We start from the raw sequence: 72,089 nt of genomic DNA on the forward strand, positions 1-72,089 counted from the left end.
AAGCGGCCGCCACGGCCAGGAATCCAACCCGCCTCTTGGTGCTAGCTACGCAGCACAAATACACAACTAGATTGTTCCGACGTGTACGATTGTCTAAATCATCGGTATCTTAAAGGGACACTGAAGTGAATTTGTCAAGCTCCGGTTTTTGCTTGCACTGCGTAGACTGGCTCAAATTAGCACACTTTTCATCGTTTTTACGATTGACAAATCGGTAATTATTTTACAAAGCGCGAAAGAAGAAAAACTACCATGCGCGGTTTGCGGCGGCCGCACCAACTAAAGCTGTGACGTTAGGAGGAGCGGGCACCGTGATTGGACGATGCCCAAGGTGAGCAACCAAACAAGTTTCGGTTTCGGTTTCGGTTCTGTAAAACACAACCGTTGGCGTTGTTAGATGGGCATTCTCAATAACTCAGTAATCATCGTACCGCGCTTCTGCCATGTTGTCAGCTGTAAAAATGCATAAAGATAAGCCTCCTAGGACGGCTTGGAATCGTAGGATTCACTAGCCGAAACCTACGCAGTGCATGAACGCCCTCCGCGTACCCGCAGACGCCCAAATGTCATGCGCTTTTCCCCCATATTTGGAGCTTGCCTCCCTCATGCCTGTATCGTAAAAAGCGTGTTCGCACCAGGCCAAGGGTCTGTTCATTCTGGCCTGTGCCCACTGCCTGCAAGCAGTCGGTGCTTATGGCAACAGCACGCCAACGAGAACTCGCCAGTGCGCCAGTGCCAGCCTGCGCGCGTTTTGTGAACTAGTTCGTGGAGCCATGAACGTTGCGGCCCAAAAAAAGGTGAACTCAATATAGAAAACATCGGCGGAAAACGAAAAAGTTAACTTACAGAAAAAAAAAGCACGTACCCGCGGGGATTCGAACTCCTGACTTGCAAAATACTTCCGGTGGCATATCCAGCGCCCAAAACCACTCGACCACGGAGCGGGCTCCGCTGGCCTTGGTAATATAGGGTATATATTGTACAACCAGTTTACACTTTTATTTAGTTTTGGCATTTCAAGCAGCTTAGGTGACTATTTGTTGTATTGCGCTCGTGCAGTAAGCGTCGCCCGAGTTTCCACAATAGCTCACGTCTAGCAATTGCATTTCGTAGACGGAAAAGCGTTCGCAGATGCGTAGTCGTGCTGCTGACCGCTGTGCTTGTTCGCCCAGCGCAAAAAAGTGCTTCCTGCACCCTAGTTCTACGCTGTACGGTAAAAATATCAGTTGATTTTATTTCCTTAGTACCTATATTGACTTCGCTGACTCTTTTCCCGCCTTCAAGAGGCCTTATATTTTCCTACTGGCGTACCAGTCAGCGAAGCGTCGCATGTGCGCTTGTGCAGCGCTTCTGTGAAGCGATATTGACTTGGAGCTAGATACAGTGTACAAACTAACCAAGTAAAGAAAGGCAGATTCTACCATTCACAAACGTGTCCTGGCTTCGTTTCAACTGAGCGAACAAATTGCGACGACTTGTCGGCGGCCGGCGGACGAAACGCTGGGCCGACTGACTGTCTGAAGGCAGGGGAGCCGTGCAGATAGCGCAGCCAATTGCGAGCTCGACTCCTCTCGACGTCACACGAAAACGCCGCAGAAAATGGGCGAGCGTAAAGAGAGAAGGACAGCATTTTCGAATTAATTTTTCTACTAAATAAAATCGCGTAAACGCGTCCAGGGTGGTCGAAACATGGTCTGGGGACTCCGGACTACAATTTGCGCAAGTAATCCCGCAATGTTTACATATCACTTCAGTGTCCCTTTAAATTCATCTTCTTGACCTCACAATGAACGGCAGTTACTGCTTCGGCGCAGTCATCAACAACCTTCTCGTGGTACTGTTTAGGTGTTGCAAGAGCGGCCACTGTGGACGCAGTTGTGGTCTCTGTACTCTGTAGACCAGTCTGCAGAGTTTGTTGTGAAGATTTCATCGGTGACAAATAAGAGCATCTCTTACAGCTAAGTGTCAGCACCAGGGTTTTCCTCGGTGTCACCAGTGAGTTGCAACAGCAACCCAATAATGCGCAATGAGTCAGACCAACAATCCATGATACGCTGATTCAGCAACGCTTAAAGGGTTGAAACACATGTGCAGGACGCACCATCGTTTGCTCACAAAGACCTCTCCACGTTTTCCACAAGCACAGCTGTAACCAGAAACCAGCTAGGTACCCAACCTCAAAGCCCCTGTATGATAAGCGCTTCAAACAAATGCAGGTCGCGCTTTCACAATCCACAATCCACCATCCTAAATTCCAAAATACAAACAGTAAAAGTCCGAAGCCAAACTCTCCTTCTACTACGCCTAAGTCCAGAGCCAGCGCATGCTCTATGACGGCAAATTGAATCCGTTGCGAGCCGAGTGCGATGGTAGCGCAATCGGATAGCTGCCGCTTTTATAACACGAGAGACCCTGGTTCCATTCCGACGAGGGGAGGCCTTATTTTTCTTTCCCATTGGCTGCAAATTTTGCTATTTTGTGCCGCTATACCCCGTAACCCTCGTGCCTTTGGTATGGCCAAGTGGTAAGGTACCATTTTGAGGGCGTGTAGGTCCGAGGTTCGATTCCCCAGATCTACCCCACGCGCACTTCTTTCTTGAAGCGCGCACTCTCAACACCTGCTTATGGGCTCCTTGCCTCCTCGCCACATCCGCACGGACAGAAGAACGCTTCTACAGCTCTGCTGTTGGAAAGTAGTAGCGAGCAGTCGGCATACTTTCTTTGTACACCTAATGATAAATGCCCAAATCTAGCTGTGCTGAAACAAGCCAAGGATTTATCAGAAACCTTTGCCGAGTATTGTAATGTAATTCTGTCGTCCTGCTGGTCTATGACCGTATTAATAAATGAATGTGCACCGCTCACGCGATAATCCAGCATTACTAAAGCCGCTAATGCTGCGGAGGCACGCCTATGCTAAGATATCAAGGAAGAGTTGCAGAGGACATTTTGCTTTTTGAGATCTGTGACGTGATATCGTTGTATTCGCGCCCAGGAAGCGTTTTGGAACGGAGTGATTACTGCATTTAAGACGTGCGCTTCACGAGCAATGAGTCATCAGAGAAAGACTAGCAGCAAGTATTTAAGGGGCTAAGCCTCTTAGTGGCACGGGCTGTTGGCGTCTCCTGTCGTCGTTTTATAACATCGTCGTCTCATGCAGTCAAGTTGCTAAAACACAGGTAAACTCGTTTACTCCTCGCGCTAGAACATGACGCGTACTAAAAAAAGAGCGGGACACTCGTTTAGGCCTCGCACAAGAGTGCTTCGTGCTTCGAAGACAACAGACCTTTCCAGCAAAGCCGTATACACCCCCCCCCCAAAGGTTTCATCTCCGTTGGCAAAAACGCCAAGCAGCCAAGAATACTCTTATACACTACACGCGTTGCCATTCACCAAGTTTTACGTTAGTGGAGATGGCCAGGTATTTTTAATCACGTCTTCCGAGGAAGATAGAGGCCTCTGCGGCTCTGGGGATTAAGGTGGTATCGCGAAAGATTGTAGCTGCGGGTGGTGGTCAATATAGAGATAAAAAGCAGGCCAATGGTCAGTTTAGCGAGAAAGCGACATTTTCAGTGTTTTAATGTGTTGTGCTATATTGTCTACGCCGGATTGAACGGTGTAGTTTTGTGTAGGGAGAGAATGAAGATGTTGGTTGTGGAAGTAGTTGTAAGAGTCTAGGAAAAGGGGGTAGACAGATGGTAGAGAGCTCGAAGGCGTAACCTTAAGTCTAGGGTACAATATGCGAAAGCTAGTTTTTGTGCCCTCCCATTCAGCTCGCGGTAACCTTGAGGTAACCAGATAGTACAAGCTGAGAAATATACCGTATTGACGCGATTCTAAGTACCCCCAATTCTAAGGACCCTCCCCTATTTTCGCGGAAAAATCTGAAAAAAAAAGTTTCATGCGAATCTAAGCATCCCGTTTTCTATGCAGCCATCGCAAGGAGGTGGATTTCTGACGAGTGGAAGCGGGCTCTAGTTGAAGTTGTGGCCAATTAATGTATGAAGCTTTCAATTAAAAACCGTGCACTTCTACGGAAGAGAAGACGATCTGCTGGGAGATACTGAAAGCGGCGGCCCAAGCGGCACAACTCCCTCGAATGGTAATGAAGGTGTCTGGGTATCATACGAAAGCCGTGGGTTCACTGTACCTATTTTTTGGTTGAATATCTATGAAATAAAGCATTGACCCTTGCGCCAGTCTCGTCGGCAAACGGCCCCGAAAGAAATGGCCCGTGGGGGGGGGGGGGGGGAATGTAGGTTTTTCGAATCTAAGCACCCCCCTCACTTTGGGTATCGCAATCTTGGAAAGAAGGGGGTGCTTAGAATCGAGTAAATACGGTATAATGTTTGAGTGGTTCTCCCCATAGCATACGCTTGGAAATGGCTGGGTTACGCGTAAGAGGATGGATGTGTTCCCGAATTTAGCAGAGTTTAAAGCTTATGTTTCATGTTCCTGCCAAACATCTTCGCCCACGTAGATTTGTAGATACTTGCGTTGGTTTGTCATCTCCAGTTTGCGATTCGTCAGAATTGAGACGCCTTTTGGCACGGTGAGGTATCGTGTTTCTAGAGTACGATGAGGAGGCGTTCGTAATGTTTTATTTGGAAATGGCTCCTTGATAAATCGCCGATGGCTCATCGCGACCCCGATTATAGCGGCAATCGTGGTCGCGAGGAGCAAGGTTCGTGAGTTCACGTCTTGGTCGGTGCCTCGTTCTCTTCCAGACCGTTCTGCCCAGGTGTCCAGATAACGTTAACTTCTTTATTGTGGATGGGAGTATCTTACCAAAGCGTTCAGGTATTCTGGCTGAATCATAATGCCTAATTAGGGCTGCAGCCTAGAGCCTAATACAGACTCTAATGCCATTTGAGAGTCTATAATGATATTAGCGCATATATTCGGTGCTTGAGCTAGTCGGAATGCGGAGAGGATTGCGCAAACTTCCGCTTTTTCGTTCCAGCACGTAGGATAGTCACGCACTCACAAAGGTTGCCGCAACAGCAACTACGACAATTATTTCTTCGTACTTTTGCACATCCCGGAATCAGTGCAGTGTTACCGTAATTTTAAAATCCTGTTCTCATAATTTAGGGTCGACTGTGACCCCATGCTTTGACCTACCGGAGAGCGGAAGCCATCGCGGATATTTGCGGCAATCTTGGAACGGCTGCGCAAATGGCGGTATGCCGAACAATACACACGGTCCATTTCGCGAGCGGAACAAGCCAAATAGGCGGCATATGGAAAGGCTCCTTTCGTCGCTAGATAAAGATGACCACAAAAGGAAATAGCTGACAATAACAACAACAAAATATTATCACGGAACATTGTTACTTATTACTAAATCCTTTAAACCCAACCAACAGTCAGTTACCCAACTTTCTAATCAATCCTCAAAGCAATCTCATTGTTCAACGCCGTACTATAAAAAGGGGCGTTTCAGCTAACTAAGCCGGACTTTAAAAATATGCCGATGCACTCTAACACGATGCGACCAAATGCATGTGCTCTATTTTATATGTAGTGTGTCACACTATTTTTTGCATCTTGCCTAATCGGATAATCAATCACGCTTAATTAGCCAACTTCTGAAGCAATGGAGCTAGGCAAAAATTTTCAGTTTAAAGTTGGAGAGCGGTTTGCAGTATGTCCGAATAAACGTTTCCTTCTTTCTATCTATTCACTATTAGTGTTTTTCTGCGTACTGGATAAATACAAAAAACACCAGGTGACATGCCCGCTTGCACGTCCTGACTGCAGTGCTCCCAAACGTTTCGCGCGCAAACAGCCATAGGCGGGCTGCCGCTTGAAAGGCGACAGTTAAGCGATGTAGGCCTTGGCACGGAGCAAGAATCTTATTCTTGATCCGTGGTGTTGGCTGTGCCGTTTACGCCAGCGATGTGCTCTCCTCGCCACAGTTCGTTATGGCGATACGCACAGGCAACCTTTATCGTTTGCATCGGTGACCTGTCGCTTTTTAAGCTGCAGTGTGCTTATGGTTGTTTGTGCACCGAACGTTTGGGAGCACTTCAATCACGACGCGCACGCGGGAATGTGACGTGGTGCTTTTTTCATCGCAGATATCATGCATGAGTAAGCTGAAAAATACTACGGAGAGACTATTTGTTCGGAAGCTTTGCAAACCGTTTTGCATCTTTCTATTTGGATTGTTTTGCCTACATTTGCTGCTTTAAAAGTTCGCTAATAATCTTCAGAAATTATCTCATTCGGCAAAATACAAAAAATTGTGGCTCCAATCCACGCTGCGAACGTAGTGGAACTGCGAAGCTGAAAACGACACCCACAATTTTTAACAATGTCACGTCACTTCAATTCTCACACGGAGCTCTACAAAGAGTGAAACTGCCGAGACAAGTGAAATGTACTTAACCAAACTTTCCATTACTTCACAACGACATTTACGACTGCTTTATGTTATTCTTCTTCTGGCTGTTCCACTGATGTCTTTACTTTGGTCTACCCTACGTAGCTTGGTTTGAAATTAAGGAGCTGGACGCACGCACTCACACACACACACGCAAGTGCACGCACAGGCGCGCGCGCGTGTGTGTGTGAGCATGTGCGTGCGTGCGTGTGTGTGTGTGTGTGTGTGTGTGTGTGTGTGTTTGCGCACACGCACGCACGCACGTACAAGCACGCATGCACGCACACACACGCACGCATGCACGTCCACACACGGACTCACATACACGCAAGCATGCACGCCCACACACGCACGCATGCACGCGCACATGCACGGACGCACGCACACTCATACACGTACACAAGCGCGCGCGCACGCACGCACCGACGATTTGTAACAGCACCCAAATCCTGAACCGCCGCTTTATCTTTAGCTCCACATTATCCGTTTCTTCTTCAACGCGTCACTAACACACGTAGGCTTTCAAAAATGCGACTTATTTGGAACCCGGACTGATACAACGACGAGGCAAAGCACCCATGGAGTGTGGTCTTCTCCGGGGACGGCAGGAGCTTTTCCGCAATGCTTGAAGCTTCTCCGCAATACTCACACTTTAAACCCTTCAGGAACCTAGGGGAACCAATATACTCAAGCTATATTTTATATACTGGTAGTTGTCACTCCCAGGTTAACCTGACAAGAAAAACATTGCAGAACATTACAAAAATTATGAGTAATCGCGCTGAAAAGATCGCCGCCCATAGAGTTGCGGTCGTTCCAGAGCGCCTAGTGGCCGATGGCTGAACTAGGCGTGAGCCGGAAAGCTGGGGATGAAGATAAACATCAGAAAAAAAAACAAAAGCTGGTCTTGAATCTCCCGATGAGTACGCGCTTGTCGCTACCATTATTATCAAGGACACAACCACGCCATTAAAGCTTTCATCCTTGTTTCGAGCAACACGGCCCGGTCTGCATGGCATCGTTCTTCTATTACATATTGGCGCCGTTTGACCTGGTAAGATGGCCGCGCTCTCGGAAGAAAACCACCCACGTTACAACCGCTTTGAGGTACGAAGAAACCCCTTGTTCGGACCGTTCTTTTGTTTACCCAGCCCCTCACGCAGCCGGAGGTCACCATAGTTGGCCCTCATTGCCTACAGCCGATCGACCGTAACTGTACTCTAAATTAGACTACTCCGACAGCAACGCTTACGGGGCTGCACAAAGCAGCGTCGGATCTTCTTGAAGCCGCCTCGCCGCATCCGTACGTTATTCAGGAGGCCATTAACGAGCTCGAAAGCCAACACGCCGCACTGTACGAGACAGACAAGAGAATCAACAAGCTTTTTGATCGTGATGAAATTGATCGTGATGATGATTCGAAACCTTGACGTAGCAAGGAGATATACGTTCTGCCCTCAACCAGCTGCACTCTGCTTTGAAGTGTTCAAAGACGACCGGCATAAGACTTAGAGCAAATGTCCTTCTGGCAAGCCCAGTTTCTCTCGACAATTGACCATCACGCCAGGCGGTGTTCTCCCCAAAACCCTTCCAGATGACTCCTACTTATGCGGCGCTCGCACATCAACCTCGCAAGTTGTCCTTCGGAAGCCGAATTATTCAGCTTTCAACGGTGAGCAACGTAAGCACAAGGCGTTTTGTTACCGTGTCGAGACAACGATTCGCAGAAATTGACAATGTGCACGCTCCAGGTACGAAGACGTTCAGTTCGATCACTGAGTGGAGACAAAGTGAGCACGACTTTTGCCGCTTTGCTCATATCACGCCCACCTTGCCTTGCGCATATCATGCCTTTGCGCATATCGTTATTTACGCCGAGCACGGATAGCCTGAGTCCAGGATGTTCATTGGAGCACAACTGCTCCACGACGGATGTGCAAGATGATTAGGTTCTATCCAACGTGACGTGCGAGACGTAGTAAAGACCTTCGTGACCAGAACAGATGACCAGAAGACGATCAAGAAAAATTAGTCCCGTAACGTCTCGTAAGTCTCCGTACGGAAACAAGGCGTATTCACAGAGCAGGATTCAACGTTCAAAAATTCCGAAGACGACGCTGAGCGTGAAGAGGTGTAGCGGGTAGGGGGCAAAGGAGTACCTTCCGGCGTCCAGACTAACAGCAAGTGTGATGAAGACGAGATTGCGCTTGTAATAATCACAAATGATTCAGCAGCACAAATCCAAGCACACAACAGAGAACATGAAGTCAAGGCTGTGAAAGAAAAGGTACACCCTCCACTGTATGGGTTCGAATAAATCTTTGTTCCAGATTTCATGAAGGGGGAATAATTAGAAGACCTTTCTCGAAGACGGCTTACGCAAACAACTCGAAAGCCGTCTTACTGCTTTCACACATTGGCCTCGAAGGCCTTCGAGTTATTTGCCTTAGTTTTCTTTTTCATGTGTCCAATCAGATAACTGTCAGCGCGAAATTTACGATTGACTCGCCGCGGTGGTTCACTGGCTACGGCGTTGTGCTGGTGAGCACAAAGACGCGGGTTCGATTCCCAGCCGCTGCGGCTCCTTTTCTGGTGGGAGCGAAAATCCGAAAGCAAAAACGCCCCTGTGTACGAGATTGTAGTGCACATTGATGATCCCCATGTGGTCAATATTAACACGGAGCCCTCTACTACAGCGCGAAACATCGCCTGCGTTGCGTCGGCGCACTAAACCATACAAGAAATAAATCGATAAATAAATAAAATTTACCCTTGTATGAGCCGTGATGGCTATAGCGAGATGGTTCATATTTCTTGGGATGAGGCGCGTGATTGCCTTATACCGCACACTTGTTTCTCTCCTCCTGAGTGTTTTGGTTCTTCTTCCGCCATGCTTTTGCTGCCACGTGCAAATGGGTTTGTCACAACACAACCAGGCAGCGTTCGCCCCCCCACATCCTGCCCAGCGCTGGCAGTACTTCACGACTTCTGTGTATGGCGCGGGGTCTTGGTGCTAGCGTCTCAACACCGTGCTGGCCATGTACGAAGAAAGAGCACGTAACCTCGCGTGAACAATGAATGGATCCAAAGCATTGACTCAGTGTTTAAAACACCGTGGACAGAAAACAAAATTGGCTCCAATTCACGTTGTGACGGTGGCTGAAAACCAAAGCTGTAAACGACACCCACAACAACTGACCATGCGACCTCACTTGAATTCACACTCGTCGCGCTACAAAGAGTGAAACCAGATTTTCTGCCAACCGTTACCTGCGATTCACTGGGCCGGCGTCCCGAACGCTCCAGCACCGACCACGGCCGGGCTAAAGCAGCGTACGGCACCGCTGTAGCCCGGACAAAAGGGAGAAGAGCGTGTTTCGAATGGCGAGACAGCGGAACCTAGCCATCGTTATGGGCTAGCTTGGGGTTACAGCACCGCGCGACACCAGCGCAGACACCCGAACAATTCGGCATGTGAGCTTAGTGATTCCCATTTATACCGATTTCAACTAGAGAGTTTGAGAATTGCCAGAAAGCTGACAGAACTTTTACAATCGCTATTTATCAGAACCAGTTGCTTTCTCGCCTTTTGCCATACCTCTTAAAATAACCGAATTGTTATTCACCAATTTATAAAACGGGGTCCCATTCGTGGCAAGCAGTGCGCAAAAAGTAACGTTTTTCTAGCAGCCAGATGTCTGTATGTGGTTTGTACAATTTGCTTTCCCGCCCTGAAAACCGATCCTTGATGTATCTTTGCCATCGACCACCTAATTCCGTCGGGTGCGGGTACCCAGGAGGTGCTGTCGAACAAGTCACTCAAGGCGTCCGAAGGAAGCTCGCAGTGAACGTGAAACTGCGCCAAAAGAGGCTCAAAACAACCCTTGCTATAGCATACGACAAAGTCGCACCGCCGACGCGCCCACCGGCGAGCAGGCACCTCTGCACGGGTAACGCTGGGTAAATTCCCCACGCCATAAACAGTGTGCTTCGTGAGAGAACCCCCCCCCCCCTCGCTTCCGCTTCCCTCGCTTTGGTAGTTTATTGTGCCGCACTCCGCCGAAGAACCGTAGGATTGTCGAGGTAGAAAGCTGGGCTTTAAAATTGTAGAAAAGAAAAGGAGTGCCTCTCCATGCAGAAACAGTAGTTCAGACAGCTATTATGCGCCGGCTACAAGCCTTGGGGCAAGTCAAACGCGAGCGGCGGCATATAAGAAAGGTGTTACGCGCAGTACCCAGGAGCGACCAGTAGAACAACAACGCATGGCGGCCATAATTGACGAGCAGCGTAGTTAGCTCAGCTACCTTAAACGACAAGGAGAGGAACAATGCGTGGCGACATTTAAAAACTTAAGCGCGGTGCAAAAGCATCGCTTTAAATCGCCTCCTATTTCCGTGTAGAATCCGCCAAGATTTCAGTAGGCACTTCCAACGACATGTTGCTGCCTAAAAATACTACCCCCATAATAAAAAAAACGCTTAAAAAAAGATTTCAGTCTTTTGAAGCCAGCCTTACTGCTCATTATTGTTCTAGGAACTACACATTGAGCAATACGTCATAGTGGCAAATTTAGGCTAATAATTATTGAACAAGTAAACTGTTTAGATGCTTCGGCTGGGCCCTCCTTGGCGCTAGAAAGGTTGGAGACAATGGTTTGTGAAATACCTCACGGTGGTGAAAAAAAGCAGAACAAGCAGGCAGTTGAGTTCCGGTATCTTGACGCCAAGCATGTTTTCAGAGCTCCCTGCTCCCAAGACCATGAATGTTCTCATCCAGTGCTTGTAAAAGATGCTATTAGGCGCCGTTAGCGGCTACTTCATCTCACCTTTACCCCATCATTTTAGTTGAACAGGGCAACGTACGGTGCTCCGAATTAGAAGTGTTGTGTCGCGGTTTCTTGAGAAGTTATGGTTTTACTTCTTTGATTACCGTTCGATTGTAGCGTGTACACCGGTGTGTATTTCATCCTTGTTAGAAGTTACTTTCATTGTTTTATCCTGGGCGAGATGAACGCACAACGTGAGATGTTGAAAGTATATATTTGTGTTTTATTTCAATAAAGAAATAGTTGCGAGTTAGCGCCGTGTCTTCTCTGTTTTTCTACTTTTTTCGATGTTGTGTGAGCGCTTCCACCTTCATGATGAGCCACTTTAAAGACCCTTGCGGTGGTAGGGAAATTTCGCAGGTTAAGAGGTGCCCTACATGCTGTTCTGATATGCAGCCTGTTTCACTGTGGGTAGGCTTGAGGTGGGTAGGCTGTACAATATCTGGCTAATGATAATTGCCTGCATAAGTTTCATTCTATCCTTTATTCCCGGTCTTTCCCCGTAGAGGCGTTTCAGAGTTTTCTCCAAATGGTCAAAGGATTTTCGGTATTTTAGCGTGTCAGATCGGCTCTGCCGCTTCTCTGTAGGCCCATGCCAGGCATCCTTACATGTCTGTTCTCTGGGATGGCATGCTCATACAGTTTTAAGGGTTCTGTTAATTGGCCGTCTGGCGCCATTCATATTTTGCCGGACCGAGCTTGCACCCGTGACAGGGGAGCAACAAAATTCGAAAAGAGGTTTTAAAGTTTCAGTAGTTACACGCTTATACTCGGTTTTTGTTTCTTATTGGGACACATTTTGATTCTTTTCTGTATAAAATACACGCGTTCTTTGGTTCTTGAGAGCCTGGCATTACTGATTTGGATCCCTTTTTAGCTAGGTGACAAAAGGTTAAGGCCGGCCTCATTTTGGTCATTCCAGGGGCGCTTTGGTGGTGGCGTACGTTGCCAGCGCGGCTGGCCTACGTAACATGCGTTCCGAACGCGAGACTACACACGGCGTGTAGAAAGAATATCATTGTGCAGGCCCTCCGCCTGCTAAAATGGCTTGATTTTTTTATCTTTGCCTTAGAGTCATTGTCCTGCTTTCCACCACCTGCCGCTGTTTTGTACTCACGTGAAATCATCGTACAGTTAAACCTGGATATAATGAAGTTGACAAAAATTAGCAATTCTTCTTTATATGCAGATTATCGTTACATGTAGGTTTACAGTTAGGGCTCATTTGAGTGAAGCAAAAACTAAACGAAAATTCTGGACATTAGAGATAGTAAACTCACCGTTAAAAACTTTATTTCACTGTAAAAAACTGCCTTTTTACACCCTTCTGCTCTCCCACAAACTTATCACTACACGGCACTCCACAAAAGCAAGTCACTTACCTCGTATTCACAACGTAACTTAAGTATTAATTTTGCCGTTTGACACTGTTCGGTTCCTTAATTCATTTCAAGGACCAAACTTATGCAGAAAGGGCTCCTTTAGCGAACTTGACGCTCGTTGCCGCACTCAAAATTCCTTAGAGGGTGGCATCTGGGAAACTCTATCGCGCGGTGACGTTCTTTCTCGCCGCGCAGACGGCATTTAAAATTTCGAGCTTGTGTTTTTCTCAAAAGGCAGAACTTTTCGTTTTCCGACAGCATAACTCATCACCGAAGAAACGACACCACAGATGGCAGTGGAGACGCACGAGTATGCGCCAACAGGCAAGCCTAGCCAACACCGCACTCGCACTGGAAACGCACGTTTGTTTGCGCTGCGAGTGACATTCACTAAATTCTTGAGTTTCTCCAGTCGATTTTTCAGAAAAAGTTTAAAAAACAATGGCTTATATGCGTAGTGAATTTGCTACGTCGAGGTTAACCGACGGAATATTTTCGTTACATAGAAGTCTCAAACACATGGGTGTCAATGGGGCTGGCTAGGGGGAATTGGAAAACTTCGATAAATCAAGGATTCTATTACTAGAGGTTCGTTATATCCAGGTTTGACTGTATCAGGCTGCCTCATTTGTGTTTACTATTAGCACTGACGACGTATTTCCACGGACGCTTGGTGAACATGGCTTATAGCGGACGGCTGGCAGGCCACGACAAAATTGAAAAATGTGTCATATAACGCTATCCTGTTAAAAAAAACTACTTCCGGCCGTGGCTCGTTCCCCCTGGCGGCATTCCGAGACGCACAGGCGGGCTCGACGCCTGCGCACGAGAATGCAGATCGGCCCTCCATGAGCTCCAACAGTAACCAATGATTGCAGTAGATGGCGCGAGCAGTCGAAAGAAAGAAAATCGAATTGCCTTTAGCAAACCTTCTCCGTGTTTGTCGTGGTAGGACGGAAAGGAAAGGGAAGAGCATCATAGCTGTTCGGGGGAGAGAAAATAAGTATTTACGTGGAGAAGGCGGCAGAATACTATCGTAAATGCGCGACATTTGCAGCAAAGTCACCAAATCCATGGGCATTTCTTTGTAGGCACGCTGCTTATTATGAGTTATTCAGCTCCTGGCTGCCTTGTTCTGCGTCGCGTTGCATGAGAGCTTCACCACTCTACACGACCTATATGCGAATAATGCAAGGGTTGACATTTTCACGCATCTACCCCTGAAAGCTGCTTCCCTGGAGCCCTAGTCTCAATTGCGAATATGCCTTCACAGCAGGCATACTCCTTTCGTTGCAACTTAACACCAGAATTTGTTTGCCTTTGTTGGTCTTCATCAGAATTGGACCTAGTTTCGGAAGTGATTTCTGCAACGTCGTCTAAGATTAGTATGGTGTATTTACCCTATTAGTGTGGTTCACAAGATAAACGTATGTGCTGACGGTCCAAGTTTGTTTCCACGCGACGGAACGAAGTATACCAAAAAGATTCCAGCGAATAATTGAAGTTAGGAAAAAAACCTGTTCAGGTGATTAACATAGCGGTAGCAGTGCGCTCGCTACCGGCAATAACGGTCTCATTTATCATACAGCCCTTTGTGAGTATTATTCCACATTATAACGCTATTTGAAAGAGGGCTCTGCTGCTTTCAAATGAGCCATGGAACAAAGTGAGTAAACTCATCGCAATACAGCGGCCGACGGTTGTTCTTTTTTAAGGAACCACTGATGTTTTTAATTTGTTTTATCTGATCACATTTGGTTGAATACTCTATGAATCGTCGAAAGGGGGCCTCTGGGTACACATTTACAGTAAGCAACTATTTGCATGGAACCCTACACTTGGCGGCGTAAATCCCTATATGTTTAAGGAGGACTCCCCTGATAACGTTCCTATGGGACTTACCGCTTCGTGACCCACGAGCTTACAAACCATTACGTCCAATACGAAAAGTTTGGAAAGTTATTGGAAACGGGCTCAACGGCCTAGTTTGCTCGTTTTAGAAATATGTCACGTCTGTACTGGACAAAAAAGACAAAACTCTTGCTTGCTGATCAGCTAGCACCATCTTTTAAATCTAAATAAACTCAAATGAATTTCCTATTTTTTTCATTTCAGTAAAGAAGTGACACATATCTAAACGAAGCAAATTAGGCCGTAAGGAACACTTCTCTGGATTTCTAAAACGTTTCTTATTAGTGCACGGTGTTTTTTAAGCCCGTTTGCAATGAATTAGTAAGTCTCATAGGAACGTGATCAGATGAGTCCCCGTTAAAAAGACGCTGGGGCGTCGCGAGTTAGGCTGGGTTTGTTCATGCCTGGAACGTGTTTCCGGATAGCAGTCTATCGCCAGCGTAGCACTGTATCTGATTCGTTGCCCGTATCACCGGCACAAATACCTATCTCATATTTTGCATGCTTCCCCACCAACGTGAGGAGCTTAAGCTCCATGAAGAAACGCCACAAGCCCTCGTTGCGGACTCCTATAACAATCCCATGCATCGGACCAGCAGCGAGTTCCAGGTTCGTCCGCACAGAATTTTCAGTCTCTCGTGAGTGCACCAGCAAATCAGCCCAAGCCAGCGCCTAACTAGGCAGTTTTGAGAAGAGGTGCTTCCAAAGCAGGTTTGTGGAATATGCCTCGCGAGTGCCAGCTGTAAAATGTGGGCTGGGCTATCTCGCGTATAAGATACATCGAAAACTTGTCTCATGAGGGCCTGGTGGTATATGTGAATTCATGGATCAATGTAACAATTTGTTTTCTTTTTTGGAGAGCCACCTGCCGGCCGCTAGCGTTACCTTTCTTTGTATACACGCGTGTCAACAACATTTCTCCAGAAAATCAACAGTCAAGACCTAAATTAAAAGATGTGCACGTCGTCAATGCCTGGTTGTGGTGCCGATGCTACGTCCGCCGAACAAAGCGTGTTTTTTACACCTGATATCATAGCCCGCGGATGAGAATCTCTACCTTAGATGAAATTTTCTGAACAGAAAACGTGCGGCATTGTACATGTATCTCGAGGCCAACTGTTCTAATATGATATCAATGACCCCATGAACATGTGGGACTCAGTGGCTATTACAAAACACGGCAGTGTGCTACTGCCCTGTCCTGAAATGCAAGCTTAGTAGAATCAGTATTGGCTGTAGAAGAGCATGACCACGGGCGGCGCTGCCAAGGGCTCCTCCGTGACGTTGGCTTAGGGATTCTCGCATTTGTCGTCTGCTTCACTCGAGCTCGCTCTCCCTGCTGTTTTTTTGCGCTAGGTTAACGTCTGATACTTGTCCGCACCAGCCTTCGCGTATGATCAACTTTTAAACGTAATAATAGACTTAGAATAAAATACACTAGCTCAACGCGTGAGTAAAAGTACAGTTTTGGATACCGCTACGGAAGAAACATCGCCGCGGTAGGCCCATTCCTTGCGAAGCCGGTCCTGTGCGGAGGGCGAAGAGTCGGAGCTAGGTGTAAGCTTCTGTATTAAGCAATCTTTCGAACAAAGTAAACAGCCAGCTGCTAGCAACCCACAATAGCGAAAATGTAAGACCAAAACCAATTCCAGGCATTCGGGGCTTCGCCGTTGACAGAAGGCATTACGATTCCCCGCAATGGTATGTAAACTGACGCAGTTTTTGCAACCTTGCCGAACACTCCAAAGTATTGTATCATATCACTTTACGTTGTCATAGCATGAAGGTATGCCGACATGCCCTATGCGCTGCTAAAACTGTATGTTCAGTTCAAAATAACCCACTGTGTGTATAGGGGCGTGGTAGTTTTATACCAGGTTTCTAACCAGTATGGAAGTTTGTAGAGACAAACGGGTCACGTCAATGGTAAAGATAAAGAAACACGGTATTTGTTCAGATGTGGAGGGATAGTTCGGTACATTTCCCACCGCCATATATTCCCAATATTCAGATACGCGTTATAGGAAAACTGCACACAAAACGAGGAGAAGCAGGAGCAGGAGGAGCAGGAGGAGGAACAGGAGCACGAGGAGGAGGGAAAACTTTATTTAAAAGTAAAACGAAGTTAATTAGTGTGCCGGGTCCTCAGCTCAGGACTAAGAGAGTAACAGTAATTTTTCTCAATTGAGAGAACGCAATCCTGAATAGACAAAGATTTCTTCTTGAGCCAGGAAGGGTTAGAATACAATAAAGGGCTGCTGGAATATATTCATTGGTTTAGATTCTTATAATGTATGCAGGTATGCTATTTATTGCTTTCTTTAGCTACCACATCAAAGTTTCAACGACGTAATCGTGTCATCATTGTTCAGGTTGAGAGTCACTTTTTTATGGTAACGATGGTTACTATAGAAATTCGGAGCACCAAAGCCACCTTCAAGTACTTTGGACATCGTTGTCTGGGGCGCTATCGTGGTGGCGTAGCACAGACTTTCTCATTGTATTTGCATGTGAATCAACAACGCACGCTGCGGATATGCACTTTGTTCCACGCATCCATAACGAAACCGAATGTATGCTTGCAGCCTGAAGAAAATATCTGGACGATCTTTGTGAGCCTCCCAAACATCCCCAAACCTACTACTAAGCGGTTTGTGATGGTGCAGAAAAATTAATGTGTTGGGCACAGAAGAAAACATTCATCTGATACAAGTCAGCGACAACGAAAGAAATAGAAGACAGCCGCTTTATTTTCTGCTGTGAGATGCGCGTGTACGGGCCGGGCCCACTGCTTGGTACATTGCGTTTTATACTTATCACTGAAGCTCTGAGCGCTGAACCTCGCAAATAAACTGGAAAGGACGAGTTGCACATGATCTTCTGGCCGATGCTCTAAAGAAAGTTGTTCCCTCTCTCCTCGTGTGTTGCAAACTTGTGGGGAATACAGCTTGAAATTATTCATATTTATCAGAAGCTGGGGAAAACTACTGAATTACTAGAACTTCTCTTTTAAATGCAATCAAGCATCGAAGCGAGCGATTTTCAGCACAGGCACTGCTGTAGCGGACTATAGCAGACGACAGTGGCGGCAGTCTCTAAGCCGACGTCAAAGCCAGGGGCGCCACTCAAGCATCTCACTGCAAATAGTAAAACAGTACGCACAAACACCTTCAAACACACACAAACGTATATGCGTGGGTGGGCACGTGTGTAAATACGCCTATTATAGACCAGAGTATTCTGATTCGCCATTCTAAGGGTTAACAATATGCTCGCATTGCCAGAGAATTCGAAAGGAGGAGTCGTTGCTTTATTGCCACTGAACTCTTATCTGCAGGTATTGCTCGCAGACACTCAAATACTATGCTTCACTGGCGATAAACACTTTTCTATTTCTTTCACGTCTAGAATCACCGCGAATGCCCCAGTTTTTCTCAGCATAGAGCGACAGTGCACGATTTGTTTGTTGCAGCAGGTATGCCTTCGGGATTGTGCGTCACTTTCTTGAGATTTTCTTCGCAGTGGCTGGCTGTGACATAAAGGAAGTCGCGCAACTGACGCAACATTGCTGCATAGACGTGGTTCGAGCTTGGAAACCCCTTCAAGGCCAAATAAGGTAGAATGTTTTGAAGAGATCTTAGGTTTTTTAGGGGCATACAACAGTACGTTTTGGCTGTGGCACTTTTCGGTCACCTACTTTAGGCACTATAGATGCGCTCTAAAGGTATGGTCTCACAGCAATTCACATTTCAAAAAAGAGCCGCAAACATTGGGGCAGTGTCTTTAAGGAGGCAGTGACGGAAGATGACCAAATCTGCCACCTTCGCTATTAAAATGCGAAGACGGACGATACAGAAAACCGCCGGGCTGGTGGTTTTCACTAGCTTAACCTTGGCTTTTTTTTAGTTCTGGCTATCTTGTCAGTAGACCACACACTTATGGCACCACGCGCGCCGTCTCCCTCAACTATATGAACACCCGCACATAAGAGCAGACGTCCTCATTAGGCGCAGCCAATCCCCGACACACGCCTTCCCGTCCAAACTTCTATCCGGTTGAACTCAAACAAAATCCAAAGACAAAGCCCGCGCTACGACCACAAATGAAATAATGAGCAGCCAAACCGTGTTCTTAGAGCAATCGAGTAGACGCTGGTTGTCTAGCGCGGGTGGGTAAGTTCGATTCCGTCCACGAGAAGCGTTTCTTCTTTGGGGCGCGCACTACCCACACGAGCTCGTCGGGTTCTTGCTTCCTCGACAATTTTTCTCAAAGATACTGGCCTGGCATTTTCCTCCTTTACACATGGTGCGCCGACTTCGGAGCGACGCCAGGGCGGATGAAACTCGAGCTTAAACAGCACCTCTGTTGAAAAGCTGCACTGCAATATGTTCGGACGCACAAGAATAGAAAAATTAACATTGGCGTATCTCGGCTATGCCAGGATATACGTAGCGTGAGCTAAGGTTAGGCTGGTTATTCTTAGGTTTTCTGGTTGACTAGGATTAGCTGATTATCATGCTTACTGCTGCTAAAACGATTTCCAATCCAATCCAATCCAATCCAATAAAATTTAATTCAATTCAATCTAATTCGATCTGATCCAATCCAATCCAATCGAGTACACTCTTAGGCAAAAAGGACTAAAATAGGGACTAAAATACAGCCGTTAGTCTTCGCGGGCGACCATTCGTCTTCAAGGGGAGTACCTGCGGCAGAGTACGTGCCGTGTGCATAAATGCGGACTAACTGTTCGTCCCCGCCGATCTATAAGGAGTAACAGGAAGCCGAAACGCATGCAGTTAGTCTCTTTGCTGCGTCGTTAATCCCCTAATGGCGTCGTCGTTGCCCTTTCGCCCATATGTCTGCGAACACTTTTATATTTCCAAAACACAAGCCATTGCAGTCACTGGGTACTTTAGATGGTGCCACGGGAGAAAATATTGATGTTAGTTATAAGAAAATCGCCAAGGGTAGTAGAGCGGCGGGTAATGGCAAGGAGCGGCGAAGCGCGATTGCCATACGCTTCTCGGCGAGGTTATGTTGATACGCTGTGTTGCATACGATTCGTGCGAGGTAATAACGGCGAATGAAAGCTTTCAAGCGCCTTAACAGTAACGCAAAAATTAGTGTCTATAGCAAAAGTGGATTCCTGAGCCTAATGAATATGTATATTTTAACAGACTAGAAAAACGCATGTTGCTGATGACAACTGCAAAACAAAAATGCTCGCTACAGGTAAGCGTCTCGAAGTTATCTTTCACAATCGGTACATAATTGCCTTGGGCACCAAAGCTATGACAATGCTGCAATTGCTGTAAACCCCGTTTGCATTTCCCAGTCGCAATCGTCTAGCGACGCGAATTTGAAGAATTCAGGCTAAGCGACACCTAATTCGCTTTCGCCGATGCAGGAAAATATGGCATGTTTCCTTATTCTGACACTCACACAGACGACACCTTTCACATACGTTACATAGAGTACTTAACATATGTATCGAACACTAAGAAAGTACTTAGCTTGTGCTAATTTGTGCGGAAACAAATGAGTCATCCAATCGCCCTGCTACCTATCTCAACTAGGCGACGACGAGTTGATTGTTATTTACGAGAAAAACTATGGTTGTGAGGCGCTACTTCGAATCGAACGGAGCAATAGTCCCTAAACCTAGCAAAGCGCTAAGCGCAAGGCGCAAAACGCGGTCACGTTCGCTTGCACAGATAGAAATTCGGGCACCCGAGAGAGAGAGAGAGAGAATGAATCTGTTGAATATTATCTACCGCAGCTATCACCCGGCGGCGTGGTCCAGAAAGCGACTGTATGGTGATCTTTGTGATACAGTTCTCCCGGTTCCGTTGTACAGAATAACGTACTCAGCAGGCCCTGGTCGAGATGTGTTAAAGCGGGTCAAGAAAATGCCAGTTGCACCATGAATTAAAACGATTTTCTTTAAATTACATACCGGAACACTCCTTGTCAAGACATGGATGCAAGAAAAGGGCCTCTTTATACCATGGGGGGAACATTGTTGGTTGTGCAAGAAACCGGAAACCATTGAACATGTCTTCATCGACTGTTGGGATGGTGTATTCTTCTGGGATGTGCTGCAGCGTACGTTGAAAAAAGATCTGCCAGTCGATGCCCATGGCATCCGGTATTTGTCCGTTGAACATGATGAGGAGGGTGTACCGTTAGATCTAATAATGTTATTGGGCCTGCACAGCATATGGAGGTGCCGGCTGGCAGTCCGTCACTCGGACATTGACGCGCGCCCAGTCAGAGAGTATTTTCAGGAGGCTATTGTTTCGTTTGTTGAATTGAAAAAGGCACAACAAAGTGTTCCGGAATGGCTGTCACAAGTGGAAAGGCTAACAAAGATAATATTTTAGCCACCAGCGCTGTATCCCAGAGCGGGAGCAGCAATTTTATGTTTTAGTATGGGTTTGTTGTAACACTGATGTTTATGTTTGTAAAAGCGGTGCTTGTTTGGAAAAAAAAATGGTCCAGCGGATAGCGAGTCGGGTTCTTTATGTACATTTCCGGGCGTCAGGGGTTCGATCCCTGCCGGTGCCAGATTGTTTTTTTTTCTGCACTCTACGCAGTTCGTCCTGGGGGAGTATCGTAACAGACCATCCGGGTGGGGGACTAACCATTCGTCCCCTCGCAGTTAGTCCCCAATGAGACTAATGATTGTGGCAGAAGCCGTTAGTCCCCGAAAGGACGAACTTTTAGTCCTTTTTGCCTAAGAGTGTAGCGATGGCGGCAGCTCCGGCGCGCCAGCTGTGCGCCGTGAGACGCCACTGCTCCGCGCGCATACGGAGTATGGTTCTCCAGAAGCCACGCGAAACTGCTCAACCTCGGCCAGTGCAGCTCACGAGCGAAAACGTTGGCTATTTTAGGATGTTTTGGCCGGTTTGCAGGCGTTTACTGAGACGCGTTTGTTGAACGTGCTCAGCTGAATTAGGCGGTTTTGCTAGCATTACGAAAATGTAGAACCTATCATGGTAGAAACAAGCACAAAGAACATTGTAGACCAGTGAGGCGCTATCGCGGTCATTGTTGCCACTCCCTGAAAGGCGCATGGGCGTAGCTCGTTTGTTAAACATAAGCCAAAGCCCGCTACTCTAAGCGCGGTACTAATAATCACAATGTGAAATACTGCCGCTAAATTGCCCACTGCCAGCACGAAGAGGGCATCGAGTCATTCACTTACCCTTTTTACTAGAAATACATTCAGTTTATCGGCTGTCTTATTGGTTCTAATATAAAACCCGTTCTTCCAAGGAGTGTTGCATTTCAAGTGTTAAAATGTATTATCCAAAGCGAAGCCCATTTGTGTCTCCTGTGATGTACCCTGTACAGCAAGTGCTTATGAACCACGAAAGTTGCAATTTTAGCTTATTTCTCTGCCGCGCGGCCACACAGGGCAATATGTGCGGTATTTTTAATACTTCAGTAAGTATACAACATCTCACATTCATTCCGCAGATGGTGCACTCCTTCAACAAGTAAAATTACCCGAAATTGTCATTTTTGTGGTACGTAAACTTCCGCTCATGGCAGTACATTCCATGCCTTGTGACGGAGTCGGTTGTAAATGCAGAGACCGCATGTAAGTGTGGCAGCCGAAAGGTTCATGGCTGCCAGAAGCCAATAGAAGTGATCATAGGAGCCGCCAACTGTGTCCCTGAAGAAGCCTGCACGAAAAGGGAATAAGAAAGAATATGTAAAACGTGAAGTTCAACAGCGCATATTCCAGTTCCGATTGTTCCTCTTGCATCTTTGATGACGCAGGATCAGTGCCCGTCCCCACTTTCAATAGGATGACATTTTGTGGTAGAGTGCATCCTATCTATTTTATTCGTGTTTAAGTTAAGCCTTTTTTCAGTGAAAGTATTCTGTCACTTCTGTAGCCCATATTGCCTCGGGGAATGCTTTTATTATGTGTCCGGTACATGGTTATATCTGTAACGCTACAGGGATGCCGGCAATGCCTAAAATAAGAAATGTTGGCAAAATTGCGGTCGCTGATATTATTATTAAACGCAGGTTGAATTGATCCGTTTATTAAGCCAAAAGCCTCTGATTGCCAGGATTTGTTTAGCATAAAATAACACAACTTTACAGAGCTGTACAGCGTGGAATTTCTATAAGTGAAAAATAAAGAACTCTAAAATGAATTGTAAGTATATGTGAATTCGCTAAATGTAGTCGTCATTTGTGAAAACAAACGACATTCATCACTTGACAAAATTTTATTCTATAAGGAATACTCCCAATCGCATACAAATAAGGAATTCTCTGTCTACTCTGACAATAAATTCGCTACAATAAATAATAATCTCATGCACGACTGGGTCATGGTTAATTTGAACACGTTAGACATTGAAAACACAACGCTCCGCTGAACTTTATGTAACTGCCGAATTTCACTTAATAACTGTGCTTGCCAACAATGTCTGCAAGCAAACTTATTTTATCAGGGATAGCGTACTGTTAAAAAAACAACTGGTAGTCCTGAATCACACATCAAAATACGTACTACGAATTCCATATTACTTCGCTTCCGCTTCATTATTTGGTAGCTAGAATATAGACCTGTTGCTGATTTATTATATGTAATAATTTAGCTTGAGTTATCCCATGCAGCTTAATAATGAAGTAGCCACCTTCAATTTTTGTACAGTATTGCACAAATGAAGCATTGCATTACATGGGTGCTCTCTCGGGAAACCAGAAATTGCAATAATTTTTGTTATAGGGAAAGAAGCGATATAAATGCATATATATATATATATATATATATATATATATATAGAGAGAGTAAGGAAATGAGGGGCTCGTTGAGGGAATACAGAGAGATAGGTCAGCAGTCTACAACGTCAAAGGAGGCATAGGGGTGTGGTTAGGCTCTTTTCTTCATCACTACGGTTAATTAAGTAAACATTTTTTAAAATTATACAGAAGAAAGAAAGAAAGAAAAACACGCGCCCAGAGTGGGGACCGAACCCACGCCTTTCGATTACATGTCGAATGCCTTACCAATTCGGCTATCAGGGCGACTGTTTTCTCCTTCACTTTCTGGGCTATTTATATTTACTAGAAGTGTATCTGACGCTTGAGGGTGGTAGCCAGCGCCACTCTGACTAGACGGGGAGAAGGGGACCTTCTTTTTAACCCCCGGGGCGTGACTCGAACGTCTACAGCCTGTCATGAGCGGGTTACTGGCGGGAAGCCCTCTTATGCTACCTAGGCATCAAGGCTGCCAGAACCGAGACCCTCGCTAGGCTTTCGCAGAATGATAGAGTAAGGAAATGAGGGGCTCGTTGAGGGAATACAGAGAGATAGGTCAGCAGAGATAGGTCAGCAGTCAGAGAGATAGGTCAGCATAAGAGGGCTTCCCGCCAGTAACCCGCTCATGACAGGCTGTAGACGTTCGAGTCACGCCCCGGGGGTTAAAAAGAAGGTCCCCTTCTCCCCGTCTAGTCAGAGTGGCGCTGGCTACCACCCTCAAGCGTCAGATACACTTCTAGTAAATATAAATAGCCCAGAAAGTGAAGGAGAACACAGTCGCCCAGATAGCCGAATTGGTAAGGCATTCGACATGTAATCGAAAGGCGTGGGTTCGGTCCCCACTCTGGGCGCGTGTTTTTCTTTCTTTCTTTCTTCTGTATAATTTAAAAAAAATGTTTACTTAATTAACCGTAGTGATAAAGAAAAGAGCCTAACCACACCCCTATGCCTCCTTTGGCGTTGTAGACTGCTGACCTATCTCTCTGTATTCCCTCAACGAGCCCCTCATTTCCTTACTCTATTATTCTGCGAAAGCCTAGCGAGGGTCTCGGTTCTGGCAGCCTTGATGCCTAGGTAGCATAAGAGGGCTTCCCGCCAGTAACCCGCTCATGACAGGCTGTAGACGTTCGAGTCACGCCCCGGGGGTTAAAAAGAAGGTCCTCTTCTCCCCGTCTAGTCAGAGTGGCGCTGGCTACCACCCTCAAGCGTCAGATACACTTCTAGTAAATATAAATAGCCCAGAAAGTGAAGGAGAACACAGTCGCCCAGATAGCCGAATTGGTAAGGCATTCGACATGTAATCGAAAGGCGTGGGTTCGGTCCCCACTCTGGGCGCGTGTTTTTCTTTCTTTCTTCTGTATAATTTAAAAAAATGTTTACTTAATTAACCGTAGTGATAAAGAAAAGAGCCTAACCACACCCCTATGCCTCCTTTGGCGTTGTAGACTGCTGACCTATCTCTCTGTATTCCCTCAACGAGCCCCTCATTTCCTTACTCTATTATTCTGCGAAAGCCTAGCGAGGGTCTCGGTTCTGGCAGCCTTGATGCCTAGGTAGCATGAGAGGGCTTCCCGCCAGTAACCCGCTCATGACAGGCTGTAGACGTTCGAGTCACGCCCCGGGGGTTAAAAAGAAGGTCCCCTTCTCCCCGTCTAGTCAGAGTGGCGCTGGCTACCACCCTCAAGCGTCAGATACACTTCTAGTAAATATAAATAGCCCAGAAAGTGAAGGAGAACACAGTCGCCCAGATAGCCGAATTGGTAAGGCATTCGACATGTAATCGAAAGGCGTGGGTTCAGTCCCCACTCTGGGGGCGTGTTTTTCTTTCTTTCTTTCTTCTGTATAATTTAAAAAAAAATGTTTACTTAATTAACCGTAGTGATAAAGAAAAGAGCCTAACCACACCCCTTTGCCTCCTTTGGCGTTGTAGACTGCTGACCTATCTCTCTGTATATATATATATATATATATATATTTATATTTGTGGTACAGCAACAGGATGGAAATCTGGGCGAGTTCGTATTGCGACACTTGCGTTCTCGATATACCGCGATGGTTCTAGAACATTTGTGGAACAATTTTATTTTTTGTATATATTCAAAAGATATGCATCAGGTTAATATTATTAGAATCTCTTATTTTCCCAACCCAAAATACGCCGTACTATTGCAGCCACCTGACCTTAAAACAAAAAATCAACGAGCGTGTCTCAGTCACATGGTACAGATACTATAATAAAGAACATCGAAGAAGAACTGTGCGGAATCGCGTTTTGCAATTAGGCAATTACTGACGTCATTATGCTGGATAAGCGAAGCTGAGAAAGAAACGCGATGATGTATTAGGCGTCCAGGCCTTTTATTTCTGAAACATACATGAATCCCGCAAGGTTGGCTTCTGTCACGCGCTTAACATCCCTTTGGAGGGGTGTTGACAAGGAGATTTTTTGAGGTGACAACCTACTCAACAAACTGATTTCGATTCAAAATAACGCATCGTGCAATATACAAACACGAAAACCAAAACTATTGCGTTTTACAGAAATGTATATGCGAGCTAGGAATTTTTACTTATAAACCCTGGTGTAAGGTTTTTATATGTACTCTTAATTGCCCACGATGGCGACATGTTTTTGTGGAAGTAATCTTCGTACACTCAAGATAAAATTTACAAAAAATAAAACTAATTTTTTGGTTTCTGGACTAATAGGAATCTACGGCAGCAACTTCGTATCGCATTTTGTAACCACATCGTTAAATAAGGTTTCTCGGCTTTACGTACAAAAAGGTTAAATTGGTCTTGTGATGTAATCAGAATCCAACAAATTATATGCAGTAGAATTACGATAATTCAATCTCCAAGGGACCCCAGAATTTTGTTTGAATGATCGTTTGAATTATCAGGAATTATCGCAGATATGACTCGGGACAACATATTAATTTGTATTGTATTGAAATATTCATATCCATTAATTAAGACAACATTCATACACGTACAATAATGAAGGAGTATTCACAGCTTGAAAAAAAACCAACTATAGATGACGTCTTTGGCTTTGCATGAGAATTTAAAACAATATTTTAAATTCCAGCAATGGGAAGCAGTGCACAGCGAACGTTTTCTGAAGTGGTCACGAACTTGCGGATCCATATACTCTAAGGACGCAGGTCACGTCTTTCGGTACGTGCGGAGGTTGCCGTGGATCACGCGTGTGATTTCTGAGCGTGCCGCGCCTGCCCCGCCTGCCGTCGTGCTTTTTTCTTCGTCCCTGAATAAGCACGGTATTTTTGACACACGAGGTTTCGCCTTGACAGGTGTATGTGGCTAATCGGTTTAATTCATGGCTGTTTGTGATAACAGGGTGCACATACGCATCTACAAGCGGCAAATACTGCATATGTGTTCCCTCAAGGATAAGCAAAATGTGCGCATTAACCGCATTTGCGCAATGAAGCATTATGAATCCGCGCCTTTAAAATACATTGATAACTTGACAGGCGAACCGAAATCTCAAAATTTGTTCGCTGTAACCGAAAGTTTGAATTATCCGAGCTTGAGTGCTTACGAGTCTGCTGCAGTTCTATTCAAAACAATATCTCTGATGAAGAGTAGCAGGCCGTCTGACTGACCGACCAACCAACCGACCAACCGACTGACCGATCACTGTTCCCAGTGGCTTGAAATTGTCGGTGAATACTTTTGTCTGTGCGTTGGGCCTCACAAAGGGTACATTTTCAAAACTAACACCCGTATGAGAGAAAAAGGCCTAAATTGCATTTTAGCGAAATGCTTTGTATCTCCTAAGCACATTGAGTTATCCAAGTACTTCTTTCGTCATCTTTAGCGCGCACAAAGGTCCAAATATAACTTTGAGCGTTTCCGCTTAACCAGTCCGTATGGGGCGAATCTTGATTTGGCAGCGATTTGAACCTTTCTGATGGTTTTCCGACCCGTTTAGGTGTTAAATCGGCTCATGATGACAAACCTTTCCCATACAAAGACGGAACATTTACTAGGGCGCTAACTGAAATTACGTGCTTTTTCTGCAAAAGCGTTGGAGCTTCTCCAAGCGATGCTTATCAGAGATTTACTGCGACATCCCGTCCGGATCGGTTCATTTGCTTTCATTTCTTCTTCGTTAGGCGCTGATTTCTTCAACGGGTACGCTGGGTTCTCTTCATCCCGCAGCTTTTCCAGAATTGCAGTTCGCGGTGGCTGGAGCGTGCGCGTTCAATTCACATGCCCTGACGTCCACCCTGCACGCGATTATGCGTCAGCGGCGCAGGTTTAAGGCTAACCGTTCCTCAGCAGCTGACAACGTGTTGATGAAATTTGCTGGTAACGTTCGTGGCTCTCACTCTGGAGAGCCGGGCTCGATCCACATAGGAACTATAACCTGCTCGATGTTCCAGCCGAACTATTCCATTTTCTTTGCAGCAATTAAGTTACATATGTACTTTCACACAAATGCTGGCGCTTTTTTGTTTACTATTTCCTACAGCGGCAGTACCTTGCCCATATTTCAGACTAATCGACTTAAGTTAGAGAAACTAATTTACTTTTGTACATTGTCACAAATTGCGGCACTTTCTGAGGGTTACTTATTCCGGTGTCGACAATTGTATGTACAGCACAACGCCGCATTTTCGCGAAGTGAGACAGCAAATGCATTCGAATTCAGGCGATTTTGCCCCAAGAAGGCTCTAGAAGGTACCGTAGTATTCTTTTACACGTCAGAATTAGCAATATGAAGGGGCCAAACACATATTATTAACGTTAAGCCCACCTGCTGGCTTTATAGTTCAGATATCGGGAAAAACATTTTTTTTTTCAATGTGAACGAGCTTTATATGGGTTGATGTAAACAAACTCTGTAAAACGAGTCGGAAAAGCTAGAATGTTGCGACAAATTGGGGTTTTAAATATTCAGCTGCTTCTTGCTGATACGACGAACCCGTACGAGTTTCTCAGAAAGGCTTAAAGTTTTTCTGCTAAACCAACTCAAAAAGAGCTGCATTTTGGGCACGTGACATTTCTTAAATTCACTACAATGGCAGAGTGATACCGACTTAGCGGTTGCACCAAATCCCTCATCTTGGCTGCAGACACAGAGTTTCAAAGTTCGTTTATAGCACTCTTATAATTGAAATTTGCTGACTGCGTCAGCACAATAAGCTTTATTTTCAAAGTTGCTTTTCCAAGAGTGAAATCCTGTCACAGACCATTTCGAGAACGGACGTGGAGACTGGAGTCATAGGAAGGGGCGACACAAATGCCAGTAATATTGCTTTGCCGCGAAGTGTATTCCCTAAAACTCCTACAGGCACCGGACACAATTGAGCTATTGGAAAAATTTGGAGCCGAGTTTATCTCTGAAAGACTTTGTTTGTTTCCAAAAGTGCTTATTATCTCCGAGGCCTTCTCCCATGTCAACATGGCTTTGGGTAATACAGTTAAACCTGGACATAACGAATTTTGCCAAAAATTCCCAAATATTTATTACATCCAGGTTTTCGTTACATGCAGTTTTCGAGTTTAGGCTCACGTGAGTTAAAAACAAACGAAAGAGAAACGATAGACATCAGTGGCGGAGAACGCACACTTAAAGTATTTATTTCACAGTCAAAACCTGCGTTATTTGCGACTACTGATTTTCCGATGGCTTAGTCACTACACAGCACTGGACGGAAGCAAGGTCACTTACTCCCGTGTTCACAAGTTTAAGCATCACTTTTGCCTCTTGACACTTTTCAGTGCCTTAACGCATTTCAAGGACCGAAATTGTGCTAAAAAGGTGACTTTCAATGAATTTGTAGAACTTGAGGCTCTTTTATTCACCTAAAATTGGCGAGATGGTGCTAGCGGAATACTGTATCGTTGGCCACGTTTTTTCCTTCCTAGCCGGTGGAAACGGCATTTAAAATGGCGAGTTTGTCTTGACAAGGCAAAACGTTTCATTTTCTCGCGGCAGAAGTCATCATCGACGAAGGGACACCAGAGATAGCAGTGAAAATGCCCGACTACCCGCAAACAGTTGGGCATAGTGCCTAACCAACACCGCGCTCACGCGTGGAAACGCACGGTATTTTGCGGCGGGGTCGAAAGTATCAAGTTAGTGCATTTCTGCAGCCAATGTTTCAAGGAAATGCGCAAAACAATGACTCAACTGTCTATCTCCAGCCGGTTCTTCACAGAAAAGGGTTGAAAACAATGACTGGTCAGCTTAGCGAGTTCGTTACATCAAGTTTAACCCTCGCCACGCATTCGTTAAATAGAGGTCCCATACACATGGTCTTCAAAGGGGCCGCACAATGGGGAATTGAAAAACTTCGATAGATCCAGGAATTCGTTACATAGAGGTTCGTCGCATGAAGGTTTAACTGTATGCGCTACGTTTACAAATGTCTAAGGAGCATTTACCACGTTTACACTAAAACTACAAAATTGGTAAAAACTCGTTTGCGTTTATTTACCCGTTTTGCGGGTAGTATGAATTATACCAATTTTTCTACTGGCACGACAGCGCGTAGCTGTTACTGCAGCTTGATGTGCAAAGTGAAGCTTCCTCTCTGTGAGAAGCGCCGTTTCACTTCGCATGAATACAGTTTCTCCCCCTTTCTGATTGTCTTGTGCGTGATAGAGAGACGAGATTCAGTTAAAATAATTTAGCTATACTGTCATCAAAAGAACTGAATACCCTTGGTTGCACATGCATTACCTAGAAGACGCGCTCCCGCTCTTTTACAAAAAAAAAATCATTTTTACTTAGTCAACATCATAAAAGTTCAATTTTTTCCTATTATCCGCTACAAAGGAAGAACATGTCTCACCTAACATTGATGGCGCTCCCAGGAAAGTGGGAATCATGCACAAACCCTGCAAACCGAAGAACGGTCCCAGACGCTCGACTCCAAGATAGTCCGCGACGAGGACGCTTGTGTTGCACAGAAGGTAGCCCTCACATATTCCCAACACAGAAGTGAGGGCTACAAGGGCCAGAAAGTTGTCTACTGATGAAATGAGAGCCAGGAGCAGAGACGCGACGGTGAAGTTGGCGGCCATCAACCCACAGCGGCTGATTGACATCTTGTCCGCAAGGAACGGCACCACCACATGTCCCAAAAGTTGGCCCAAGGCCGTGTAGGTAAGCAGCTGGTTTGAACCAGTCAAGTCTGCGGCACCTTTGTCGAGTCCGTACTCCACGACGGTCGTCTCGTGCATTGAAACGGAAAAATTCAATGTTGAGAAGGACAGAAGGAACACGTAAAAGGCCGGTTTAATAAAGAGAGCTTGGTAGTACGTTAGAAAGCTGGGGGCCTGGTTCATTTCTTTATTCTTGTTCCTCTCATCTTTATTTCTTCGCCTTGTCGCTTCTGTGCATTCGTGCCAATGAGGTTTCTCCACCTGGCCAGCACTCCGGCTTCGCAAATGCTCTTCCGTAGGCCTTGTCTCCTCTTTCTTATTTTCTAGAGCGATATTGCTCAATGAGTGTTTAGCATATACTGTTCTTGGCTCTCTCACATAGAGCATCTGTGTCTCCTTGCTTTCCCGATTGCGGACTGCGATCGGGAGCTGACTCCCAGGAGGTGACAAGCTTCCGGCCACTGAAAAAACAGGTGTAGAGGAGTTCGTAGCCTGACATGCGTCTGTCTTTGGCGGCTTCTTGCTGCACAAAGCGGGAATTGTTGCAGGTCGCGGGTGACGAACAAGCATAGCAATTGGCAATGCATGCATCCCCAAGGCACCGCCAAGAAGCAGAGCTCCTGAAGGACCGAGTGATCGCGCAATGTACTCTAATAAAGGGGGACCCACAATGCCTGATACGGCCCATCCTCCGTACTTGAACGCAATCGCAGTGGCCCGGTACTTCTCAAAGTACAGCATGACGTACATCGATAAAGCAATCATTGTGATTCCATTGCCAGTTCCTGAGAAAGAGACGCATTGCACAAGCAAATTACAGATACGAAACGCTGAGAACAAGCTGAAAGTATTTCCTCGTCCTTTTTTGCCCCTTCAGTGCATATGCTGCGTCTAGTAACCACGCCACACTTAAGACGAACAACATCTGCGAATTTAACAGACCATTTTGCACCCTAATGCGTAATCGTGCAGCTGACAAGCCTATCTTTAGTAAGTATTCCCACGCTTTAAAAAAGTACTTTTGCATAGAAGCTTTTTCTAAGTATTTCCAACTTGTTCAATTGGATAAAAAAATTACATTTTTACAGTGCAGGGCCCTTTAGTTCGTTTCGAAGATCAAATCTCACCAAAATATTTGCGCAGTCACCGAAGGCCTCACCCACTCAGCGTGTAATGTTGACCTTTATTTAAAACCTAGAGTAAGCATTTTTATTTGTATCGTTCAAAAATGAAACTGTTGTACTTTTTCGCAGAACGCCAACTGAGTGATTCCAAAATAAAGTGTTTTGCGAATTGTTCAATAAGCGGGGGTACGCGCGCACGTCTCGCATTTCGACAAGCTCGTGCATATTCAATGTTTTACTTGTTTACAACCTACACGCTAATACCACTAGCCCCTCGTTCCTTCGGAGTATTCTCGGATAATCGTTGCCCACCCCGCCTCTCCCAGGCATCTAGGCCTACGCCGTCCCACTGTTCCTACTCAGCAAACCACTTTGCATCAGCTTGGCCTAACCAGTAAGAGATGGTCGCGATGTCCTCTATAAATGCCCGTTAAACCACGAGTTTCAGTCATCCAGGAGCAACACAGATTGCAAAGAGTAGCACTAAGCCATATTGGGCAAAAGGAGGTAGCATGACACCTCAAGGAGGCTTCACGTACAAACTGCCATAGGGGTGCTAATCTTTTGAAATTTTCTCTTCTAGACTTCTTACGTTATACCTCCGCCACGCACAGTTCCTTGTCAGTGTTTATAATTACTTTCGTTTCTGACTCTTCCACCGTGTCCCATTAAAGCCAAATGGCTGCTAAACCAACTAGCTGCAACCACAACACACTTCACGTTAAAACAATACAACTACAAGAAACATTTTTTGCGTACGTACCACACAGTCCGGCGAGAGCGGCCGTCATCCACGTAATGTTCGGAGCCAGTGAACATGCAACTAGGCCAGCAGAGGCAAGTATTGATCCAAATACCGCAAGGCTATGAGGCTTCACCCACTGCTGAAGGATACTGACGAGCAAGCCTGTGTCAAATCGACAGGAAATACGGGTTTTATGACTGCGCTATAAAAATCATTAGCTCTCACATGGCCTTACAGGGTGCAGACAAAAATAACCCTTGAAAGCTAAAACAAACTCACAATGCTCGGACGTGTAACTACTGCTCAAGGTCATTGCTTCTTTGGCAGTTCTATGTCAATATTTCAAAGGTCACTGCTGCGGCAGGCCCAAATCTCTCAAAAGAAAAGCATCGCATCTCATGCTGCCCAACTGGTTAAATAAGTAAGCGCATGTCTAGAAAACATGCACCTCAATACAAACCTTAGAATTTTAGCAAAAGCTTGTATTCTAACTGCTGTGTTTCCAAGAACTGAGAAAATGCGCGAAACCGCACCTTTGTCATGAAAATGCAGTGTTACGCTGGCAGTGTAACTAACAACGTTTTCAATAGTATGGTGATATAACGGTTCACATCGTCAGCATCATCAGCCTATCTACGCCCACTTCAGGGCGATGGCTTCTCCCATAGATTTCCAAGAGACAACCGGAGTATTCTCAACCGCAATATATAGCATTGATACATTATGAGAAAGCATTTGACTTGGTCGAAACCTCAGCAATCATGCAGGCATTGCGGAATGAGGGTGTAGGCGAGCACTGCGTAAGAATACCAGCGAATGTTTACAATAGGTCACGTAGTACCATAGTCCTCCATAATGAGATGAGTCAAATACGAATAAGGAACCGCGTCAGAGGAGACGCCATCTCTTTAATGTTACTCGCAGTATGTCTACTAGAGGTATTCAGAACATCGGTTCAAATTGGTAGGCTCAAAATTGGGCATAATGCCGAAGTAGTTTCTACGGAATTTTGAATGATGGTGGAACGCGGAAGAAGGGTCCGCTGCAGAAAAAGCATTTCAATCTTTTTATGCAAGAGGATGTGGAGGAACAAACTTTTATTGAAAAACAACACTTTTGGTGACGCTGATTGGTGGGGTCCCTAGTCCAGGACTTCACTAAGTCTGGCCTTCTCCCGGGCCTGGTTGACTAGATGAAGCTGGCCTTCCAGGATCGAGCTGGCAAGGGCTGCCTCCCATAGCTCAAGTTTTTTCTCTGGTGTTGTGTCTTCACGCCAATTGCCGTTGCACTCCCAGGTGATGTGGTATAGTGTGGGAGTGCTGCCGTAGGTTGGACACACTGATCGCTATTTTCCTGGGTAAATAAGGCTATACCTGTGGACGTTCGGCTAAGTATTCGTTTGAATCTGCCTCCAGGAGGTGGATTCCATTGCGTTTAGCTTTTTGTGAGGGGGCGGGTAGATTGCCCTGGCTGCCCTGAGTGCTTCCAGTCTTTGCCCATAGCCGTTGGGAAGTGCGATGAAAAATGGCGTGCTGTCACCCGCCCGGTTCGTCAATTCTAGGGCAGTGCTGTTAGCCGCTTCGTTCCCCGCTAATCCCTCGTGACCGGGGGTCCAGGTCAATCTGTGCGTGCCATGAGGTCTTCCTTTGATCTTGTTCAGTATTTTTGCTGCCCCCCCCCGTGGTTTTCTTTTTTTAACGAAGTCATAGATGCTTGCTTGGAGTCCGTAATTATGTGCAGACTGTTCTGTTGTCTCTCTCCGTTGGCGAAACCAAGGGCTATTGCTGCGGTCTCCGCTTCCTCGGGATTCGTATTCTTAATAGTCAAGCATTCTATTAAGTTGTGGTCAGAATCTATGACAGCCACCACAGCATCTCTTTTGTTTTTGTATGATGATGGTTGGGTTTTAATGGCGCAAGGCCGACTAATGTCAAGAAGCGCCAGAGAAGAAGTTATTTAATGAAGAGAATTGAATACCACAAAAAGGTAGGTATAAAAACAACGTGTCAACCGAACATAGTAACATCAGTTAAAAAAATGGTGATGGCTGGTGTATAGGGCCAGTTTGATTATGTGTGATACGAAATGAGGTTTAAAAACTTAATGTCTGACAAATACTCAAACACACGTTTCACGGAAACAATGGCATCGTCACCTAGAAACAGCGATGGAGGTAGTGGGATATGTTGTCTGTAGAGTTCTCTGAAGTGTTTGGGTCGTGTTGTGTGAAGTGCCTTGCATGTGATTAGTATGTGCACTACGGATAGGGCCTCTCCGCACCTGCTGCACTGGGGTCTAGAAGATCCCGTCAGCAGATACGAGTGCGTTGCATGGGTGTGCCCTATCCGCAACCTACCCAAGGCGACTTCCGTGTGTCTGTTGTGTGAGTCAGCTGTGTACCGTCCCAAGTGTGGCTTTATTACATGTAGTTTGTTGTCTGTCTGTTCATCCCAGAGTGTTTGCCATGTTCTGCGCAGGTGTTGTCTTATGTGTGGCTTGAGGTCTGTGTAGGGTATCGTTGTAATGTCCACAGTTTTCCTGAGTGCAGCAGCAGCGGCCCTCTCGTCTGCCAACTCGTTCCCAGCGATCCCTGCGTGTCCTGGGACCCAGCAGAGGACCAGCTCTTGCTTTTGTGCATACACGGACATGATAGTGCTGAATACAAGATTTACTTTGTGGTTTTTGGGGGGCTTGTGCGATGACAGTGCGCTAACAACGCTCAAAGATTCTGTATAGATGATGGAATTGGGAATTTGATTTTCAAGAATGTGTCGTACAATCAGTAAAATTCCATACGCTTCTTCTGAAAAAATTGTTGTGTGCACGCTCATGGTTCTGGCTGCATTGAAATTTGGACCATGAGCAGCGCACGACACCATAGTGGAGGTTTTAGAAGCGTCACTATAAAATTCTGCACATGTGTATTTAAACTGCAACACAGATTGAAGGCGGGGCAGTTGGTACATAACTAACTTATAAAACAGCGCTATAAACAGGACTACAGAAAGGGCACACGGCAGCGCCTACGGCACACACACGGCAGAAAGGGCAGCGCCCTGTCCGTGTGCCCTTTCTGTAGTCCTGTTTATAGCGCTGTTTTATAAGTTAGTATTTAAACTGCAAAGACAGAAAGTGCTGCAGTATTGCTGCTCGTGGTACCCGATTTTTGTCAAGTCTCATAAAAGAAAGGTCGCACGACACAGGGCGACGTTGCCAAGGCGGTAAACTGTTTGAAAATGATGACCTATATACATCTAAAAACGAAGCACTGAGATCCGAGGCTCGCTATCTCACTCTAAGTGAAAAGGGCACAGGAACCAATGGGCGATTTACAAAGAGCAGAGATGTTGATGTATCGTTAAAGACAGGATAAAAATGATGATTATTCAGTGATGAAATTTTAAAAGCATATAGCAAGTCCATGTACGTTCGTTGGTTCTCAAGGCTCCACTTATCACACTCGACATACAGACTCTCGACAGGGCTAGTGCGAAAAGCACCCGAAGCGAGACGAAGCACCAAGTGTAGCACTGGGTCAAGCATTCGTAATGCTGTTTTACTCGCCGACCCATACACCACATTGCCATAGTCCAAACGAGACCCAAACAAAGCAGTATACAAGCGCAGCAGGAGTTCTTTATCGGAACCATAGGATTGGTGGGAGAGAACCTTAAAGGGGTCCTGAAATACCTTCCGCCGATGCATGGATGTACATGTAACCAAATAAGACAATGTATTAGCAATCTCCTCCCGCAAGAATTTTGTTAAAGCGATGAGTATTAGCTGAGAAATCGTAAATCAAAAACCGCGCATTATCGTCGCGCCGCGTTTCCTCCTCTTTTCAACTGTTGACGGCGCGCGAGCACTCCCTCCCATGATGCTGCGCTAGTCAGCGGTGACGTACTTCCGCATTACGCTCCTCCGACTGCCGTCTGCTACGGGCAAGTTTTGTTGGCACCATGAATTCCGCACTCCGCTCAAGGATGGATAAGCGAACGAAAAATCTGGCCGCATGTGTGCGGTGGCCTGGCGTTGCCCTTTCGCGGTGTGCGTTGCTGCAGTGCAGCACGTGACTTTTAATCGGCGGCGAACTCGCAGCCGCTCGGGGTGGATCGTGCGCTCGGTCCCTTTCATGCACCGCGCACTGTTTATCCAAAAAGCGCCGTATCAGATGTGGCCCCGCTGGTGCCGGGTCTTATTTTGCGGTGGTGGTAATTCCTGCCGGCGCCATGTGAAAAAGACATTTTAAACCGTTACAGAACCCGTGCGCAAAACACTTCAATCATGTGACCAGTTCAGCTTGGGGCGACGCGTGGTGGAGAGCGGCAACGTTGGCAAAACATGCTCCGGCGCGGCTCTGAGCTTTCTAGCGCTGGAGCGAGCGCCTTTCTTTGACGATCTCAAACATCGGTTGCCTTGGCAACAAGGCACAAACCGCCCCAGAGGCCAGTTACGCTTGCGTGATCCCGGTTCAGCTCGGGGCCCCACCTCGCGACATGTGGGCACTGCAGTCGTACCACTCACTCTCATTAGGAAGTGTGAGATGCGTTTGGCATTACAGGAGGCGATGGTGTGTGTGTTGTGGACGCCTTTGTTTCGCGATGAAATGCGACGTTGTGCTTCTGCGGGTGGATAGTGCTTCCCATGGTCTGGATTATCTTTCTCGAGCGACGTACGACTCAACCTCGCATGGGGTATGTGCAGTGTGCGTGGCTAAAAGCGATCTCGGCTTGCGCGCCAGAGTTAAGTGACTTGCTGTTCGTCCCCGCAAACCGCGCGCGAAGTGAGTGCCGAATTTACGACGGGCAGGAGGAGGCAACCCATCGTCTGTCAATCGCGGTTCAGACTTGCAACGCATGTTGTGACGTTGTGTTCGTTCGAAACGCATCTCTGGATTGTTTTGAAGTGGAAAAAAATGTATCCGTCAAACCCGGGCATTCGGCTCAGGGCGTTCTCTGCGATTGCACGAAAGAAGTGCCACGGGGCTTCAACGCTTTCTTTATGGAACGTACTCCGGTAAGAGAATGATATCCATCTTGGGGATATCATTCAGGTCCAGCGCTAGTCCTGTCCACTTCTTTCTTTTTGTGTCCCTGTTAGTTCGCGCGGTTCCCCAAGATGCAAGTACACCAACTCGCCCAACTCGCCACCCTGCTACAATGATATCCATGTCGTGTTATGGCCGTGTTGCATTCAATACGAACGGTTAAGCGTTTGTTTACACTTGTTTCGTTTGTCGTAAAATGTCCAAGCACTCCGGCACTACGCTGGCAGATCAGCCGGCGAGTCGACGCTGAGCAGACGACTCATCTCTTTGCCGGAAGTGCGTGAAAAAGCCGCCCAATAGCAGGATGTCTAGCTCATGACGAACATCGGGGAATCGATGATGTAGACATGTGAAGATGGCGGCGTCCAAAAACACGAAGGAAAGGGTGAGAAAAAAGCGACAAACTTTGCAACAAAAGTGTGAGCTTTCCGCTGCTCGTAAAAGAGTAATACTTGGCCCAGATGACCTTGACGACCCAATCTAACGATTGCGCTACTTCATTTAATGTGCTCAAAATGCCTTTCAGGGCCCCTTTAAGGATATTCATTGTTTTGATACATTTATGCTTAAGTTCCTTGATGTGGGGAATGAATGTGAGTTTGTGGTCAAACACCACACCTAAAAACTTGTGCTCCTTGTTCACAGGAAGCGACACGCCATTAAGAGTAATGCCTGGGTCAATATGGACCCTGCGCTTCCTGGAGAACACAGCGCAGGAGCTTTTTACAGGATTCAATTTAAAACCATTCTTGTCTGCCCAGCCGGCAAGTTTCTTTACACCAAGCTGGACTTGACGTTCGCAGATTGACATACAGTCAAACCTCGTTATATCGAACAGTGCGCGAACCGTGAAATAGTTCGATATAACCGAAATTCGATATATAAAATTTTATCAAAAACGCGTCAAAACGCAGCGCGATTTAATCACTAAAAAGGCAACGACAAGAATGACTACTCACATGAAGCGTTAAAGTGAACTATTTATTCCCAGGGGAAAAAAACTGCAGCAGCGTTGACTGTTTCTTCGAGTTGACTGCATGTCGTGCCACAGCCTGCTCCATGGTTTCCAAAGAGTCCACGAACGCGAGACCACTACCTTCCATTCCGCCGAAGTAGCGGCGTAAAAGTTCCACAGCGGCCACAGCGGCCATCACCACGCCGCACGCGGCTGACACAGCGCCTTGCAAACACAGTCACGTAACTGCGCGAACAGTGTCCGCTAGTTTAAACCAAACACGACGCTGAAGAGTTCGTTAAGGCGTTGAGTCTTGAGCTTATCGACTGAAACAAGACATGACGATGACTGAAGCTGATGAACAACGACTGAACCAACTGGTGAATAGGGTGCGCCTGAGTCAGCCAACTGCGTATGCCGCCTAGCCTGAATCGCGCTACCGGCGCCTCAGGCATGCGTTTGAGTCGCAAACGCCTGCTGCGCCACCGCTATTCTCCCCTGCGTTGCGGGAAAGCCTGCCGCCTGTCTCCGGAGCGCGCGCTTTCGGTCGGCGCTGAGTTCGATATATCCATTTCTTAACCGACCGAGTTCGATACAGAAAATTAAAAATGCATGTAATTCTTTTAAAAAACTGACAATGGTTCGATATAAGCAATAATTCGATATACCCGTGTTCGATATAACGAGGTTCGACTGTATTGCATGATTTATAGGATATCTGGACGTCATCTACATACATGGAATAAGAGATTGTAGGTGGCAGTGCCTTACCAAGAGAGTTCATTTTTACTATGAAGAGAGTGCAGCTGAACACGCCACCTTGTGGCACGCCATTTTCTTGCACGTGAACCTTTGAGGGTGCACAACCAACTCTTACTCGAAACGTTCTGTCTGACAAGTAACTAACAAGAGTGTTCAACATGTTACCCGAAACACCGAATTACTTGAGGTCACCAAGGATCCCATAACGCCAAGCGGTGTGGTATGCCTTCTCAAGGTCGAAAAACACAGTTAAACAACACTGCTTATGCGCGAAGGCATCCTTGATGTACGAGTCAAGAGCTACCAGTTGATCGTTCGTCGATCGCCCCATCCTGAAGCCTGCCTGGCTGCTCCCGAGAAGACCGTTGTACTCAAGGAAGTACACGAGCCTTCGACTTACCATCTTCTCGAAGAGCTTGCAGAGGCAGCTCGTCAAGGCTATAGGACGGAAGCTTGAGGGGGACAACGGGTCCTTTCCCTCCTTAAGGAAATCAACAACTATAGCCTCCTTCCAAGAGTTTGGAATGTGCCCCGAAAGCCATATCTTGTTATATAGGTGTAAGAGGGTTAGAAGAGTGTCTGCGTGCAGGTGTTGTGTCATTGTGTATGTGATGTTGTCTGGGCCTGGAGCTGAGGGTTTACACGTGCTCAAAGCAGCCCTCAGCTCATGCAGTGAAAACTCTGTGTTATAAGAAGATGTTGACCTATTGTTATCTAGTATAGGCTTCTTTTCGGCCGTTTGTTTGTGTTTCATGAAAGTGTTTGTGTAGTGTGCTGGACTGGACACGTGTTGGAAGTGTTGTGCGAGTGTGTCAGCCGGGTCTTCGAGTGAGTCACCTGTTGTGCTGACCAGAAGCAGGCTGTGTGTTTGTTGTCCTTTGAGTTTGCGTATTCTCGTCCATACTTTCCGTGTGTCTGTGTTGGAGTTTATGGATGTTATGAAAGAACGCCAACTCTATCGTTTTGCCTCACGGCCCACACGTTTTTCTAACGCCTTGGCCCGTTTGAACAAAATGAGGTTACCCGACGTGGAGTACGGACGAAGGACACCCCACGCCTTGTTCAGGGCCTCTCGAGCCCGCCTACCGTCCTCATTCCACCACGGCCTCCGCTGGTTGCGCGGGGCACCAGAGGCGTGGGGAATGGACTTTTCGGCGGCGTCGAGGATGTGCGCCGTGAGCAGTTGGGTAGCTTCTTCAACGTGTAGGTGTCCTATGGATGTGTGGTGTAGTTGGGATGTCTCTGTAAATGTATTCCACTTAGCTCTTGCTTCATTAAACCTTTTATGGGAAGATCGACTGCTCGGGCCTGTATCCATATACGTTAATGAAGTGGGGAAATGGTCACTGCCATATGGGTCCGTGCCCAGACCCCACTCAAGACAAGGAAAGAGAATTGCAGAACCAATAGCCAGGTCAAGATGTATGTGTTGTGACCTATGTTATGGTATATAGGCTGTTTATTGTTGAAAAGGCATGCTCCAGAAGATGTAAGGAAGTTCTCTATCAGGCGACCTGGGGCATCCGTTCTGGAAGAGCCCCAAAGACAGTTGTGAGCATTAAGGTCACCTGTGAGGATGGATGGTTCGGGCAGCTTGTCGACCAGCGCCTCGAAGTCGGAGCTCGTAAGGGCAACATCAGGAGGAATGTATATGGAGCATACCGTTATCAACCTATTAAATATTATTGTTGTAAACGGCTACAGCCTCAAGGACGGTGTTCAAGGTGACAGGGTGGTATGCTAAGGATTTGCCGGCGATTATGGCCACACCGCCAGAAGAGTGTGTGCAGCCATCCCTGTCCTTCTGGTATACCAGGTAACTATTCAAGAAATTTGTGTGTTTGGAATTCAGATGTGTTTCCTGAACGCACATTAAACTTGGCTGATTAGCATGCAGAATCTCATACACGTCGTCAAGATTATTCAGAAGGCCTCTGCAGTTCCATTGAACAATATTTTCTCTTCCCATTATTATGTGTTCAGATCTACTGGAATGTGACTATTTATGTGGGGTCTTTCGGGGCTTGCACTCTTGGAAGGGGTTTTCTGGCCTTCTCTACTGACCTGGACATCGCAGCCCGTTTCTTCCGTTGCGATGAAAGCCGGAAGGGCTCGACGTCCATGTCGTCATCTGAAGGCAAGGGGGTGCCCAGCGGACTGGGCCTCCTTGACGTGGTATCCTTTCGGGTGTTCTTTGCCTGCGGTGCCAGTGCCGAAGGCGTGGGGAGCACCACAGATGGCACAGGCAGTAAGGCGGGGAAAGGGGTCGCTGCGACTGCCTCCGTCTCCATCTCGTCCGGGCCCTCGCGTGTGCTTCGGGCCGGTGGAGAAGAGGAAACAGTGGGTGCAGCGGCTTCCCCACCAGACGTGGTTGCCACCACAGCCGCTGCCGACTCAGCGAGCGGTGCGAAGGCGGGTTGGGCTGCCAGAGGCAACCCAGGGGGGGGGGGGAGGAGGGCGGGGGCGGGACCAAGTCCGACTCGCCGTACTGGGTCCCCGCCGAAACCAGACGCCACTCCGCCCCCCGGCGAGCTGCGTCGGCGTACCTCCCCACAGGGAAAGAGGTGAACCTCTTCCGCGCCTCTGGGAAAGTGATGTTTTCAGTGACCTTGATGTTAATGATTTTCTTTTCTAATTGAAACTTTTCGCATTTTTTGGAGTAGGCCGCGTGTGGACCCTGGCAGTTTACACAAAAAAGTTACTGCACGTTGCAGTTTTCGGCCGGGTGATCATGCTGGGCGCATTTTGCGCAGGTAAGTCGGCCGCGACAGGTGTTTGTGCCGTGCCCGAACCGTTGGCACTTGAAACAGCGCCGTGGGTTCGGGATGTAAGGCCGGACTGAACAACGGATGTAACCTGCGTTGATGAATTCTGGAAGGGTCGCCTTCTCGGAGGTTAGAATGAAGTGCTAGTTGGTATTTGTTTATCGTCTCTGCGGATGGTTATGCGCCTGAACGCTGTTACGTCCTGACTACGAAGGCCCTCGGGCAGGTCAGCTTCAGATTCATTGATTAGGTCATATTCGGAAATCACGCCCTGAGAGCTGCTTAGGCTGCGGTGGGGCGTGACTCGGATGGCCAGATCGGCGATGCGGGTTTGTGCAAGTAGTTTATCAGCCTGATCCTGGCTACTGACTTCAACAAGGATTTCACCGGTTCTTTGTATTTCGGCTTTATGTGATTCGCCGATGACACCTTCAAGAAATTTGGAGACGAGAAATACTGAATTTGAAGCAAGAGGGTTCAACTGGTCAACTGATTCTATCACTAAGAAGCGAGAGTAGTTGTTCGGTTTCGTAATACTCAAGTTGGGAAGTGGTGGAAAGGAAACTTCGGTGCGGCCCCTTTTCGGGGGCCGATCACGTTTGGGGGGGGGGGGGGGGGGTTTGGAAAATGCCATATGCTACATTGGAAAGCAGGGAGACGGGGGTACTTTATCCTTTGACCTTACCCTGGTAGTCAAAGAGGTACCCGGAGCTCCCTGCCTGGTAGACAGGCAGGGAGCCCATCGGCCGGAGCTTAACCTAGGCTCCGACGGCCTCCGTTCACGGCTTCTAACCCTTCACCTTTCAACTTCTAGCCACGGTAGGTGACAGCTTAAGTATGGGGGGCTCGGGGTACGCAGTGTCGCCACTCACCGTCACCAAGATTACTCAAGGTGCCCCGTGCGGAGCTGTTCTTTTTGTACATTGCTGCGTCAGTGTAGAGTGTGTTAGGGTCTCCATCGAGTTTTTTTCTAGATATGCTATCCTTGCTTTTCTTCTTCCTTGGTGGGCTCTCTTGTCCATGTGTCTTTGTATTGGTGATATAAATAATTTTCTGCGTATGTCGTTGTCGAGGTCGACTTTACTTGTGATGCTGCATTTATCAGCGGGCGTGCCTACATTTTGAGTACAGCTCGGCCTGTTCTGGTGAGTTGCAGCCTTTGTTCTTGAGCAATCAGCGTGGCTTCTTTGATCTCAAAGGTGCTTGTTATGCCCAGTTTTTGTACCTTACTCGTGGCCATGCACTGAGGGAGTCCGATTGCGGTTTTATAAGATCCCCTATTATCGTTTCTATTTGATCGTTCTCTTGTTTGTTTAGCCGGTGACATGGTAGGCTGTACGCCACTCTGCTGCCCACCAGGGCTTGTGCCAGACGGAGTGTCTTATTTTGTCATTCCTGTTTTGTTTCTTGTTATTCTTCTGATTATTCGTGTTATTTGCTGTGTGGTCTTCTTGAGCATCTGTATAGTGTAGTTGGCTTTTAGGTTGCTCTGTATCCACAGACCGAGTATCCTCATTAATGAGACTTGTTTAATTTTTTGTTTTTCCAGAATCACATTTAGGTCTGCCGGGCTTTTGCATCTGCTGTTATAGACCCTGATTATTTCTGACTTCCCTGGAGCACACCGGAGGCCGCTGTCCTTGGCGAGAGATTCTACGCAGTTCGCCGCCCCTTGAAGTGCTTCTTCCTTTTGAGCCAATGAGCCTTTGGTTGTCCATATGGTTATATCATCTGTATATAGAGTATGGTTAATGTTTGTTATTTCTGGAGTTTTTTGCTAGCTTTATCATCGCTACATTGAAGAGTAAGGGCGATAATATAGATCCTTGAGGTGTGCCGTTGTTGGGCATTTTGAGCCTTTTGGATCTGACTTTATCTAGCCCTATGCTTGCAGTTCGGTCTGATAGAAAAGCTTTAACATAGTTGTAAATTCTCCCTCCGCAATGGAGGTTATTGAGCTCTTTTAGAATTGCGTAGTGTGACACATTATGAAAAGCCCCTTTTAAGTCCAGGGCCATGGTTATGTGTTCACTTCCCTTGCGAATATTGGTGAGCACCTCTTCTTTCAGGAGCAAGAAGGCGTCTTGCGTTGATAGGCCTTCTCTGAAGCCTACCATGGTGTGCGGTAAGATGTAGTTGTCTTTCAGGTACTCCTGTAGCCTTCTTATTATTATTCTTTCGTAGACCTTCCCCAAGCATGAGGTCAGTGCAGATTGGTCTAAGCGCTTCGATTCCTGGTTTCTTCTCTGGCTTGCGGATGGCTATTATTTCGGCATGTTTCCATTCCTGTGGGACTTCTCCTTTTGCCCAGAGTTCATTTATGTACTTTGTTAGTGCCTCTATACGGCATTCCCCTGAATGTCTAATTATTGCATTTATTATGCGGTCCGCACCCGCGGCGGTGTTTTTTTGTGCCGCTCACATTGCCATCCTAACTTCTTCCTTAGTTATTTCTGCGTCCAGGGCTTCATTCCGCTTTCCCTTGTATGGTAGCTTGCAGGGTGCCGTCTTCTGTGTGCCCAGGAATTTGTCTTTCAGGGCTTTCAGTAATTACTTGTTCGTCCCTTGAAACTGATGCGCTAGCTTTTTTAAGGTTCCATTATTTTCGGTCCTTGTCTTGGCTGGGTCAATCATGCTTCTGAGAATGGCCCAGGTTTTTGAGGTACTCAACGTGTCTTTCAAGGAGTTACAGAACTGAGCCCAATTTTGTTGTCCGACCTGGTCTGCGTATTCCCGTGCTCTCGTTCTTAGTTCTTTAATTTTGATCTTGAGCTTCTTCTTGCGCTTTTGCCTTTTCCACCTATTGACCAGACTACGCCTTGATTCCCATATGTGTTGTAAATGTTTGTCTACATTTGGTTGTAAGTTTGTGCGTGTCACCGCTATTGTTGCGTCCTGATATGTTTGTTTCAGTTTTTTACTCCATTCTTTTATATTGGTTATTTCCAATAATGAAGACGACCTTTTCCTGTATTTCTCCCGATTGGTGATTTGGGCTTCTCCTAAGGTTCTCCTGATCATCACCGTGGTGATGGATGAGTTTATTATACAATGGTCACTACCTAGTATTTCCTCTGGATTGAACCAGTGTACTCCTTCGGCGTTCTTGATTATTGCGAGATCCGGGCAGGTGTCCCTGCTAGTTTGGCCTCCTATCCTGGTGGGACATGCCGGATTTGTGATCAATGTTATGTCTTCATTTTCCATGGCATGGATCAGGTTTTGTCATTTGCGTGAGTTTTTTGCAAATTCAGAATGCTTATGATGGCAAAAACGTGCTCTCCCCTTTTTCACTTCAGAAAATTGCAAAACAAAGTATTTAATGTTGGTATATGGCTACTCAAAGTGGTGCGCCTGTAATGTCTCGCGCGAGAGTATCATGGGTACCATGTGCCCCCGACCCTCCGCGGTAACTTAGTGGCGATGGCGTTGTGCTGCCGAGCCCAAAAATGCGGATGCCATCCCAAGCGCGGTGGCTGCTTTTCGGAGGGAGGCAAGCAGGAAAACCCCCCGCTTGGCCAGATTTCCGGCACGCTTAGGGTCCCCAGGCGGTAAAAGTTATTCCGGAGGCCTCCACTGCTGCGCTTCTCGTATTCTGGGCATTGCGTCGACGTTTTAAACCCACAATCAATCAATCAATCAATCAATCAATCAATCAATCAATCAATCAATCAATCAATCAATCAATCAATCAATCAATCAATCAATCAATCAATCAATCAATCAATCAATCAATCAATCAATCAACCAACGAAGCTCCATAGCAGTGCTATTCAAAAAAGAGCAGCCGTACACAAAACGCAGAGGCCTTCGTTGAAGTTAGAGGAAAAAAGTTGCCTCGTGAGACAAAAGGTTGCAGGCGAAGCGACACTTACGTTTATGTCTTAAGATGTGAGACGCGAGAGAGGTGTCTCGACCTCAGGGAAATACTTCGAACAGAGCCTGTGGATTCGACATGTTTTCTCTCGAAGCGATAGAGGACCACTCAGCGAGTTATATATTCAGAGTGATTTTCAGGTGCATGCGGAACCAGAGTTCTTTGGTAAGCTTCGCATTGCCGGAGACCGGCCGTCGATTGACTAAGCAGCTTCTCGGCAGTCACAGAATCCCCGCCAATTAAAAATTGGGCCAGGCATGCCTACCCAATTCCTAGTCAGTGGGGAGTTAAAACCATGACAAATAACCAGGGCGATCGAAGTTGGGGCAGGTAACCCCTTTTGAGAAGGCATGGCCCTTGCTTCAGTCGCGTGTTCTTCCCTTATTCACCACAGTAATAATTTTGGGGAGCCCGCACGTACGCCCTTGCCTTGACACCATGCCCAATTACAGAGTCAGGTGATAAGCAGAGCCCACAACCACGTCTGGTTGACGCCGCAAGAGCCCAAAAAACTCCTAATGTTCCTAGTAACAACTTCATTTTAATGAATTGCGGACGGAATCTGTTTCACAACATACCGCACCATAGCTATAACAGCTGCAAACATTGCCATCGGGTAATATTGGCGCACCTTAGCTGCAGATTTCTTTCACGAATACAGGAGTCAAAGTTCTTGGACACACTTTAACTCAATACGGTGTTTTTCACACAAAATACATAATTTCATTGGTTGCAGGGTTTAATGCGCCGACGCAACTCAAACGATGCGGCACGCCGTAGTGGAGGGCTCCGGATAAATTTTGACCTCCTGGGGATCTTTAACGTGCGCCGAAATCTCGTATACACGGGCGTTTTTGCCTTGCGCGTCCATCAGAAAAGCCACCGCCGACGCCGGGAATCGAACCCGCGAGCTGGTGCTCAGTAGCACAACGCCTTAGCCACTGAGCCACCAGGACGGGCAAAACACATAATTTACTCAGGCAAATAAGAAGTAACACATTTGTTTCAGGACCTATTGGCACGTCAATAAAAAGAGGGATTTAAACGAAAATATCATTTAGTACATCCTCCGCTACATAACATAGAGACCAATTGATTAGGAAGAACCAAAAAATCACAATATTCAACAAGTCTGTATTAAAAAAAACTGGCATGTTTCCCTGGGCGTCCGCGTACCGAAGATCACAACACAAAATTTCATTGATTTTTATAATCTAAGGGTTTGCGCACAAATACTACCCAAAAGGCCAGGAAATGTACAATGACTTATGACAGAATATTTGCTTAATATCATCTGAGTAACAAGCTTTTAGTGCAGTCGACGTGCAGTTCCGCGCTCAAGAAAGCTTTAGTTACTATTAAGGTTGTTTTGAAAGTGCCTGCTATTTTTCATGTCTCACTGTGGACATGTGTTCTAGAACTTGGATGGCCACCAAGGGTTGCAGGAATCACTAGCGTCTGTGTAAAGAATTACATCACTATATTAGGGAAAGGTATTCAATAGTTCTACACACACTTTTTATGAATGTATTATGCAGCTTGTACCCAGCTCTCACCTGACAAATTTGCGACGATCACGTAACTGACTATAGGCCAAGCGGCCTCTTCATGGCTGACATTGAACTTGTCCATGAAGAACACATAGAGAAGACCCGAACTTGACGAAACAATTTCAACCAGGAACACCCATATAGCGGCTGCTGCTGGTACAGCCCAGCAGCAGTCCTGCATCTCCATCCCAGTGGCAGGCTTCATGGCTTGCTTTAGAAACAGTCCTGGAGCTTTTTGTCGTCGTATGGATTGCTCTTAGAGGGTGCCTTCAGAATAACACAGGAAGACAAATATGTTTGTGAAATTTCCAGTCTATCGTCTGCAGTTTTCAGAAATAACCTTATGAAATAGTTGGGCATGAAAGCGAATGGAAGACAATTTTTTTGACAGATAGGGTAACCCCTGTTAATGGACGCATCGGTGCATTGTTGAGCTAACGATCTCAGTCGACTCGTGTAACTGTGAATTCGTAGATTTCCGGGACCATTTCGTTGCAGGACGGCTGTTCCACACACTGTATTTTATAGGGCCTGCTAGCAGTGGCGGAGCGCATCAAAATGCCTTGCGACAGACGAGTTTGGTTGCAGCAACTTGACTGCGATGTCAACGTTACAACCAAATCTTTCACATTCATTTGTAGTGGCCGGTAACGGTGACAGCTGCGGACGGAGGCTCGCCGGGCATCCAAGAATTGCTATATATTGCGATGTCATCATACTAGGTCGGAGGAGCAATTTACGGTTTTAATTCGTCTGTAGTGTTGTTGTATTCATATCTCATAAACAGTTCTTTGGTGTCATGATACTTTTTACTTCTCCGGTATAATCTCTCGCACTGTTAAGAAAACATTTTTCTCGTATCGGCCAGTGCCTGTGTCAACCTGCACAAGCCCACAAACACCGTATGCAATACCACTCACCCTCACCTATCCGTCATACTGACAATGGTCAGCACAGTTATCAAGCCGGGGCTTTAGGTCTGAGGGCAATAATCCGGAGCTTTTTCTTGGAACCTCAAAGGTTTTTGTGTGAATAATGACCGCATTGCTTATTTTCGCACCAGTACAAACGTGGTCGATTTCGAAGAGGAGTTCGTGCAGGCTTTATGGGCGATGGCCTCTAAGCGGTACTTTGTACCTTGCAACACTGCCTGGACACAAGTGGATATTATATCAAAAATGAAAAGGTTTATTTTGTGGAAGCGACTTTACTTTCAAATCGCGAATTTACTCTCAGTGCTTTGTAACTTTGGCGGAATTTTTTGGTAAAGTAAACATACTACCTTGCAAAGTAAAAAATTCGCCATACTGAAACAAGGCGCTATACAGCCTTTCAAGAGCATTACATCCAGTAGGCAACATTAGAGCCACTACAGCTGTCTGCACGGTGACAGTACTGACAGGATGACAGTAATAGTTTTCCACGTTATAGGGAGGAACCAAAAAATCCGAGGTGCTATGCACGCGGGTTGTAAACAACACGCACCGGAAGGAAAGGCGAAGTTGTACCTGTTATCGCCCTGTATTACATAGATAATATTTTTATCAAGCAGTGCATACCTCCAGAACCCTTTTTATGTGTAAACTGTTATGGCACACTTATCATAAATCAGCGGTGTAAATGCACCCCACCGGGACCAGGAGAATGTGTCCCGTTAAGTGCACGAGAATATTGGAGATTTAGCATAGCTGCTAGCTTACGCTACATGATCGGCGGCGGGTAAAGTGACGTGACTGCTCATGCGCAGTTGGGTTCCGGGTAGCCCCCGCCGCTAGTGTAGCGCACGGTTGCCGCTAGGCTAAAACCGCTCTATTATCAGCAGAGGGCGGATTTTTAGGCACTCAAAAAACGCGACTTAAGCGCCAAAACTGGGTATGCAAAACTACGTTTTAGCCATCTAACGTAGTAAGTATCGGCACCATTAACGTTTACATCAAAGCAAATGATTCCAAACGCGGGCGTGAGCGGCCTGTATGTTGGTACAAAGGCGCCAAGAGATTAACATAGCCGTTAAATTCCGCCATAAAATTAATGCGTCAATGGCTATTCGTTGGGTTAATTCAACAGACACTGCTCATATTCATGTTCTCTGTCGCTTGCTCGAGCGTCGCATAAATTGAAACGGCCATGCAAAAGAATACTTGAGAGCTGGCAATACTGATTTTAAAAAGGTGTACTTTATCTCTGCCCGGTTGAATTTATTCACGACACAAAAAACAGACAATAATAATTATTGCACCAGAGACAAAGCCTTATTACGAAATAACAACCTCTCATGTGAGCACTGTTTCGTATATCTGTTGAGGTTTCATCTTGAGCAATAATACTGTCCAAATTGCACAGGCCGGACGTTCAAGCCCTGAAAAGTACGTTTTCAGATTTTTGAAGAGCATTTTTCAAAATGAACTTAGCAATCAAATATTTTTTTTAAGAAGAAGCATGTCTTTGATTGATTTTTAACAGAGTTCTGTTAACGATAACTGGGTTTTGTTTAGAGAGAAGGTTGCCTCTTTAATAGAAAATGTTGTTCCGCTTAGGACGGTTATTTCTAGTAACGAGGAACCATGGTTTAATAAATATTTGAAAAGACTGCGCAACAAGAAAAAAATTACCGCGCCTTCCCGTGCGGGGAACACGAGTAAATGCAGAGCATTGGGGCCTCAGTACTGATTGAAGGCAGTGTTGCTTCCATCGCTTCTTCCGTGATGCTGGAGTAGCAGACACGAGTAAACGTGGGCACGAGCGTCACCCAAGGAAGGAAGGAGCAACGCAGTGACTGAAACACGAGCGACCGCTAGCCGCTATATTTGCAGCGCGCGCAGTAGAGGGAGAGCAGTAGGGGGGGGGGGGGGAGGGAGCGCGCATGCGTAAGCAGCGCGCGCCCTTCCACGACCCACCGCGCTGCTATCACGCACCTGTTAGGCCGAGACCGCGACGGAGCGAACGGGCTGACTACGACGCATGCGCGCGCCAGCTGCTGTTGAGAGAGAGGAGGGAAGGAGAGGCGCACCTGCTGCGGACGCGAAACTGTTGACACCGTCCGACGCAGGAACAGGCGAGGCTAAGAAATGCTCGGCATTTAAAAGCACCTTTTTGGCTCAGCCAAATTTCGAACAGTAAAACACGCTGGGATTCTTATCGAGCTGCAGCTACCCAATATAAAGAGGCGCTTAAAGATGTAAATTACACAATATTTAATAAAACACTAACCAATATGCTAATAAATAAGCCCAAACAAGTCTTGAACATCGTTATTAAAAGCACTAGTGTAGCGGTAACGCTTAAATATCCCGATGATTCAGCAGTTCCTGCTGAAGAGTGCGCCAATGTTTTTAATGCTGTGTTTTCTTCTGCATTTTCTACTTGTATTAATTTCAACTGCTACCCTGATTACGAAAGTCCTCATGTATGTTCCATGGAACCTATTGTTTTTGATAACTATGGCGCTGAGTGTTTAATTGGTAAAGTGTGAATTTCCCTATTATGTGGTGTTGATAATATAAACTCAATGTTTTTGGCTAATACTAAAGTGTACTGTTCTATTATCTTGACCAAACGTTTTGCGCTGTCACTTGAAACATCCTGTATTCCCGATGAATTGAAGGTCGGGAAGGTGGTCCCGCTGCACACATCTCGCGACAGACATTCTCCGAATAATTATCGACCGGTGTCATTAACCAGCCTGTGCTGTAAGATAATGGAAAACGTAATTTCTTCTCATATTGTAAATTTCTTGGAAAGTAGTTCCGAAAATCGTTCTCGTGTGAAACACAGCTAATCTGCCTGACGCATGATCTTCATACTGTTCTTGATCGCGGGTCTTTCACAGACTGCATATTCCTCGATTTTGCTAAAGCGTTTGATACAGTCCCTCACAAATTATTCCTTTTCAAACTTTCGAATCTGAACCTAGACCCAAACGTACTTGCATGGTGAGTGTTTCCTGACTAACCGTTATCAATTTGTAAATGTTAATGGCACTAATTCGGCTTTTTCTCCAGTTAATTCAGGGGTTCCGCAAGGTTCCGTTTTGGGACCACTGTTGTTTTAATGCATAAATGATTTACCAACTAATACTTGTTCATGAATCAGGCTTTTCGCCGACGATTGTGTAATGTACAGGGAAATTTCCAGTGATTCTGACGCTATAGCACTCAGACCGATGTTGACCGTGTTTTGCAGTGGTGCGAGGTCTGCCAAATGAAACTCAATAATAATAAGTGTAAAAACATGCGCGTTTTTCGAAGTAAAACCCAAGCATTCTCTTACTCTATTAACAAAATTCCTCTTGAAGATGTCCCGTCCTATAAATACCTAGGCGTGCACATATCATATACCATGTCCGGGAAAACCCACATCAATTATGTTGTTAGCAACCCCAATCGTACCTTAGGGTATCCCTGGAGAAACTTTAATCCGGCTACTTATTCTTTGAAATTGCTTAAAACTTTAGTTCGTCCAAAACTGGTGTATGCGGCCACTGTTTGGGATCCGAACACGGCGTCCCTCTGTTCTGAGTTATAAAGCGTTCAACATCGAGCCTCGCGTTTTATACTTTCAAATTATCACCGCACATCCAGTGTGACATCTATTAAAGCAAGCCTATCTTTGCCTCTTCTTGAAAATCGCAGAAACGTGTTTCGTTTATGCTTGTTGCACAAGATTTATCATTGTAATCCCATCCTCAGAAGCCGGCTATTGTCCATTCCAGCTTACATGTCCTCCCGGATCGACCACCAGCACAAAGTTCATGTTCCATCGGGTCGCACAAACCTGTTTCAGGAATCCTTTGTCCCTAGCGCTTGTGCAAGTTGGAATCGCCTTCCTCAATCCGTAGCTAAAATCAGCAATGAGATTGCTTTTCGTTCAGTTATAACCAACCTGTTTTCATAACAAGCTGTTAATTGTAATGTTTATTGCTGTTTTGCTGCTCTTATCTGTTTTATTATGTATTTACCACTCCCCTCTGTAACGCCCTCGGGCCCTGAGGGATACAAATAAATAAATAAACAAATAAATAAATAAATAAATAAATAAATAAATAAATAAATAAATAAATAAATAAATAAAGTGTGAATTTTTCGCAAAGGAATGCGGCTGCACAAACATGTTTTGCCGTTGGCTATTTTATGTAGGTATGCTATGTTAACAAAGGCGTGTCGGATGCGCAATCGTTGGCTTGACAATAGTTGGATATCAGTATGCTTATATAAATGAAGACGCAACTGGACGTGTTTGAAGAAATTTGTTTCGAGGGCAACCGAAACGCAGTATTAAAATCAATGTTTAAATGGTGGAAACAATAGGAAACGACTACCACTCCACATTTTTGGTCTCAACTTTACGCCTCGTCTCTGAGAATGAGTCCTATTATACTCGTTCTAGCGGTGGTTTTCAGAATGTTGGCTGAACGAGAGGAGTAGGTTGAACTCATAGTGATCCGAACACTCAGTTCTACCTATTAAGATGAGTAACAATCTTACACTGCTCCGGAAGTAAACGTTGAGGCAAAATAGTGTTTATATGGGCGCCAATTTTGAAAATAGGTACTCATGGGCACTCATAGAAATTTAGGTACACACGCCGAAATTGGCTTTTATATGCACTATAAAAACAAATAAAGCTCTTTGTTACTTCTAATTCATGCTCATATATCAAAGTGGGGTGATAGGAAACCGAGGAACAAAATAGGCATCTGCCTAAAATCCAGCCTCTACTTAAAAGTTCAGTGGCCCCAACCAAAACCCACAATATTCTGCGCTGCTTTTTCGGGGTAAATGAGCACCTTGAACGCTGACCGAAAGGCCACAGCCAACTAAACTTCTGTCATACCACGAACGAGTCACTCTGTACAACGGTCTTCCAGGCTGCACTTGAAGTCAAATTGCTGAAATGAGCATGTCTTGGTTCACAAATGTGCAGCGAGCCTGTAGAACCGACACTTCTAGCTACTCAACATTGAATCGTTATGCCGGCATGCAGAGCATTTCCTCCACACACTGCCGACAATGCTAGCCCATTTCGAATCATACCAAAATCACATTTGGAACAATATGTGATTTTCTGGTACGGAAACACTATCCCGAAAAAATGATTTGCACTTTCTTATTTATTACAAGGAAGGTGAACCAATAATATTATACACAATTCAATTCTGATGCAACATTTGTCCGTAACGAATACTGCGAATAATAATGTATTAGCTATTAACCGAAGTATACTGCCCTAAAGACAAGGCACACAATTTGCATATATCATATAAAATCAATATTTATCAGAGGAAACCCAAGCGCTGCGTTAAAATAGCGTTGGTTAAATGAACGGGTTAAATATTATTTTCAACTAAGCAGAGTAAGCAAACACTACATTACTTACACTTTAGTTGGCGAAAGTGATAAAGGTGGCCTTTTTGCTAAGGAAGGTCCCTAAAAATTGGCAGTGCTGTTGTCGCAACATATTCATCGTATAGGTGTTCCAGCGCTAGTTTGGTGCTGCGTAGGGCTTCCGCAGCTATCGCCTTCAAATGTGGTGACCTCCGCAGCAGAGCACTGGTATGACGCACACGGCAGCGCATGGGTAGCGAACCTACAGATGGCAGTAAGGTCACTGGGACAAACTACAAATACAGGAAGCACATTTTTATAAAATGGAGTGTTGCTCACTGCCATTGCGTAAAGCTGAAGCCAAAAAAATGCGTCGCACGAACACCTCATACTGATTGGCTGACTTTTAGGAGGGGAAGTTACTTCAAAAAGAACTGGAAGAAATAAGGTTTTGAATGACACCCACTGCGAAAGGCTAGAGCAGATTTGCAGGCATTATAATTAAACAAGCAGTGTTAATGTGTAAAACGCTGCTGTTTGAGAAATGCTAGGTGGTAGAACATTGTTTTCTTCTTACTGATTCGAGACACTGCATATGACCCGCAAGTGATATTCGAACTCAGTTACGGGGCGTGACAGCACGGCAGGCGGTCCGGGTGTTTCAGAAGGCAGAAGGTCACCTGCATTCGCACATGAGCAAACCTCGTTCAGTAAGGCCACGCGCCCTTACCCTAGTCAACAGTTCATAACTTGTTATAGGCAACCAACTCATTTTTTATGAACAAACGCGAATGTACAAACACCTGTGGCGAGTGAACAGTATGCGTCACTGCGAAACAGAATGAAGTAGTGCAGCAAAAGCCCCACTACACCGTATCCTTCTAGAAAACGTCACGGATGGTTACCCGATCAATCTCTGCACGCGAACAGGGGCTTAAGCAATACAGGAAAACACATACAGCACCATATAGCATTTCACTGCAAGTCAAATGGGATCGGTGATTTCGCCATTCACACATACGAACAGGTGGCGTATGGTAAAGCACGAACGACAATTCATCATCACCCGCACGTTGGAACACAGCACTGAGTAAGAGAACTCAGATAATGCAGGTAGTGGCCGACGCTTCCACGGGCACGTGGAAGAGCTTGAAGATTGCATAGGCCACAGGTAAAAAGTACGGCAGCGCTAGCATTGAGGCACCCGACCTGGAGCAGTGGAACTCGGTACTTAAATTGACTTGAGCAAACCTCTAGCGTGTTATCTTGCGAGGAACGAGACGGGAGAGGAACAGCATGAGAGGCGAGAGGGGAGGAGGAAGGAGGCATTAACTTGCCAGGGGTGCCAGTCGACTATCGTCTTTCGTCCCCATTTGCAACGAAAGGAGCAGATACGAGGCCATTTTGCGTTCTCCCTGTGAATATAAGTGAACTGTTGCGGCCTGTATTTCTTATTACCAGATATTGAAAGGCCTTTCTTTTGGTCGACAAGTGCGCTAGCGTCGTACTTTATCCATTGCCTTTTTGTGAGGTCATCTTGAGCTGAGTTATGGTGTCGAAAGAAGCTTGAAATGGTGGTACTTAGCGATAAGGTTCTTTGACCACGCTTTTTTAACACCGGGGGTGTTCTCTACTCGGCTTCACGTCCGTCTCTGCTGGTGTAGTGCCCCGCTTGCTCCGGAACAGGTTCCTCCGCCCTGAAAAAAACGCTATCCAGTATAGCAAAATTCAGTTAAAAAATAAAAAAAGAGGTCCATTGGCCTTAATATTTTAAAACAAAAAAGATTTGATTGGCCTTTAAAAGTGCCTTCTCATCAATGCACTTGTATTTAGAGGTGAAGCTTACTTTATGAAGACTGGTATGGGCTTGGTCTTTGTAAGCTGACTTTCTCAAATTGCCTGTTGCGCGGTGAAGCATGGCCATGAATGCCGGGAGTATGATTAGAGAAAACGGCTTTAACTCTTGTGCTACCGGAAGTGTCTCGACACAGATTGAAACATTAGCCGATAAGACGCCTGTACAACTGGGGTACGTTTCATTTCCTTGCCTTAATTAGTTAGTTCACAGGAAAGTTGTAAATGATACATAAATCTACTTGCACGGCCATCTACATAGAGGATATGGTGACAGGAAGCGCCTGTCTGGAACTATCTGAAAAAAAGTATATGGCAGCTAGCCGCTACGACAACTCTACCAATACGCACAAGAATTTCAGTTGACGTAGCTGGCTCAGTTTTTATATATTATTCTGCCATCCTGCAAGGCTACCATCAGGGAGTCGACATCGAAATATACCTGGCGGGCTTACCCATCTCGTGAATTCTTTGAATCGTTGTTAACTCCCAGTGGTGTTGACGTGAAAGCCATTCTGAACTGAAATTCCTGGAGAGTATTTACGGAAAAAACGGTCCGTTCTAACCAGCGATACACAGTCAAAGATACCGCACACGGACATGCTGTCTCCGGTACTATACCTCCCGCCTACTCCCTTTTCCTGCGTCAATGTTGCTGCTCTCACACTTTCAACAAACAAACAAAATTTAATCGAAGGGGGGCAAGGATAGGGTTTTTACAGCGTGAATAGTATCATCACATGTTTGAAACAAAACATGTGTAACCTCCTCTTAGGAAACTGTGCCAATTTCAGGCTGCTTTTCACACCTTGGATAAGCTTAGTATAACTGCGGCATGTCTTCTAGCGCGAAAAAGACGGGAACACAGTCAAGAACGCGGTTCTGGAAAAACGATTGACATCAACTTAAGGTACAAACATTAAACCATGGAAGCTCCGAACTCCCCAAAACATTACACATTGCACCACTATGCGTATTTCTTGCTTAGATAAGTCAGCTCTTTCTTTGACAATGTAAAGTACGGGGTGCTTATACATCTCTCCACCTTGTTGTTAGTTTTGTATGCCTCGAATACTTCTGTCACTTTGCGCACGAAAGCTGCGCAAGACTATGGCGTTATCAAACTTAGCGCACACTTGCAACGGCCGCAATGATCCCCCAAATGTCCAGCTCCCACAACTGATTGCACTGCTGCTCGGTGCTCACGAAGGCGGTCGTTTACGCACCACCCTGTTTGGCCGATGTGGCATTTGCCACACTACAATGGTTTCATGTATACCACGCCAACCTTACAGTCTACAAAACCGATCAACGAGCTCAGGCTAACTGACTATATGGGCAATGCATAAAGTACAGGGGCGGAATAAAAGAAATACGAACAACGGAGCGTACAGCTTCCGACACGTGCTGGACCATCTGGCTTGGAAAGTGAGTAAACTGCGCGCATGCGCACTTATTCAGGAGCGTTTGAAAGTGTGGCCTAGATTTATGGGAAATGCTTGATCAAGAAGCAACGTCGCTTGCTTATTTTGAGGCGCCTTTTCACACTGCGTCCCCACTGAGCAGGATGATCGCTGAAGGGCATCATGCTAGCTGCAATCAGCCTGGTCCGCGCTTGGATCACAGGAGGTTCGATGATTGATTAATTGAAAGGTTTAAAGCGCCGACGCAATGCAGGCGATGAGGCGCGCCGTAGTGGAGTGCTCTGGATTAATTTTGGCCACGTGGGGATCTTTAGCGTGCGTCGAAAGTCATACACACGGGTGTTTTTGCTTTGGGCCTTCATCAGAAAAGCGGCCTCCACGGCCGGGAACCGAACCTGTGACCTCGTCACGTGACCCGTGACCTTAGCCACTGAGCCACCGAGGCCGCTCAGTGGCTACAGAGCATAAAAGGCACCTTAAAATAAATGATTGCCCTCGCCTCTTGTGAAGCATTTCCCATATAAAGCATCGACTCTTTATTAAGAATTGCCACGGTCCGAAACGCTATAAAAGAACTAGGGATGCGCGCAGTATACTGACAGTGCAGCCAGAAAGTGCGGCATGAGTCGGAGGCTGTGCGCTCCGTTGTTTGTATTTCTTTTATACCCCCTGCACGATGCTTTCCAAAGTTCGCGCCGAAATAAAAGGATTTCATGCATAATGTACGTTCAGACTGGAAGAGAGTGCGCTTATTTTTGAGGCGAGAACAAAACTTGAATTCCGTTCTTTTATTATTTTTATTTCATTCTTCGTGTCCAAGATCACCCAGTTCTCGGGTCTCAGAGGTCCTGAGGCTTGCTGTTGCAGACGACACGCGGCTGGTCCCCCCTCCTGCGGTCATAGCGCAAAACCCGGCTGTTTCTAATTATCGCCACGCCTCGGCGCCAGCGCTTGGCGGAGCACGCAGTAAAATCACTGGAACATAGAAAGTACGGCTTTCTCTCCTCCTTGCCACCGTGTGAATTCTCGCCATTGCCTGGTTCATTTCGTTCACCTAGTCGGCGACGACCACTCTAGGGCCAGCGGCTTGGTTGAAGGTTCACCCCGTGAGCGGCAGCTTGGATCATGCGGCAACGGTATTGCATCGTCGCTTTCCCGCTGGGTTGTTAGGGACAAAGCCCCTTAGGGGCTCTTGCTGTCGGCGTCTCATGTCGTCGTCGTCGTAACCGTCGTATCCTGTAGTAACGGGAATAAAACAGCGGGACACCCGTTTACGCCTCGCGCTAGAACGTAATGCGTGCTAAAAAACACCGAAACACTTGTTTACGCATCGCGCTGGAACGCTTCGTCCTTCAAAGACACGATACTTTTACAGCCAAGCTGTATACCTATACCCCCCACCGTTTCATCTCAGTGGGCAAGAACGCCAAGGCTCAAATACACTGCATGCTTCGCGCTTCCCCAAATTTCGCGTTAGGTGATGTTGCGGTCAGCATACTTGTTTAATAGAAACTTTTAAATGTAACTTAGCTCAACCTTAGGGGCGGCATGACAAAATGGGCTGTGCATTCAAAGGTCCACAAAGCGTATGCAACTTTAATAAAGGCGATGAGTATAGGTAAGTCCTAGCTCGCACAACAGTTTTACAAGAGGCACTCTGGGAAATCAGAAGACTGAATGCACCTTGCAGCTAGAGCTGCTAGAATGCAAATTTATTTCAAATAGCCTAGAACATATTGCGATGCACGCTGAAAAACTGTGGTTGAGCTCCGTACGCGGATGGGAAAGGTACACGCCTCCGGTCCCCCCTCTCCAGCCCTAGTAAGTATTTTGTTAGGGGATGGGCGGATAGCCAAGGTTTAGATAGCTTGGATCGAAGCACGGATGTTAATTATGCTTGACATAACTGTTTTCAAGTTTCGAACAATAAAAATTAATTTTATTTTACCTTGCTACATTTGCTGTGTTAACGTTTTCAGATTCCTATTAGAACTTTCTCTCCCAGGAAGCTCGGAAAAAAATTCATCGTACGTGACTGGCGCATACTCATAACGCCAATGTTGGCTGATATGCGCCCCTTGCATCTCTGCATGTTCCGAAACTGTCCCGATTAAAGTAGTCGTATATTTGGCACCATTCGGTAAGAACAACCATGTTGTGATAAAGATGGTGTTCACCCAAACAGTGCGGGCAATTTTAAGCGCTCTAGAAACCAATACTGCGCAATTTTACGGCACCCGAAGTTCCAGTGGCGTTATGGCGCAGAGGATATCCTGTTCCTTGCCCTTGGCAATAATCTTGTTACCGTGCAACAAAAACCGAATACGGTTTTGTAGCCTGCTTCTTATTTGGTTTGTAATTTTTCCGGAGTCATCAAAAAATTTTGTAGACATTCAGTGAATTATCTACTAATACGTAGCATTCTTATTCCCCGTGTATTAAGTGTGAGTTTTTAAAGCCAAATTTTTGGTTTTTCTGAATGCTGTCCCACCAGTTATCTCAATTACCCCAATTATACGATTAGAAGTGGAACATTCGCGAAATAGGCATAATTTTGGAAATGCAGGGCGTTACACGATTCACCATTTTCCGTAATTGGTAAATATATTTTTTATTTTTTTATCTTTTGGAAATATTGTTCGGCCAGTTATATCCATTTACGCTGTTTAAAGAATTATATTAAGTGCGAATGCACTTTATAAGCGACCCTGAATTCCGGTGACCGCCGTCCGTCCACATAGCAACAGCTGCGGGTGCGCGCGCTCCTCGTCTTCCTTGGCAACGGGGGGAGATGGGCGCGCGCTGCCTGGCCGCTGACATGGCACATACCCACGTGGGGGATTGGCCAGGAATCTGCTCGTCTTCCTTGGCAACGGGGGGAGATGGGCGCGCGCTGCCTGGCCGCTGACATGGCACATACCCACGTGGGGGATTGGACAGGAATCGGGCGTGAGAAGGGCTAATGCACCAGCTTAAAGGAGTACTGACACGAAATTTCAAAGCTGAGATCCGCTCTAGCAATCAAGTACAACGACAACACAAATAGGTGTCTGTGCATGGCACATACCCACGTGGGGGATTGGCCAGGAATTGGGCGTGAGAAGGGCTAATGCACCCGCTTAAAGGAGTACTGACACGAAATTTCAAAGCTGAGATCCGCTCTAGCAATCAAGTACAACGACAACACAAATAGGTGTATCTGAATAAATGCATCTTTCTTTCTTTGTAGTTGTGTGTGTGTGTGTGATCTCTCTTTCGCGAACATTACCGAACCGCGCAAATTCAACTCCTGCATTCGCACTTTCACATTCTTCCCCTCGGGGAAATGCGGGGAATTTTTTGTAACTTTTGAGACACCCACGTTTTTGTGGAAATGCAGGGCTTTGCACTCTCCTAGCTGTGGGGGTATTCGGCAAAGAATGCTACGCATTAAAAACACCCCTAAAAGGTCTTATCTTAAAGCAGTAAACAAGTTTCTACACGCGCGAGCGGCGATTTCAATGCGAATCAGACAACGCGACCATAGCGCTACCCGAATCTGGCTACAACACCCCAATGTTGCCCCGGCGTTGCACGCCTATGGCGGCCCTTTAGGGTGTCTCGCAGTAAAGGTGCCTTCAAAGTTTATTTTTCAAAAAATACAATAATGTACGCGACTACGTAACGTAAGTATACAAGAGGTCAGTAAGTGTAAGCAATGTAAGATGTGAGTGTAAGTAATGTAAGAGGTAAGTAAAGTAAGTAAGAAGTAAGTAATGTAAGTGTAACGCCGCGGTAGGGTGCTTCGAACCCCACACATATCCACCGCATAGGATGGAGAGGTATACATTGGCGCCGCCATTTCGGGTAGCTCGTTCGCGGCAACCAGCCACTATAACAAGATCGCGATCAAATTCCCGCTGCAACGCGTTTTGCTCAAGAACTTTGAATCATTTTATCAATTTTGCGTTGATAGCTCTTTTAGGAAACATACACAACTACGCGTTGAGCACTTTGACCCAATAGCGGCGACACGGGTCCGTTCAAAGGGTGTCTCCACCCTCTACGGCAGAGCTGCATTTGGGCAGTTCACGGCCGGACACGACTCCCTTTCAGCGCAGAAAAAGAGTCTTGTGCGGCCGTGGGCAGCCTTACACGTGGGCGAAGTGCTCGCGTATTCCCTGTTTTCTTCGCGCGTCTAAGAAAGGGACCGTACTGTGCTTTGGTTTGCATCACGGAACAGGATATAACAGGAGCGCCGACTCGTCTATCTTACACGTCCAGGTAATGTCCTCAACTCTCGGAGCACAGGGTAGATGACGCTAATGGGCACCATTATCCAGCGTTTGCCGTGTGCCGGTGGTTGACATCACCGATATCACCACAAGCGGAGAAGGCGGGGCCCGTTCCGGCTGAATTTTTCATCGCCTTCAGTGACGGTACTTCTGCTCACCTTTTGGCGTAACTTTGCGCGCTTTGCATGCCTACTCGGCATGGTGTGATAAGTTTGTTCGACAGTACGTCCTGGCTAAGCGGCACCCGACGAAAGGAAAATTTATTATGGCAAAGATACGTTAGAGATTGGCTAACGCGCTCGTGCACACACGTAAGTATCAGTACGGACCAAAAAATGGCGGCCGCAAGAAAATATACGTAGGCATTTCTAATGACAGAAGATAAGTTATTATCCATCTTAGCTGCTTATTTTTTAACATCTTTATTTTCACAAACAAAGTCATCAATACGCGTTGTTCAGCAACGCCTCTAGTGTTATCCATCTGTGGCATCTACAAGATTAAAGAAATCACAGTGGCAGTTATCATCGAGCCGTCAGTTCCGACGGCAGTTGAAATAAACAGTGCTTTTGATATTCTTGTGTTGCGTAATCACGCCACCGGTGCCTTTCAATTATTGTTACAAGGCAGCAGCCCTGTACTTCACGCGTAGAAATTTAAAGAGTGCGACATTGCCGCATGTCTATCCCATGCCTCTATGTCTAAGGGATTGTGACATCCATAATAGCGACATCCACAAGCCCGCTGATTTCACGTGCCCGATTTGCTAGTGGTTGTTTTGCGTTTTTTAGTTCCTTCCAACGGCACTGCACCAGCTGGCGCTGTATTCGATCCCCATTAATCCACTGCATACTGGTTTGCTCCGCTGCAAACGTTGTTATTTCGGATTTTTCTTGGTTGGTTGTGCTCAGTCTTTGCGGGTTTATACTGGGGGAAGGGCACACCCTCTGTGCGCTGAACGGTGTGCTAAGATACAAATCTTTTATCGTGGAATTGTTACTTGGCTAGGCTGGCAAAAGCACGCACCCGGCTGGCGTCTATCGAACGCGCACCCGGTGGGATATTGACCGCAAAAAAAAGTGTCCACAGCTGCAAATTATTTTATTGCGCGTTTCACGAGGCTCCACACATTTGATAACTTTCTGACAGACGAAAGAATGAAGCCGAAACATTCGGCACGTTCGTTCAATAGCAGGAATTAGAAAAAATTAGGAAGAACCACTTTGCACGCACTCTTTCTTATAGTGCATCAAAAATGAAAAGCAAGAAGAGCCACTCGGTGCGCGGTCAATTCCAATTGGCTAACGACGCGTAGCACGATTATCACAGAAAACACGAGCGTGTGTTAGAAATTTCCGGCGCAGTCCTGGTTGGCCTTCAGCTTCTGTGGATGCAGTGTAGCAGCAGCATGAATAGTGATTCGGGAAAAGCACCTGGAGTGATTCTGATGCTGAGGTTGTAGGTTATAGTCCACTTTGGCAAAAAATCATTTTCACGAAAGAATAGGCTGAAACATCCTGCAACATCTTTGCATCGTACTTTCAGTGAATATATCGTACGCAATGGTATTTCTTGCCTGCAGCTCAGCGAACCCGGCGGGCACACGGTAAAAACAATTGCTTTTCGCAAGGCTCCCATCGCTTCGGCAGAGGGGGAAATGACTGAATAAGACAATCCGAAGATGACTGAGGCTTTCACCGCAGGCACTGACGTGGACGTCAATGCCTGCGTCCCCAACTTTGCCGTACCCAATTTTGCCATCACTTGAACTTGTAAGACTACCCTAGCGATCTCCTGGAAGCGTGTCACCAGTTAGGGTAAAAACGTCGCCGCCTTTAAACAGGTTGCCGCCGATTGCTGTTATCTTAGCCAAAAGAACTTCCCCTTTTCGCTCAAGGATGACAGCGCTTCCACGCACTGAATCGACCTGTTGCGGTTTTTGTACAAATCCGAGCCTTCGCTGTGAACTTTGCGACGTGCAAAGACGAGCTTCATGTCAAAAGGAAGCACCTCGGTGTAAAGTGAAAGTAGGCAATGTTTTCGCATGTTTAGATGCACGAAATGCTCGAAAAATAAAGAGTCCATTCTATCAGGCGTGTTTAATAACAGTGTAGTTTATTTGTGTAAATGGGCGTTTGCATAGCTAAGAAATGGGTCTACGTATCACCATAAATTCTCGTTGCTAATCGGTATTACAGCTTGTGACCCTTACAATGGGCATTGGATTGTAACGACAACTATTTTTTATGCCAGTAGTCGGAGGCCAACGGCGAGAGAAGTGAAGCTCGCGAATTTGGGAATTAGGTGTAGCCCCACCTGACATAGCGCGTCATCCCTACACGGTAATGTTTTGGCACCCTGGCTCCCATTTTCTGCGGCTCCAATGAGAAATTCGCCATCTGTAAAGCCCGTGGTTCTCCGGACGATCCTCGCAAACGTTGTTTGTCTGCAGATGATCCATAAATCAGTAAAAACGCCGCATGGTAGCGGGCTACCAGGAAAGGGTTTTTTTCCACTGCATCGATTTACGTAACCAGAACAGGCTAAACTTGTGTGGTGTGCGTTATTACGTTTGCTGTGTTTTTTTGGTGTTTCATAAACCGTACTGGTAATATTGCATGTTAAATCTGTTGGGCCAATCAATATTTTTCTTCTGGCATTGATAATATCTAACTAAATGCTCCCTGATATGGAATAAGCGATCTTCACGGAGGTGGCGGTGGGCCATTGCCACAACACACATTGCGATCGGGAAACAGGATTTAAATTCCGCGCTCGTCTCGTGATTGCGCGTACATTTTAACATGTCCGTCCGTCCGTCCGTATCTCTGTCGGACTGTCTGTCTGTCTGTCTGTCTGTCTGTCTGTCTGCCTGTCCGTCTGTCTTTCTGTCTGTCTGTCTGTCCGTCTGCCCATCGGTCCGTCCGTCCATCCGTCCGTCCGTTCGTCTGTTCGCGCGTCCGCCCGTCTCTCTGTTGATTCCGCCGCTCGTCCAAAATTAACGCAGATGTCGAATGAGACGTTTACATTCGCTACTCCTTTCTGAACTTATAATTCTGGTGGCAATGTTTTTACTTAATAAACATTATTACGCAATAACAAAACATTGCACATATCTGAGGCAAAATATCAGTACACAGGTGATATTTGCAGTGCTAACTTACGAAAATTTAAATGGATGCTTGATTGTTGCAATGCAAAATGCAAAACGCGGAGCGCTCTTGCTTTGGGCTTGGTTGCGCAACTCCGGGAGCTTCCCAACGCCACTGCCAGGTGGGAAAATCGGAGCACCAGTTTCGCCGGCACTATCTTCGGTGGTTCGGTAACCGTTCGTATCTGCAACCCCGTTTGGAACGACTCTCAACCATGTCCTTCAACGCGGAATAAAGAGCGTCGAAGTACTCAAGTATGGCTCGTACTCTAACGTACACAGAACAATGCTCTGCATGGTTCGCAATGCGTCCGTCGACGAGGAATGTGAGGGTGACACTCATGGTTTCAACTGTGCCAGTACGACTATGCAGAATCTTCTTGCCTTACACAGTGGTGTCGACGGAGACGGCGAGGCGTGCATATCAGGCGCATCATTTGTACTTGCGGACAGCTGGTCACCCTTCCACGCAAAAAATAAATTCATGCCCTACAAATAATCCTTCTTTTAAAACTATAATGCAATGCAGTACCACGCGTGAGCCAAATGTTGCAATGCCCTGGTGTTACAAACACATGGCAGGCCATCAGAGCGAACGCGGTAAAAATGAATTCGCCAAAGAAGCCTCCATTGCATTTATAAAGCGACGACCGAAATGGTAGGGGAAACTTTCCAAGGGTGGCCGGCGGAGAGATGAGGACTTCGTAGCAGTGGCGGCAGAGGACTATCTTCTTTCGATAACATTTGCAGCAAAGCAAGCAGCTCTGTGGCCAAATATTTTATGGGCTATTGTCGGCGCTCCTCTTTATCTTACTCAGTGGTTTGCATGCTGACCATGATCTTTTTGCGTATGGGCGCAATAGATATTCACTTCTGTGCCGTATTTTAGGGCAAAGTTTTAACTAGCCAGCAATGGCGGACAAATCTTGTGCTGCGGGAAAGTTATTTTATTTTCCTCGTGAGAATAGCCATCACACGTTTCTCAATTTCAACATAAAACAAAGAATTGAGAGTGATTTGAAAACAAAAAAAAATAAAACGTATCAATGTCCTAAAATCTCATGTCATCCGATAGTTGTTGCGAAAAGAACGTTCCTGAAGTTGGCGGAGCGTGTTTGTACTTCGGAACGCTCCATGATCTAATTCCATCTGGAACAACAATGGTAGCTGCCCAGAACCTGTAGTAGTTCTTTTAGCACGGGAAATACAGGATTTGTACGTCCGATACAGATTTCAGCTTCGCAATGGCTCTGCATGCTCCTTCGGGAATGGCAGTGGAGAACGCGTCCCAGACATTCAAAATAAGTTCGGCATTCTGAGTCAGAGTGGCGCGTATGTTCCTTGCTGCATGCTTTCTACTAACAATGCGAAACAACTACACAGATGTGCAAAGACATGCTAAGTGTAGTATCCTGCGGAATAGTTCAGGCTGCGACACTTTTGTTGACTGCAAAGCTGGTAATACCCCTGAACTGTTTGTTGTAGTATTCTACCCTTAACCGAGATCCCGTGCAGGTAACAGTGGGCTTTGGTAGAACAGGCATAATTAAAAACTGACCGTTGAAGGTCGAAAGGGCCTGTAAATGCATTGTTGGACGGAACAGAACAATTTGAAGCTCGAAAGCGCTTCTAAATACACTATATTTACTGCACCTATTTATTGTAGGACAGAACAAAACCACGCCCTCATCTCTTCACAACACCGTTGAGTCTCATTGATAGTACAGGGAATTGCCAAAGTTCCGGATAAATTGCTCAGTCATTCTGTCCTGCAGAAGTGGGTGGCTCGCGAAGCTTCCCAAGACAACTCCGTTCAGTACTCTGCGTTGTATACAGATTAAACACCCTCAAGTGGCTAACCCTTGCAGCGATATTGCAAACGCCTTTGAAACTTACCAGCACGGCAGACGACGATTGTCGTGACCTGACTTTTCCAAATGTGCGTAGATGCTCTTTCACCTCCTTTTCTCGTTCCTTCTTTGTTCTACGCGTGCTTAACCTTACGGACCGGCGGCGTGGCCGTGATGGACGGTGCCTGTGCACGTGTTCGTGGCATCACCTTGAATCTTTGGTGTATCAGTTATTCATATGGTTATTTACGGACAGGCGTCTTTGGCCTTGAGCATCACAAGTGCGGCTGTGTGGTGTTCGTTTTTCTTCTTTAAATGTTTTTTATTGCGTTAGAAATAGATATGCCTGTCGGCAGACGTTTTCATTGTTGATGCCCGGGCACAGCCCAACAGAACAGCGTAGAACGAAATACCTGGCGCGGATAGGATCGACAGCAAGCCCAATCGGCGGTGAGGTTGGTTGGGCTGCTGTGCTGCGTACGGGCCTTTGACGACGTAGTAGCGAGGGCCGACCTCAGGTAGGGGTGGAGGCAGCTTGAGCACGGAATCCGGGTCTCGGCGTGTTCGGCATGGTGCGCTGATTCTAGTCGCAAGCAGTGTGCGATAAATGCTCATTTGCAGGCTTTTGAACTGAGAGCAATCCAATCATAACATGGCCCGAAAACACAATACAGGCATCCTTAACATAAAAAAGGCATTTCAGGCGCTAGACAGCCCACATACATATGACCTTCAAAATAGGCCGAAAAGGGACAATAAATGACGGCTTAAAATTTTTCCGTTCCGTCAGTTCATGTTTATTTCCTAATGAGCTTCATACGGAATCGGGAAAAAATTGGCATTGTGCCTAAAGTCCCGGTCTCTAGCCATCATGATCAGTATGTCGTATACCAGTGACGGAACCAGAGGCAGCTTTCGTCAATACATCGCAAAGAAAAGCCTCTTAGCCCTTGGCGCTACAATGTCGAGACGTGTACGGTCGACTAGCAACAAAAAGCAAAGAGGAGCCACCGTGACATTGCGTTGTAGTGACGCCCCTATGCGGCACACTTCCGTAAATAGTCTGTTTGTGCGACAATACAGAGTACAAAAAGTGAATTTAAATGAGCACGATAGTGTGTCCGCGTGCTCCAAAAAGGGCTAATTAACTAACGAAGCCGCCGCGTCCCGCGACGCTGAGAAGACGGCGCTTTTCTTTGGCGGAAGTACTAGAAAAAAATCGTCCAGTAGCTGGATCACTGTTACGTGACGCGCATGGGATATTCAATACCGTACATTGGTTTAAAAGGTGGTGTAAAAACACACTGGGCAGGGATGGAAAAGGGCGGTAAACATTGCAATAAAAGTGCGACATTTCCGCTGCAAGTAAACGGGTTAGACTTGGCTTGACGACGTTGACAACCCAACCTAATGACTGTGTTTGGTCATATCGTGGGTTCGAAACGCCGTTCAGGACACCTTTAAAGAGAAGTGCTCGATCAACCATCTTGACTGACTGAATAATCACAGCCCAGACGAAACTTCTGAACCTGGCGGCTCGATATTTCGGGTCATTTTTGACATTTATCAAAGAGACTTGTAATTCCTTTCTTCACGTATGGGCGTACTGGGTCTAGATTTCGTTACATTTCACTGCTAACAAAAGAGAAAGACAAATATGGGTTTTCTTTTTGCTTCGCCTGTTCAGAGGCCGAAGCAATTTTTGCTAATATATACAGCGGGTAAAAATCTCTGAAAAGAAGTTTCAGGTCGTCGGCCTAATGAACCACATTGTACGAATCTGCATTTAGGAATGTATTCCATGTATTTACAGGTTCTACAACATTGCACCGATAGTTGTTCGCTTAAAATACCAGGGGGGCCTAACCGATGGAAGCAACAGCAAAAGTACCTCCATTTTCTTGCACCCCTTTTGGAAAGACCAGCGTCAAACATTGGGAGCTACGTGCGTCCCAGCTGCTCGCTGTTTGTAACTTACGGAATAGCCTGCGTTTCTGCCAAGTTATCAGATAAAGAGGCAGCTCTTTGTTCTATTGTACAGTGCTAGCTACCGTAAACTGTCATCCTATATTTTCTAAAAAAATAAAACTCCCAATCGGTTCAGAAACGGAAACTCTGTTCGCATAAATAAAACAACGAAAGCATTTCCAGGGGTTTCTGTGTTTTGTGCTTTTATGAAACTGCCGCAAGGGTTAGAGGGTGGGAGCGTGAATTACAGCCAACCTCTCTTCCTGCCTACTACTTTGCTGTTGGTTTTGCCGTGCGTTGAGAAGTCTTCGAAGCGCGCTACCCGTTTTTAAGATTGGATTCACGAAATAGACGTTTCAGGTGAGGTATACTTTTGAATAGATATAGACCGAGGGAACGCTATTGTAAGGCATGTGTTGAGAATAGGCGCCAGCTTCTTAGAAAATATTTCCTGACTGTGAGCAGCTACCAGGTAGTAAAAAAAATAGGGTGCCCTTGCTATCAAACTAGAAAAAAAGACTTTTCAGTGCACCTAAGTAGGATTGTGTGGTTTGAAGGCAAAGGCCTGGCGGTACTTATCATATAATGAACGACTTCTTCAGTGCTACATTGTATTTTCGTATCTTTGCTCGCTTTCGTTTCTTCGCGTCTTGGACCGACTTACACCGACGGGCTCCGTTGCTGCTACGCGGAGTTTGCGTATATTGGCTTTCTTTTCGCCGTCATTTGGCGCAACATACTTCAACGAGCAAACTTGTGACACACTCAACAGCTTCCCCGGCATGGAAGTTCAGTGCAGCGGGGAGTGTATTTGTTCTACTCATCTGGAGTCACGTTCAGTTGTAACGCGAAACGTAATGCTTGAATTTTTTTCACCGCTATGATCGTGTGTAAAAAATAGCGCAGGGGTTATGCAATGGGCTGCTACTGTGAGGACCCGGTTTAGAATAACACGGGAACTCAAATGTGTTTTCTATTTACTCTCACCACAGGAATGACTACGATGGTTTTTGCGCAATTAGGCAAATAACTTTCTTTCCTCTGACAAACATTTCCTTCGGCGACTTCGAAAATGCATGCAAACTGCGACCTTGCCAGCATACGTCCTCCACGAAGCGCCACGTATGGTGAAATCACTTGTGAAGTAAGAAAATACTTTACAAGCCTGGAAAATTTCCCTTACTGTGCAAGTCTTGGGCTGCCTTCGATACCCAATGGTCATGTAATTTTGTGAATTTATATTCAAATTCTGAAATCACCCTCATTTGCTGTCACCTATTGCTGCTACCCTTTACCCACAAATTGTAAATAGTCAAGCCCTCTCACATTCGATCTTCAGTAGAAATACTGGCCATCCCACCTTCCCGGTGCCAGACGTAAAATAACAGGAACGCTAACCTGTGAAAATGAATAATATAAACTGAGATGAATAATGCACATCCACAGCTCTTCAAATATACCGCCGCAAAGACTGTAGACTGGGGTTCATAAAACACAATCATAAGCGACTACGTTATTACAGCGAGAAGAGAACAAAAATATAACAAGCACATCATTTAGTGAAGCAATTAAAATAGCCGGTTTCTGGCAGCTCGGGTGCTTCTGTTGAGGAGCAGTAGGGGTAAGAATTTCGTAAGATTACTAAAAATGGGGTGCTCCGGATTTTTCACGGAAACAGCACTGAGCGAAACAGAGCAATCGTGATGTTATTATCTTTGTTTGGTTCGAGAACGTACTAGCAGTAATAGCAAAAGAACAATGCAAATTGTGCTTATGAATTTACATTGCCTCGGAACTTCACAAGGATTAACGGCTGCTAAGAAATGTTGACTGGTAGAAGTATTCCGCCAGTGTTATTATTTTACAAAGTTTATTTCCGTACACACGCATCGTTTGCAGGCGTGTTGTTATTCCAAACACAGAGTCTGTAAGGGGCTTTCAGCACCGCGTAAAAATTTCTAAGCGGCGCAAAAAGCGACGCTGAAAATTGAGTTTTTCCTAAACCCCAAAACTGTGAGTTACAGCCATATAAGCGTGTGTGTAAAATTGGTGATCGTGGACTTCGGAGTGGCCAATAGGCAAGACGTGACGTAGTTGTAGAAGAAAGTATTGTGCGGTTTTGCTGTGTGCCTTGGATGTTGCATCTCTCACACAGATGAAGCTCCAAACCGCTCATTGTCTGCAGAACTGGGGTGCGTGGAAGAAAACGCCAGCAGCAGCAGTTTTTGTTCCAACGGCCCCGACCGCTTCAGGAGCAGTCCTACCTTTAGTCCCTCAAACGCCATTTTAAATTGCACCTCACAAAAGGTATTTGTAGCGCAATTTTGACAGCGGTACTCACTATTTGCATCTAGGAAGCGGTTCGTAATATTTGTCAATTTATTAAACTAAGCCCGGGAACTGCGAAACCTTTTGGAGCTCGATACAACACCGAAGTGTTGCTAACTTATTTCGTTAGGGAAATTTCTTTTAAAATGATCAGAATTAAAAACTAGGTCCTAGTACTCACAACCAAGCCCCAAGGACGAGTACTTCAGGGAGGAGACAACAACAAGTATTGATGCAGCCAGTTTCATTACCAGGTGAGTCCACTAAGGTGCACAGGTACCTTCCCCATGTCGATTAGACCTCACAAACAAGGAGGTTCTAGTTTCAAGTGGTTTCCTATGCTTTTAATTCCGCTGGGACTTAGTGTTATTGAAAGCATTGCACACAGTAGTGGCCGCTTATTATATATGCAAGTTTTGTTTTGTCAAAATAAACACAATCCCGCATCCCTTTACAAACCCACTTGGACGTCGCGTGCATCGTTCTGCGCTAAGACCGGCTTTTACGCAGACATTAAAAATAGGTGATTACGTACGGTTTGAGTAGAATGATGCAAATGCAAAGGATTGGTGCCTGCGTTTGCAGGGTTAGTTTAACGACTATGTTCTCTGAGTACGAATCTATTGCTTAAACTGCATGAAGACAATGTGTCTTTCGGAATACGAAACAAAAACTGGTTCTCACAATGGTGCCTTAATTTACGCGGCATGTCCTATTTAATGTAGGCGGGGTTTAGTCGAAGTTTCTGCGGCAAGGATTAGGACTTTTATGGCGCTCACGCTAGCGGCAACACGCAATATGGGAAACAAAGCTTACAGCGACAAAAACAAAATTTTCCGTCTCTGCCTGATTCATAAAACATTTTATCACCCACAACAACGTTATCAGCTTGTTTTGCCTCCGCATTGTGTATTATATTCCCTTTCTTGGATTGTGCTGATTAATTTGCAACGCTATCGTCAAGAACAAATGATTTTTTACAGTCAGAAAAGACTGAAGACCTTTGTCAAATTGAACCACCTTCCTGCATCAACCGGTGTCATTATTAATGATAAGTAATTCAAAAACACAATAAATAACATTGTGTAATTATAGGGTCTTTTTTCGTCCTATTATTATGCATTAGCTGATATTGTATATTTGTAAGCCATTTTTGGAAGCACTAATATTTTAATGCTTGCATCATTACCTAATTGAATTTAACCCCTCCGCTCTCCAATGCCCGATGGCTTTGAGGGTACTATAAATAAATAAATAAATAAATAAATAAATAAATAAATAAATAAATAAATAAGTAAATAAATAAATAAATAAATAAATAAATACATAAATAAAAACACCAAATAAATAAATAAATAAATAAATAAATAAATAAAGAACATAGTGTGTCTCTCAAGTCGCATTGTAAACCCTATGCTGAAAGTCAAAGAGCCAAAAACAAACGCAAATGCGCATCACCAAAGCAATCCGACATGCGCATCGCCAAGGCAGTCCGACGGGGTGTCAGCTCAAAAATAACACGCTTTGTCTGTTATAGCCGCATCGCCCTCTGGCCTGCTGTTGGTCGCTGTGGAGCGCATTCCGGACCGCCAGGCCGTTCGTGATTTTGCCTTGGCAGCCTTCCAGCGGCACATGGGCCGAAGCCCCCCGGAC

At 46.0% G+C, this 72,089-nt stretch overlaps 1 protein-coding gene across 2 annotated transcripts; it reads right to left on the reverse strand.

The window, feature by feature from the left end:
* Nucleotides 1-21,854: 21,854 nt before the first annotated feature.
* On the reverse strand, nucleotides 21,855-53,882 carry LOC144144706 (monocarboxylate transporter 7-like). Of its 2 annotated transcripts, XM_077676234.1 has the most exons (5): nucleotides 53,640-53,882; nucleotides 47,271-47,531; nucleotides 32,327-32,470; nucleotides 30,127-31,224; nucleotides 21,855-22,200 (listed from the first exon to the last, which is right to left on the reverse strand). In XM_077676234.1, the coding sequence occupies exons 2-5, from the start codon at nucleotides 47,467-47,469 to the stop codon at nucleotides 22,058-22,060; spliced, it is 1,584 nt and encodes a 527-aa protein (XP_077532360.1). In that variant the 5' UTR covers nucleotides 47,470-47,531; nucleotides 53,640-53,882; the 3' UTR covers nucleotides 21,855-22,057. The 2 variants fall into 2 exon arrangements, with proteins under 2 accessions (XP_077532360.1, XP_077532361.1); XM_077676235.1 differs by lacking the exon at nucleotides 30,127-31,224.
* Between the last annotated feature and the right edge of the window lie 18,207 nt (nucleotides 53,883-72,089).

This window comes from Haemaphysalis longicornis, unplaced genomic scaffold (genome assembly GCF_048455015.1).
Source record: "Haemaphysalis longicornis isolate Haplotype H1 unplaced genomic scaffold, Haemaphysalis longicornis Haplotype H1 scaffold_7, whole genome shotgun sequence".
NCBI classification, from domain to species: Eukaryota; Metazoa; Arthropoda; class Arachnida; order Ixodida; family Ixodidae; genus Haemaphysalis; species Haemaphysalis longicornis.

Excerpts from the sequence above, each read along its gene's own strand:
- LOC144144706 (XM_077676234.1), bottom strand. The coding sequence starts at position 47,469 with ATGAAGCCTGCCACTGGGATGGAGATGCAGGACTGCTGCTGGGCTGTA. Across the intron at positions 32,471-47,270 it reads GATCGTCGCAAATTTGTCAG|GCTTGCTCGTCAGTATCCTT; the intron begins GTGAGAGCTGGG and ends GATTTGACACAG. Across the intron at positions 22,201-30,126 it reads GGGAGCGCCATCAATGTTAG|GCTTCTTCAGGGACACAGTT; the intron begins GTGAGACATGTT and ends CTTTTCGTGCAG.